This window comes from Nelumbo nucifera, chromosome 2 (assembly GCF_055504915.1).
Source record: "Nelumbo nucifera cultivar China Antique chromosome 2, China Antique-T2T, whole genome shotgun sequence".
Classification (NCBI taxonomy): Eukaryota; Viridiplantae; Streptophyta; class Magnoliopsida; order Proteales; family Nelumbonaceae; genus Nelumbo; species Nelumbo nucifera.
Window position 1 is genome coordinate 106,396,005 of NC_142650.1, and position 72,089 is coordinate 106,468,093.

Genomic DNA, 72,089 nt, shown 5'->3' on the forward strand with positions numbered 1-72,089 from the left:
GGATTGAGGAAACATGGAGTGGTCGAGCTTTGAATTTATAGACGTTGTAGTACGGAATATTGACCGGTCATTCATTACTCGTTCGTATTCAATCCAAAAATAGAAAATAGAATGTTTTTCCATGGTTTCTGCTTCCTCTAGCTCATTCCCGTTTACTTCCTTTGTTTGTCTCTTTGATTTCCGTGTGATAGACATAAAATAAATTTATAAAAATAATAGAAAACCCGTCGTTGGGACGGGAAACCAATGGATTCAGAAGAGTTCAGATTACAGAGACTCAGTATATATCAACCAAAATACTTTACCACATTGAACTGGTACTTGAGGATTGAACGGGTCTCGTAAATTTAAAATCCCAACCGTCCATATCGGATAATATAGTATTGTATACTATGTACAGATATAACCACAGATTAAAGAAAGCACATGAAAATGCAGATTGAATGGTGTCAAAACTCAGATTGGGCCGAGCCAGGTCTTAGAGGCCTTCATATGTCAAGCCCATATCAATGTGGAAATGATCAGTTGAACGGGCCTTAAGGTTGGATCCACTATACTAACAGCAGTTCAAGCCAACTGGTTAGGTTACAACATGAAATTCATTAATTTATGATAATGAAGGCACAAACACCACCGAGCGACAACTCGATCATTAAGGAAAATAATTAATTGATATACTTTCATGGTTGAAATGCAAATGCATTCTGAGTTATAATTACTTATATACCCTGTGTTTAAGGAAATTATTTAAAGATATCCTATAATTTCAAAAACTGCTTATATATACCATATTCTTTGGGTCAATTGCTGAAACCTTCCCTCAAGTTTTGGAATGTTGATGAAACCTCTCTTCTTAAGTTTGATGATTGCAATCATTTTCCTTGAACTTTTTGATACAGTTGCAAATAGATCCTCTCTATTAGAAGACAAGAGGCATGAAAATGTCCAAAATATACTCATGTAGTTATCTTGACCAAAATGTTTATTTTCTAATTTATTCTCTTCATATCAATTGCTACCCTTAACCCTTCCAATCTCTTTTCCAAAATCGATTTATTTTTCAAATTTTCCCTTCATATCAATCACTTGAAAGGTAAAATTGCATGATTAGGTCATATGAGATGGGCCTTTTCGCTTGTTGAGTCATCTTGTAGACTAAAAGTCCACCCGTTCTATGAGATGCTCTATTCATTTTTGAATAGTGATGCTTTGTTCTACGAGATGACTCATTTGTTGAATGGGTGGACTTTCAGCCTTTAATTTATGCATAGGCCTTTTTGCTTTGGTTCGGTCTTTGGGGAGTGTGCCATCCTATAGTTACTACATGATTAGGTCTATCCACAATAGTTCTTGCTGTACTAGGAGGATCATTATGTTAGACAGTTATACCCTTGACTCCAATCAAATTAATGTACCTTTTGACATTTATTGTAAATGAATAAAGTACATAATTGATTCATGTCAATGTGATGTATTTCTATGTAATACCCTTAAACTGGACACTTATGAGAGTCGTGTTAGTTTAGAATCTTCACAGCCGTTGGATAGACCTGGGGAGATTTATCTTGCCAAGACTGACACTGATGTACCGCCAAGTTGGTTGGGGTGGCTTGTCTCAACTGTTAGTGTGAGACCTAAGGTACATGCAGTGTGGGTTTTCTTGAAGCCCTGAATCGGACCGAAATTCCAGTATTTCCCTGGACCTTGGAGATAGGTGAGCAAAACTGTAATGTTACACCTGATCCCTATACTCGATTGTGGTATTGCATCAGATGTCGGATTGGGCTGTCTTTGATATGCCAATCAATGATATCCTTAAAGGGGGTCAAAACCTGAGTATGTTGGGACAATTCGAGAATTCATCTGAGTGGGTGATCATAGTGATAGTGATAGGATCAGCCCCTTTGTCGGACAAAGTGAATGATCGGGGATACACTATCTCTAATGGAAACCTAAAACTGTCGGCAGTTGATTTCAACCATTGAAATTTGTTTTTGCAAAATATATTCATATAAAGATATACATATATATTATGGTTTCAAAATGTTTGCAAAAGGTTTTAATTCCCGGGATCCATGTGAGTAGAGAGTGCAACACTATTCCTTGCAGCAGAGGGAGAGGTCCTCTCTTATCAGACAGTGTTTGATCATTATGGGCTAAGAGGTTAAGTGTAAGACCATTGAGGGTAATACCTGATGGGCTAATCTTGCATCAACCCACAGTCCTTGGGTTTTCATAAGGTGGCTGGACCCAATGACCATTTATTGTAAATGTTGGGCCCGTTAAGAGCCCATGGTGATGGACTTAGGGATTCACTATCTCCTATAGTGAATTCAACCAGGCCTTACAAAGGCTAGGTTGAACCCATGTGGCTGATGTGTAGATCAATGTTTGGGTCCTACGCCATGCAAGGAGTGCCAACTGGGCAGCAGGTTAAGAGGTTAAGTGAGCACATAAACTTAATGGACCTAAAGTTCAATTTGAATTGGGTTAACTAGATTAATTAAATAGGGGCAGATATGGGTTTGGATCAACAAATAAGGATAAGAGGATAAGTCTTATCCACTTAAAGAGTTCAGATCCAAATAAAGATTTGCATCAAGAAACTCCTAATTTGATTAGGATTAAGCTGATCTTAAACTACAAATAAGATAATGGATTATCCTTATCACTTAAAGAGTCTAGATCCAAATAAAGATTTGGATCAGGAAACTCCTAATTAGATTAGGAGGTTGTCTCTTTAAGGCTATAAATAAGAGAGCAGGGCGGACATGCAAGACATACCAAACAAGACACAGAAAAGAGCAGAGCTCTTCCCTGTTCTTGCTGCCCCTACCTAGTTCGATCTTCACCCGTGGGAGTGATCAAGAATTGTTCTTGATATTTGATGAATCGATTTTTTGGTGATGTATCAATTTTTTGTGCTAAGTACCTCATCATTTGGTTTGCTTCCAAGTGGCCGATGACTCAGAGGCCGAAGTGAACTTTTGCTGGATGAGGACCTGGATGCCGAGCTGACCAGGCCGAGCTGGGAGCATATTAGGTGCCGAGTTAACTAGGCCAAGCTGGGCAGGTTAGGTGCCGAACTGACTGGGCCGAGCTAGGTAGGTTAGGTGACGAGCTGACTAGGTCGAGCTAGGCAGGTTAGGTGATGAGTTGACCAGAGTGTCAAGCTGCTTATTAGTTGCCGAGCTGCCTATTAGGTGTCGAGCTGGATTGATTATTGAGCTTCGTCGTTCTTTAGAGACCTGCGAGGAACCAATGTCAGAGGACCTGGGGTGGCTAACCCGGCGAGGTCGCTCTGATGCTTAAGTCAATACTCTCATAGTAGATTGCGAGCTAAAATAACAAAGTATGAGAGCTAGAATATGCTTACTTGCCCCCTCATGTCATTGGGGTTGGTGCCTTTATATAGGCATTGTTTGGCGTGGCTTCACACACCATATCTGAGATTTCTGAGAAGTTATCTAAGTGGTCCAAGATTCGCTGAGGTAACCGCCATGCACGTTGACCACCCTCCGGATCGTTCAGCACGTGGGCCAACTTCCAAGGATCGTGGGAGTGTTTGGATATGCATGCCGAATCTGTCGTCGAGCATGTCTCGTAGGTCGCCAGGTCGGTGCCTGGGCCAGGCCGCTAGGTCGCTCCAGGGCCAGGTCATGCCAGAGCCAGGTTGTGCCAAGGCCAGGCCGCCAGGTCGTGCCTGTGCCAGGTTGCCAATTCGCGCCAGGGCCAGGTCGATAGGTGGGACACTATCAACTTTGCTAAGGCAAGTTGTTGCCAAAGTGGTTCCGGGTGTCACCTAGTTGTTCCGAGGTGCCATGTGTCACAATATCATTGAAGGGCCAAATCCACCCTCATCAATATTGTTTCTTGGCAGAAGAAGCAATCTGAAGTCCTGCTCACCAGCCCTCTACTCCATTCTTGCTGAAGAATTCGGTTCTTGCTGAAGAGTCGTCCTGTTGATCCTGCTTCACCTCACACTGTGTCATTTTTAGTGGAAGAAGGTTTTGGTTTTCTCCTTGGGCGTGAACACCTTCATTGGGAGTTACTGCTACTCGGTATCAGGTATATCCCTCTCCTCCCTTTTGGTTTCAGATCTGGTCCAGTTTGGTTCAAGATTGATCCTTGAAAATACAGTTTTCTAAAATAGGGAATGCGATTCCCAGATGGGAGAAAGAGAAATTTTTGAAAATTTGCCCAACCTTCCTGTAGGGTTCGGCCATCCATATGATGAATCACTCATCCCTTCAGTGGTATCAGAGCCCGGTTCAAATCTTGAACCAAATTAAACCAGATCCGAATCTGTGCAAATGGGTAGAAGGTGTTCTACACAATTTGCGCAGTTAACATTTTTCTAGGAAATCAGTTCCTAGTTTTGGGCGAATGATCTGAAATTAAATCTTTATTAATCTGGTTTTATATTTAGAACTGTTCTATATATTTTTCTTGGATTTTGGGCTGTTCATATGGTGGAGATTGAATTCTTTAAATGGCGCAAGAAATCTGCGCACCTACTGATTTATTCTATTCATTCTTGGTATATAATTAATTTTATTTTTTAAATTTTAGACGGAATGTATAGGAATTCGAATATGATGTAATAATAATAGAAAATTAGGTTTTCTATTTTATTTCATTTGAAGTCAAAGCAAAAAGCGCAAAGGAGATAATTTCATAGATTCGGATTCAACGATCTGCGATTTGTAGTTTTGGAAACTGCATACTGCGAATTGATCTTTGTTTTGCAAGGTGCAATCATACAAACAACCCTCTTACTGATTCTTGATTGTCATGCATTAGTTGTTTAATTTCATATCATCTTCTTGAATTGAATCTTGAATTAAACATCAAACCCTAGACCCATTCGAACCAGATTGGACCAAACTGGTTTGATCGAATTTGTGGTTCGATAGGGGGATGTTCTCAGCCTTAAAACTTTCTATATGGGCTGAGGGATTGATGGTCAATTGCAAGATGCAATTCGGCCCACATCTGTAAAACCCAGTTTTAATCTATTAAAACTGCTTTAGCCCAATTCAACATAAATGCTATATGGGCCAAACTGCTCTTTGCAGTTCAACCTATATACCTAGATAATATTAATTGGTAATATTATGAAATTAAAACGGGCTTTATATATGGGTTTTACAGTTATTTAATTGATTGGATCAGTTGTGGATTTCATGCATGTGATGTATGGATGTGTGATGTGCTACGTTCATGGGCCATAAGCACTTGGACCATGATGATTCAATAGTGGCTCTTACACACATCATGGATGAATGCACATCATTGCCATGGTGTCCTTAAGATCATTGGATGATCTCCCTGCGTGGTGGGCCCCACACCAGCTTCCTCCCCAAGAGGAATCGTGCGAAACCCTAGCCATTTAGGGCCCATCTAAATCTGGCATTATGAAAGCCAGTGGGAGTCACTTTGGTTTGACCTAAATCAGATCTAGGGAGTTTTTCGATCCCTCCATTAAACATAAGTTCATGTGATAGGGAATCTCAATAATGAATTCTCTAAAGGCCTTCCATTATTAGTATGAAGGTTGATTGTATTGGTGGGTGGGGATGCATCATAAAATTGGGCTATCCATCTGCTAATGCATTTGGCTGGATTGCTTCATGAGATGATAGGGGCATCATAGACCGATGTGGGAGGGGCCTATCCTAAAATGGAAGACTCTCTCATGGTACCTTGGCGTTTATGAACATCATGGGTGAGCAGTTACTGGACAGAAAGGTTTAACCTAAAATAGTTATGAACCTTGTTTGACAAAGGCCAAAGGGAAAACTCATAAGATGAGTCGATGATATCCTTCATAGAAGATGGTGGGGTTTTGCAGTTGAGACAGTTGGCTCCATGCACCTTATGTGGTTTCCCACATTTCCAGAGACACAACTGTCTCCGTCACTAAGATTGGAGGGAATCTCAGAGATGCCCAAAATGGAAATGGAACATAGATTAAAAGCCCTTTCTATGTGATGACATGAATCAATTAGGTTGTGGACTTACAAATCTGCCTTGCCTTTACCAGAAATGGCAAACGGAAACTTCACCAAATTGTTGGATGATAACAAACTCAAGGGCCCTAATTATGTTGATTAGTTTCGAAACCTTATGCTGGTTTTGACATCCGAGAAATTGGACAAAATTGCTAAGAACCCTACTCCGGATCGTCCGGGTGACAGGGCTTCTGAGGCCCGAAGAAGAGAGTATCAAGAATGGGAAGAGAAAAACTCTCTTGCCCGGTGTTATATTATATCCACTTTAGACAATCCGATACAATGACAATTCGATAAGATCGAAGTGTCCAAGGATATATTGGATAGTCTGAAGACTATGTATGAAGAGCATAACCATTCTACTTGACAAAAGGTCTTAAAATTTTTCATGACCGCACAGATGACCGAGAACCAACAAGTTCATGACCATTGTCTAAAGATGATGGGTTACATCAATGAACTGGAGGCTCTCGGGTCAGGGCTAGATCATGACACTAAAATTGATGCTGTCCTCAATTCCTTACCTCCGTCCTTCAATCAGTTTATCATGAATTACAATATGAATAAGCTAAACGTTAGCCTTCAGGAACTCAACAATATGTTGCAGAGGGCTGAAGAACTGATTAAGAAGGATAAGCTGATAGCCATGCTTGTTGAAGGTGGAAAATCGAGCAAGAAAAAGCGGAAGGCTAAAAGGAAGGCTCAAAAGAAGGGTAGCAAAACTAAAAAGCAAAAGAAATATAAGGCATCAGATGCCTATCACTTTTGCAAACAGACCAACCACTGGAAGAACTGTCCTCAATTTCTGGAGACTAAGAAGCAAGGTAACTTCGAATCTTTTATCATAGAAACCAACTTGTTGGTCACTTCTGCTTCCTGGTGTATTGACTCTGGGGCTTCAACTCATGCATGTAACTCACTACAGGGGTTCAAGACAACCAGAAGACTGAGTGACAGTGAAGTGATTCTTTATTTGGGGACTTTTGCAAGTGTTGCAGCTACAGCCATAGGAACTGTAGAATTGTATTTCAGATAAGGAATAATTACATTAAAAGATTGTCTTTATGTACCCAATTTGAGAAGAATTTTGATTTCTGTTTCAAAACTGTGTGCGGATGGTTATTCTATTCTCTTTAGTAATATGATTACAATCAAAAGGAATAACAAATTTCTCGCATATGGAGAAATTGAGAATGATCTCTATATTCTCCATCATTCTCTAGAAACAATTATAGCCGAAACTACGTCAAATAATAACCCCAAGAAAAGAACTTGTGATACAGTTAATCCCACGTGCCTATGGCATTACCGATTTGGCAACATTAACATTGATCGTATCGCAAGGTTGGTAAAGGATGGCCATTTGGATTTTCTAACTGTAGAAGATCTCCCAACCTATGAACCTTGACTTTAGGGTATGATGACGAAACGACCATTTAACGGTAAGTTTGAAAGATCAACAGGCACACTTGACCTTATACATACTGATGTATGTGGTCCCATGAATGTTAAGACACGTAACCAGCACGTTTATTTCAAAACATTTACCGATGATCACTCTTAGTATGGTTACGTGTACCTAATGAGATACAAGTCTGAATCCTTTGAAAAGTTCCAAGAGTTTAGGCAAGAGGTCGAGAAACAGTTAGGGAGACACATTAAGGCCCTTCGATCAGATCAAGGAGGCGAATATCTCTCTGACGAATTCAGGGACTACTTAAAGGAAAATGGGATAGTTTCACAACTAGCTCCTCCTGCTACACCACAATTAAGCGATGTGTCAAAGAGGAGGAACCAAACTTTATTGGATATGGTCCGATCACTTCTCATACACTCGGAATTACCCACATCCTTTTGGAGTTACGCATCAGAGACTACGATATACGTGCTGAATCGGGTTCCAACCAATTCTGTTCTGAAGATTCCCTATGAGCTTTGGACCGGTAAGAAACCAAGTGTTAGACACTTGAAGATTTAGGATTGTCCGACACATGTTAAAAGAACAAGTGCTGACAAATTGGAATCTAAAACCAATCGTTGCCTATTTGTATGTTACCCAAAAGGCTCTGTAGGGTATTTATTCTATGACCCAGGAGAGCAGAAAGTATTTTGTAGTCGAAATGCTCATTTCTTTGAGGAAGATTACATCCTGAACAATGATTGTCAGGAAGTTGTTCTTAATGAAGTGAGGGGGTAGTGGGATATGTCCCACAAATTCTAGTTAATAACCAACATAGGAGATCTACCCGGGCATCCAGGCCTCTAGTTATTACGGCTATGACCAATAAAGTTAGTTGGTGGAAGCCACGACCAGGGAGGAGGATCCCGTGACTTATATGGAAGCTATATTGGACATAGATTCCTTAAAGTGGGTAGATGCCATTAGAGTTGAAGTGGACTCAATGAAGGCCAATGGAGTCTGGACTCTAGTAGATCTTCCCCCTAGGGTAAAAGCAATTGGTTGTAAATGGATCTGAAAGAGGAAGAATGGCCTTGATGGTAAGGTTGAAACCTATAAGGCTTGTCTTGTGGCGAAAGGGTACACTTAGAAAGAGGGAATCGATTATGAGGAAACCTTTTCGCCCATGGCCATGCTTAAATCCATTAGGATCCTACTAACTGTAGCAACATACCATGAGTACGAGATTTGGCAAATGGATGTCAAAATCGCGTTCCTGAATGGAGATCTTATTGAAGATATCTATATGTAGCAACCGCAAGGTTTCACAACTGTAGGTTAGGAACACATGATATGTAAACTCAATCAATTCATATATGGACTTAAGCAAGCTTCTAGGAGTTGGAAGATTCGGTTTGACTCTACTATCAAACGGTTTGACTTTGAGCAGAATCCGGATGAGCCCTGTGTTTACAGGAAGACCAGTGGGGATAATGTTACATTCTTGGTTTTGTATGTAGACAGCATTCTACTCATTGGGAATGATGTAGGAATGTTGACTGCGGTGAAAGTATGGCTTTCACAGCAATTCTCCATGAAGGATCTTGGAGAAGCTTCTTATATCTTGGGACTTCAACTCTATAGAGATAAATCGAAAAGGATAATAGGATTATCCCAGTCTACTTACATTGATAAGATAGTCAAAAGATACAGTATGGAGAACTCAAAGAAAGGAAATGTTCCTTTCAGGCATAGAGTCACTCTTTCCAAGGGTATGTCTCCCAAGACACCTGAGGAGATTGAGGGCATGAAAGAAGTTCCCTATGTCTCTGCCGTAGGGAGCATCATGTATGCCATGCTGTACACTCAGCCAGACATTGCTCAAGCCGTGAGTGTGGTAAGTAGATACTAGTTTAACCCATGACAAGAGCATTGAACCGCTGTGAAAAACATATTGAAATACCTTCGAAGGACAAAAGAGTTTTGCTTGGTATTCGATGGTAGCTCACTACAAATCATCGAGTATACTGTTACTGACTATCAATCAGATCCAGATGGTAGAATGTCTACATCTGGTTACATCTTCACGATGGGGCCCTGAATAGTAAAAATAGCAGATTCCACAACCCAAGCCGAGCACATTGTCGTAAGCGAGACTGCCTAATGAATGAAGGTGTTCATTCTGGAATTTGGAATTCGGCACATCACCCATTCCACTGTTGTGTGACAACACTAAATGTATGGGAGATTGATGTTAAAAGGTAGCATCAGCGAAGAATGTGATAGACCCATTAACTAAGCCACTGACATAGAAAGTGTTTAAGAAACACGGGGAAAATATGGGACTCCGACTTGTACCCGATTAGACCTAAGTGCAAGTGGGAGCTGTTAGACAGTTATGCCCTTAGCTCCAATCAGATTGATGTACCTTTTGACATTTATTGTAAATGAATAAAGTACATAATTGATTCATGTCATTGTGGTGTGTTTTTGTGTAATACCCTTAAACTGGATACTTATGAAACTCGTGTTAGTTTAGAATCTTCATAACCGTTGGATAGATCAAGGGAGATTTATCCTGCCAAGACTAACACTGATGTACTGCCAAGTTGGTTGGGGTAGCTTGTCTCAGCTGTTAGGGTGAGACCTGAGGTACATGTAGTGTGGGTTTTCTTGACGCCCTGAACCGGATAGAAATTCCAGTATTGCCCCGGTTCTTAGAGATAGATGGGCAAAACTGGAATGTTACACCTGACCCCTAGACTCGATTATTGATGTGTGGCTCATTGTGACACTAGCAAGTGCACTAGCCGCTCAAGTAATAGAGTAGTGAGTAGAGTATCGTCCCACGAGGACTTATGTAGCAACTATTAATAATAAATCAGTCTACTATTATCTGATTAACCGAAATGTAACACTAATGAAAATCTGAAACTCTAACTACAAAGTTATTTCTAACACATTGGACCAAACACCTTGTATGCAAGTGAGGAGACAAGCTAAAGATGCATAGAAAAATAAATTCAGCAACTAGTTTTCTAGGCAATTCGAGTAGAATAGGATTCAGCCTTGGTTTGGTGAAATCCCAAAGCAATGAACAACCTCTCTCGAGCGCATGTTCAACTTATGCATGAGTGATGGTCCTTATATCTCTATCAAGGATCTAATCACCATGCATGCATTCAGATCTTAGCAATTCTAGGGATTCATTTTAGCTGGATGATCATCAACTCAGCTGAAAGAACACCAACCGAATTGTGCAAGTTATATCTAACCTTGCACTCAGTTCGGCTCTTGATTGGCAGATCTGAATTCTTAAAGTCTTTCTCTAGCACTCTAGGAATTCCAAAAAAGATGAGCATTTCGGCCAAATTGAATTAAAGCTACCTGAATTCTTTCTCAAGTAATTTAGGTATTACAAGTTCATGATCTGAAATCACTGATATGATTTTAAAGAAAAGCAGTTCAGATCTCACTATTTCATGATCTGAATTTACAGATATGAGATTGGAAAATAGCAATTCAGACCTTGTAAATTCATGATCTGAAATTTCAAATTTGAGATTTCAGACTAGCAGTTTGGCCAACAATCCACAATTAAAATTCCAAACAAGAAACTTCAAGATTGAATCTACTTTACTCCAATGAACTTAAAAAACAAATTACAGAATTGAATTTACATAAAACAAGCTTTGATTACAGCAAGAAAGGAAAATTTGATGGAGAAATTACATAAATCTTAACTGAATTCGATTACCAAATGGTGCAGAAATCAAGTGAGGATGAAACCCTTGATCTCCAATTGCTTTTTCCCCCTTTTAATTCAGCTTCTTCTTCTCTTGAAGTTTCTTGTTCCTCCTCTCTTCTCCTCCCTTGCACCTATCTCTCTCTCTTTTTCTCTCTTAGAACAAGAGCTCAAGGAGAGTTGAAATCAGATGTTGGACCCTTTTTCCCCCTCTAGAGGCCTCCTTATATAGGCTTTCAAGGAAGCTCTTGCCTCTTCTTGAAGTCTCTAGAATTGGGTGTATTACACCCCTCATGAACCTTCTAGAGTGCTCCCTCCTTCTCTTCAAGAAACGTCTAGGAGTTGCTGCCCCTAACTCCCTTTGGGCTGCTATTTGGGCTGCAACTTAGCTTGCTTTTGAGCACATGTAGGCTACACTCTAGGCTATTCTTTGGGCTGAAACTGGGCTGGGCGAAAATTTCCTTCTTGCTAGGCTTCTTCCCTTGAGTTTTCCAAAGATTTAGCTTGCACTACTTGGGCCGAATGAAAACTCCCTTGCTCTCAAGGCTGCGTTGGGCTGAACTTGATAAAATTTGGGCTTTCTTTTCTTTCTTTTGCCTTCTTTTTCTCGAGTTGGCTGCCCCTGAAATCTTTATTACAATTAAGCTAAAAATAGGGCAAAATTTAATTAAGCCGGTACAAAATTTCATGCAAAAACCTCATAAAATATAGATAAATTGTAGGTTCATCAAATACCCCCACACTTAAGCTTTTGCTTGTCCTCAAGCAAAGACATCAGCTATAAACTGAACATTCCCCCCTTTTGTTCTCATTATTTACCTGGTGAACTTTTTAAGGTAGAAATGCATTGAGTAGTCGGGGAACTGTTGTAAGTGCTCAACTCTTATTCTTGTAAATTACCATTTAACATATATAAGATCCAAGGAAAGGAGAATACGAATTTCATCAAAGTCCAGCCTTTACTCCCAATCAATATATAATTCAGCTCTTTAATTGTCAAAGTTAATAGTCAAATTACACTAATTTTTACATCTGTAACTTTATCTTAATGAGAGTTCAACTTAGTATGCCCACTTGGACCTCAACTGTCACCATCATTACTTATTTCTAGGGGTGAGTGCATTTTATGCTCCATCTCACACTGGTCACATGCTTGAGGTAGATAAAAAGACTCGTGTTCTGAGTTGCTAGTTTTACTATTCAACTCAAAATAGCGGAGTCATTTTGGGTTGAATCTCATGTATCAGTAATTCAGATGTGCACTAGCTTCCTTGACCATTAACAATGAAATCAAGTGCTTTCATACACATGAAGGTAGTTAGGGCTAGTCATGCTGAAAGATATATTCAGCTCCCCTTTTCTCACGCATATATCAAACTGGGTTATTCACAAGAATAAAAACTTAACAAGCACATCAGTCTCCCTCAACTCATTGTATTCCTTCTTAAAAATCACCTAATAAATAGCAATGAACTTGGGGGATTCCAGTTTACTTGGATATGTCATTGCCTGCAAATGTGTGTTGGGGCGAATGAGGTGCATGGCTTCAGCCCCCAATTTCTAGTTCTCAGGCTCACTCCCCCATACTTAAGATGAACATTGTCCTCAATGTTCGTAGTGTTAGGGAATCAAACTTTCTAGATCAAACTGAAGAAAAAAAAAGGATGAACAATGTCCTTAAAGAATTGGAATTTTGAGAAGATCTTTATTTTGCTAACTAATATTCTAAAAGGGTAAATGACAAAGAAATGCCTTAACCTGTTCTGGATCAAGCAAAGAAGATTATTGGTTATCAAGATAAACAGTGGATGGAGGGGGTACAGTACCGCCCATTAAATATGGTTTTAGGCGCTGACCATTTACTTTAAACGTGCCCTGAACCGGGTGGGTGAGTTCTAAAGCCCTATGGGGAAAAACCTGTGAAATGGTAAAGGGTCCAGACCACTTGGATCTCAGCTTACCTGGAAACAAGCGGAGACGGGAATTATATAACAATACCTGTTGGCCTACATAAAAGTCCCATCTCATCAAGTTCTTATCATGCCAGTTTTTGGTTCTTTCTTTATAAACTTTGGCATTCTCATAGGCAGTAAGTCTGAATTCATCCAATTCATTCAATTGCAACTGCCTTTTAGCCCCTGTGGCCTGAATGTCAAAATTTAAGAATTTAAGAGCCCAATAGGCCTTGTGTTCTAATTCAACTGGTAAATGGCATGCTTTACCAAAGACCAATCTGTAGGGGGACATGCCAATGGGTGTCTTAAATGCAGTTCTGTATGCCCATAATGCATCATCTAATTTGATGGACCAATCTTTTCTGGCAGATGCTACGGTTTTTTCCAGAATTCTTTTGAGTTCCCTGTTAGCCAACTCCACTTGGCCACTAGTTTGAGGGTGATAAGGGGTAGCTAATTTATGTGTAATTCCATATTTCTGCATTAACCTCTCAAATTGGCTATTGTAGAAGTGAGTTCCCCTATCACTAATTATAGCTCGCGGAGTGCCAAATCGGGAGAATAGCTTCTTTAGGAAGTGTACTGCCCTTCTTGAGTCATTTGTGGGTAAAGCCATGTCTTTTACCCATTTGGATACATAATCAACTGCAACGATGATGTACTTATTCCCAAAAGAATTCGGGAAAGGTCCCATGAAATCTATACCCCAAACATCAAAGATTTCACATATCAAAATATTGGAAAGGGGCATTTCATTCCATCGGGAAATGTTTCCCGATCTTTGGCATTTGTCACATATGGACACGTACCTATGGGCATCTTTAAAAAGTGTGAGCCAATAAAAACCTGATTGCAAAACCTTGGCTGCAGTTCGACTAGCTCCAAAATGACCTCCTGCTTCTTTATCATGGCAAAAGTGGAGTACCGACTCCATCTCCTCCTCGGGGACACATCTCCTTATGATCTGATCTGCACACAATTTATACAAAAAGGGTTCCTCCCACAGATAGTATTTTACATCAGAAAGGAATTTCTTTTTCTGTTGATATGAAAGGTTAGGAGGAAGGACTTGTGCAGCTAGATAATTAGCAAAATCAACATACCAAGGATATGAGTATTTCTGTATTGAGTACAGCTGCTCATCCGGAAATTCTTCTCGAATGTTGCTGGTTATCTCCTCTTTTGAGCTTACCTTGTCCAACCGGGAGAGATGGTCAGCAGCTAGGTTTGCAGCACCCTTCATGTCTCTAATATCAATGTCAAACTCTTGCAATAAAAGGACCCACCTGATCAGTCTTGGTTTTGAGTTTTGCTTGGTAAGCAAGTGCCTTAATGCCGAGTGATCTGTGTAGACAACAACCTCGGAAAATATCAGATATGAACAAAACTTGTCAAGTGCAAATATTACTGCTAGCAGCTCCTTTTCTGTGGTGGTGTAATTGAGTTGGGGTCTAGTCAAGGTTTTGCTAGCATAGTAAATTGGCTGAAAATGTTTGTTCATTCTTTGTCCTAAAGCAGCTCCTATAGCAGAATCACTCGCATCACACATTAATTCAAATGGGAGGGTCCAATCTGGTGCTACCATGATAGGTGCATGGATCAATTTGTCTTTCAAGATGTTGAAAGCATGAAGGGTTTCAATTGAAAATTCAAAAGTCACTTCTTTCTGAAGCAAGGTAGATAATGGCTTGGCAATTTTTGAGAAATTCTTAATAAACCTCCTATAGAATCCGACATGTCCTAAGAAACTTCTCAAAGAATGAACAGATGTTGGGGGTAGAAATTTTTCAATTGCCTCCACCTTGGCCTTGTTGACTTCTATACCTCTTTGAGAGATCTTGTGTCCAAGCACTATGCCTTCTTGCACCATAAAATGTCATTTCTCCCAATTCAACACAAGATGTGTTTCTTTGCATCTAGTAAGCACCTGTTCCAGATTATTCAAACATGCATCAAACAAAGAGCCAAAAACTGAAAAATCATCCATAAAGATCTCAATAAATTTTTCAACCATATTAGAAAATATAGACATCATACATCACTGAAAGGTTGTTGGGGCATTGCATAACCCAAAGGGCATCCTTTGATATGCAAAGGTTCCATATGGGCAAGTAAAAGTGGTCTTTTCTTGATCTTCTGGTGCAATTGGTATCTGGTATACCCTGAATATCCATCCAAGAAACAATAATACTCATGCCCGGCTAGCCTCTTCAACATTTGGTCCATAAATGGGAGAGGGAAATGGTCCTTCCGGGTGGCTTCATTTAATTTTCTATAGTCAATACATACACGCCATCCGGTGACGGTTCTAGTAGGGATGAGTTCATTTTTCTCATTTGGAACAACAATCATACCCCCTTTCTTGGGCACAACTTGCACAGGGCTTACCCAAGAACTATCAGAAATAGGATAAATGATCCTGACATCTAACAACTTAATTATTTCAGCCTTTACCACTTCTTTCATGTTGGGGTTCAGGCGCCTTTGGGGCTGAACAGAAGGCTTGCTATCCTCTTCCATCAAAATTCTGTGAGTGCAGATTGATGGATTAATGCCTTTGATATCTTCTACCTTCCAAGCTATAGCATTTTTGTGTTCCCGCAGCACTCTTAATAATTTTTCTCTTTGTAAGGGATTCTGTGCTGCGGAAATTATCACGGGGAGATCTGATGGTTCCTCAAGGAAAGCATACTCTAAATGGGATGGTAATTGCTTCAGTTCAAGGGTGGGGGGTTCTTGGGGTGATGGCTTACTTGATGGTCCAGGCAATTTGCCTAAGTTCTCTAATTTAAGAAACCCCTTTCCCTTGAATTGAGGCTTATCATTCAGGTATGCTATCATGAGGTTTATTTCTTCATTTTCTCCTTCTTCAAGTTCTCCCTGCTAGAGGCAGAGTTCAAGAGGATCAGTTATTCTACTTACCTGGAAGCATTCATCAATTGTCAATTCAATGTCATCAATCATAAAACAAGAATCATCACTAGAGGGTGCATGTTTCATAGCATCAGACATTTTAAAAATTATCTCATCATCTTGTATCCTAAGGCTGAGTTGTCCTTGTTGGACATCAATCATTGCTTTCCCGGTAGCCAGGAAAGGTCTCCCTAGGATAAGCGGGACCTCCACATCTTCTTGCATGTCTAACACAATGAAATCAACTGGAAAAATGAATTTGTCAACTTTAACTAACACATCTTCTATGATCCCCCTAGGATGTCTAATGGATCTATCAGCCAATTGTAATGCCACTCTAGTGGGTTGGGGTTCATTCAACCCCAATTTCTTGAAGATAGAATATGGCATTAAATTGATGCTAGCTCCTAGGTCACATAAAGCTTTTTCAATTTTTAAACTGCTAATGGTACACGGAATAGTGAAACTCCCTGGATCTTTGAGTTTCTGAGGCAGCTTGTTCAGAAGGATAGCAGAACATTCATCATTTAAAGCAACTGTAGCCACATCTCCCAGTTTCCTTTTGTTTGCCAATAATTCCTTCAAAAACCTTGCATAGTGTGGCATCTGGGCTAAAGCATCAGCAAAAGGAATATTAATATGTAAACTTTTAAATATTTCAAGAAACTTACCAAATTCCTTCTCCAATTTCTGTTGCTTCAGCCTGTTAGGGAATGGAACTTGTGGCGTGATCTTCTTTGGGCGTGAACACCTCCATTGAGAGATACTGTTTCTCTGTATCAGGTATGTCCATTTCCAACTGTTTCGTTTCAAATCTGGTTCAGTTTATGGTTCAAGATTGATCCTTGAAAATAGGGAATACGATTCCCAGCTGAAGGGAGAGAAATTTTTGAAATTTTCCCACCCTATTCCACAAGTTTTGGGCGTCCATGTGATGGATCTCTCATCCCTTCAGAGCCATGGTTCAAGTCTTGAACCAAACAATCCAGATCTAAAACCTGTGCAAATACGTAGAAGGTGTTCTACCCGATTTGCACAGTTTAAAGTTTTTCTAGGAAATTTGTTCCCAGTTAATGGGCGAATGATCTGAAATTAATTTTTATAAATCTGGAATTTATTTAGAATTGTTCTTTATTATTTTCTTGATTTATGGGCTATTCATACAACTAGAGATCGAAATCTTGATTGGCGCAGTGAACCTGCGATTTGCAGTTTCTATTTATTCATTATGTTTTGTAAATAATTTTTTTTTTATTTTCTAGATTGAATGTATAGGATTCGATCTGATGTAATATTAATAGGAAATTAGGATTTCTATTTATTTTATTTTGGATCAAAGTTGGCGGCGCAGGAAGGAGATTTCGCAGATGGAAAAATCGTTATCTATGATTTGAAGTTTGAGAAACTGCAAACTAGGACCTAACCTCTGTTTTGCAGGATGGAATGTGTGAATAGCCCTATCTGACTGATTCTTGTTTGATCTTTTATCAGTAATTAATTTCAGATTAATTCTTGAATTAAATCTTTAATTAAAGATCAAACCCTAGATCCATTCGAACCAGATTGGTCCAAACTGGTTGGACCGAATCTAGGGTTCGATCAAGGCTGAATGTCAGCCCTATTTTTCCCACTAATGGGCCTGAGGATTGATAATTAATTAAATGTTTAATTCGGCCCAACCTGTAAAGGCCCAGTTCTAAGTTGTTAAAACTGCTAAAAGCCCACTTCGCAAATAAAGCTATATGGGCCAAATTGATAAACTCTAATTTAGCCCATATACCTAGATAATATTAATGGTTAATATTATGGATTAAAATGGGCTTCAAATGGGATTTACAGATATTTAATTGATTGGATCAATTTATCCTTGCATGTGATGTATGGATGTGTGATGTGCTTCGAGCATGGAGCATAAGAATTTGGTCCATGCAGTTTCAACAGTGGCTCTTGAGCACCCATGGCTGAATGCACATCATTGCCATGGTGTCCCTTTTGGTCATTGGATGACCTCCCTCTTTGGTGGGCCCCACATCCTTAAAAGTGATTCGTACGGAATCCTAGCCGATTCAGGCTCACCAGAAATCTGGCTTTATGAAAGTCAGTGGGAGCAACTTTGGTTTGACCTAGATCAAACTAGGGCGTAATTTTTCGTTCTTTCCAGATAATATGAGTGCATGTGATAGGGAGATTCATATGATGAACTCTCTAAAGGCCTTCCATCATTAGCATGAGGATGGGTCCTTCAGTAATGAGGAAACACACCAGAAAATGGGCTATCCATTTGCTATTGAGCTTGTCTGAGTGTTTCATAAGATGATAGGGGCGTCATAGACCGATGTGGGAGGGGCTTCACCAGAAAATGGGAACTCTCTCACGGTACCTTGGTGTTCACGAATATGATGGGTAAGCACTCATTGGATAGAAAGGTTTACCTGAAAATGGCTTTGAACTTTGTCTGACAGAGGCCAAAGGGAAAGCTCATATGATGAGTGGATATGATCATTCATAGAAAGGTGGTGGGGTTATGCAGCTAAAACAGTTGGCTCCATTTACCCTATGCGATTTCCCACATTTCCAGAGACAACTCGTAGTCTCCGTCACTAAGATGAGAGAGAAATCTCAAAGATGAATAAATGGGAATGGAACATAGATTAAAATTCATATCTATGTAATGAACATGAATCAAATTTGGTTGTGGACTGATGCATGCTCTTTTATCAGAAAATGGCAAACAAACAATTTTCAAAGCTTCTTGATGACAACAAGCTGAAGGGCCCGAACTATGCCAACTGGTATAGGAACCTTATGCTGATCTTAACCTCTGAGAAACTGGATAAGGTAGCCAAGAATCCTGCCCCAGATCGTCCGGGAGATAAGGCTTCTGAGGCCCGAAGGAGAGAATACCAAGAATGGGAGGAGAAAAACTCCCTTGCCCGCTGCTATATCATTGCCTCCTTGGATAATCCAATATAGAGGTAGTTCGATCAAATTGAACTTGCCAAGGACATATTGGACAGTCTCAAGATAATGTACGAAGAGCATAATCGTTCTACTCGGCAGAAGGTCTTGAAACAGTTCATGACCGTGTAGATGTCCAAGGGCCAACAAGTTCACGACCATTGTCTTCGGATGATGGTTTACATCAATGAACTGGAGGCTCTTGGATCCGGGCTGGATCTGGTAACACAGATCGATGTTATTCTCAACTCTTTGCCTCCATCCTTCAATCCATTCATCATGAATTACAATATGAACAAACTGAACGTCAGCTTGCAGGAACTCGGCAATATGTTGTAGAGGGCCGAAGAATTGATTAAGAAGGATGAGCCCATTGCCATGCTTGTTGAAGTTGGCAAATCGGGCAAGAAAAGGAGGGCAAAGAGAAAGCCCCAGAAGAAGGTTGCCAAACCCAAGAAGCAGAAGAAAGACAAAGCATCAGATGCCTGTCACTTCTGCAAACAGACCGGCCACTGGAAAAGGAATTGTCCTGCCTACCTGGAATCCAAGAAAGGTAATTTCGAATCTTGTGTTATAGAAACCATTTTATTGGTTACTTCTGTGTCCTGGTGTATTGACTCTGGGGCTTCAACTCATGCGTGTAACTCACTGCAGGGGTTCAAGGTAAGTAGAAGGCTGAGTGAGGGAGAAGTTACACTCTACTTGGGGACTTCTGCAACTGTTGCAACCGCGGCCATAGGAACCGTGGAGTTAGTTTTTAGAGAATGAACAATTTTACTCAAAGATTGCCTTTATGTACAAAATTTAAGAAGAAACTTGATTTCTGTCTCAAAACTGTGTGCGGATGGTTATTCTGTCTTCTTTAGTAATACGATTACTATTAAAAGAAATAACAGATTCATCGCATACGGGGAAGTAGAGAACAGTCTCTATGTTCTACATCCTTCTCTATAAACTAACTTAACCGAAACTACGTCGGCTGAAATCCCCAAGAAAAAAGTTCGTGATACAGTTAATCCCACGTGCTTGTGGCATTACCGACTTGGCCATATCGGTGTTGACCGAATCACAAGGCTAGTAAAGGATGGTCCTTTGGATTTTCTAACTATAGAAGATCTTCCCACTTGTGAGCCTTGCCTACAAGGTAAGATGATGAAACGGCCATTTAACGGTAAGCCTGAAAGATGTACATGCACACTTGACCTTATACATAGTGATGCATGTGGTCCCTTGAGTGTTAGGACACGCAATCAACACGTGTATTTCGTCACCTTTACCGATGATTTTTCACGATATGGTTATGTGTACCTAATGAGACATAAATCTAAATCCTTTGAAAAGTTCAAAGAGTTCAAACAAGAGGTCGAGAAACAATTAGGGAGAGAAATTAAAGCCATTCGATCAGATTGAGGTGGCGTGTATCTCTAACGAATTCAGGGACTACTTAAAGGACAATGGGATAGTATCACAGTTGGCTCCTCCTGCTACACCACAACTTAACGGTGTTTCAGAGAGAAGGAATAGGACCTTATTGGATATGGTCCGGTCACTTCTCATACACTCAGAGTTACCCACATCCTTTTGGGGTTATGCATTAGAAACTGCGATTTATGTGCTGAATCGGGTTCCAACCAAATCAGTTCCGAACACTCCATATGAACTTTGGACCGGAAAGAAACCAAGTGTCAGACACTTGAAGATTTGGGGCCCGCACACCTTAAAAGAACGAGTGCAGACAAGTTGGAATCCAAGACCAGCCATTGCCTATTTGTAGGCTATCCGAAAGGCTCTATGGGTTACCTATTCTATGACCCAAGTGAGCAGAAGGTGTTCTGCAGCCGGAATGCGCAATTCTAGGAAACTGATTACATCCTGGACACCCATCATCAGGAAGTTGTTCTTGATGAGGAGAGCTCACGAGCAGTGGAAGATGCCACACAAGTTCCAGGTAGTGACCAACCTAGAAGATCCACTCGGGTATCCAGGCCACCCGTCTGTTATGGTTATGACCAGGATAGTTACCTGGTGGAAACCTTGACTAGTGAAGAGGATCCCGTGACTTACACGGAAGTTATGTTGGACATAGATTCCCAGAAGTGGGTGGAGGCCATGAGAGCTGAGATTGACTCAATGGAGACTAATGGAGTCTGGACTCTAGTAGATCCGCCTTCCGAGGTAAAAGCAATTGGTTGCAAATGGATTTTACAAGAGGAAGAAGGGCCCCGATGGTAGGGTTGAGATCTACAAAGCTCGTATGGTGGCGAAAGGGTACACTCAGAAAGAGGGCATCGATTATGAGGAAACCTTTTTGCTTGTGGCCATGCTTAAATCTATTAGGATCCTGCTAGCTGTAGCAGCATACCATGATTACGAGATTTTGCAAATGGATGTCAAAACTGCGTTCCTGAATGAAGATCTTACTGAAGATATCTATATGCAGTAGCCACAAGGCTTCATTGCTGCTGGTCAGGAACACATGGTATGTAAACTTAACAGATCCATTTATTGACTTAAGCAAGCTTCTAGAAGTTGGAACATCCGTTTTGACTCTACTATCAAATCGTTTGACTTCAAGCAGAATCCGGATGAGCCCTGTGTTTACAGGAAGTCCAGTGAGGATAAGGTTACTTTCTTGGTTCTGTATGTAGATGGCATTCTACTCATTGGGAATGATGTAGGAATGTTAATTACGGTGAAAATATGGCTTTCATAGCAATTCTCCATGAAAGATCTAGGAGAAGCCTCCTATATACTGGGTTTTTGACTCTATAGAGATAGATCGAAGCGGATAATAGGATTATCCCAATCTACTTACATTGACAAAATAGTCAAAAGATACAACATGGAGAACTCCAAGAAAGGAAATGTTCCTTTCAGGCACGGAGTCACTCTCTCCAAGAAGATGTCTCCCAAGACTTCTGAGGAGATTGAGGGCATGAAGGACGTTCCCTATGCCTATGTCGTAGGGAGCATCATGTTTGCCATGCTGTGCACTCGCCCTGACATTGCTCAGGCGGTGAGTGTGGTAAGAAGATTCCAAGCCAACCCAGGGCAGGAGCACTGGACCATTGTGAAAAATATACTCAAATACCTACGAAAGACAAAGGAGTTTTGTTTGGTATTTGATGGTAGTTCACTATAGATCCAAAGGTATACTGATGCCGATTTCCAGTCGGATCCAGATGATAGAAAGTCTACATCTGGATATGTTTTCACGATAGCATCGTCTGCTGTTTGTTGGAAAAGCAGCAAACAGGGGTCCATGGCAGACTCTACAACCGAAGCCGAATACATTGCCGCAACTGAGGCTGCCAAAGAAGCTGTGTGAATGAAGAAGTTCATTCACGAGTTGGCAGTAGTTCCATCCAGCACATCACCCATCCCGTTGTTGTGTGACAACAATGGAGCAATTGCTCAGGCTAAGGAGCCACGAGCCCACTCGAAGTCAAAGCACATCGAGAGGAAGTACTACGTACTGCGGGAGATTGTTGGTTGAGGGGACGTATTGATTCAGAAAGTAGTGTAAGCGGAAAATGTAGCAAGCCCATTGACGAAGCCACTATCACAGAAAGTGTTTGAGAAACACGTGGAAAGCATGGGATTTCGGCTTGTACCAGTAGGACCTAAGTGCAAGTGGGAGCTATTAGACAATCTTTGTACGCCCTTAGCTCCAATCAGAATGATGTACTTTTGACATTTATTGTAAATAAATAAAGTGCATATTTGATTCATGTTCTTGTGGTATGTTTCTGTGTTTTACCCTTAAACTGGACACTTAATGAGACTCGTGTTAGTTTAGAATGTTCACAGCCGGTGGGTCGGTCTGGGGAGACATATCCTAATAAGGCTGACACTGATGTGCCACCAAGTCAGTTGGGGTGGCCTGTCTCAGCCGCCAGGGTGAGACCCAAGGCACATGCAGTGTATAATTAATTGAATCTTTGAACCGGACCAGATTTCCAGTATTGCCCTGGACCTTGGAGATTGATGGGCAAAACTGGAAAGTTACACCTGACTCCTAGACTCGATTATGATATTGCACTAGGTGTCAGATTGGGTTGTCTTTAATATGCCAATCAGTGAGATCCTTAGCGGCGGTCAAAACCTGGGTATGTTGGAACAGTCTGAGAATTCATCTGAGTGGGTGATCATAGTGACAGGATCAGCCCCTTTGTCGGACAAAGGTAATGATCGGGGATGCACTCTCTCTAATGGAAACCAAGACTGCCGGTAGCCGATTTCAATCGTTGAAATTTGTTTTGCAAAATAGATTTTATATGAGATATAAAAGTATATATTACGGTTTCTAAAATATTTGCAAAATGTTTTAATTCCCGGGATCCATATAAGCGGAGAGTGCAACATTGTTCCTTACAGCCGAGGGAGAGGTCCTCTCTTGTCGGGCAGTGTTTGATCATTATGGGCTGAGAGGTTAAGTGTAAGGCCACTTAGGGTAATACCTGATAGGCTGATCTTGCATCTGCCCATAGTCCTTGGGTTTTTATAAGGTGGCTTGGCACAGGGACCACTTAATGTAAGTGTTGGGCCCAATAGAAGCCCATGTGATGGGTTTCAAGGGGTGCACTGTCGACAACAGTGTATCCGGCCAGGCCTTGTAACAAAGGCTGGGCCGAACCCATGTGGTTGATGTGTAGATCAGTGCTTGGATCCCATGCCATACAAAGAAGCCCAATTGGGCAGCAGTTTGGAAGCAGTTTTGAGCACATAGACTTATTGGACCTGAAGCCCATTTTGAATTGGCCTAATTTGATTAGTTAAATAGATGGGGTGGATCTGGGATTAAATCAGTAGACAGGATAGAGTCCTACCCTATCCACTCAGAGAGTCCAGATCTGAATTCAGATCTGGAAACCTCCTGATAAGATCAGGAGAAGGCTGATCTAATCTGCAGATAAGATAAGGGTCTTATCCTTATCACTTAAAGAGAGTCCAAATTCAGATAATGATCTGAATTAGGAAACTCCTGATAGGATCAGGAGCTGATCTCTTTAAGCCTATAAAAACAGGAGGGGGCGAACCATCCAAACCATCCCAAAAATTCCAGAGATACCTGATCTCAAATTAAAGAGAGAAGAATACACAGTGTGACTGCGCCTTCTCCCTATGATCCCTTCCTGCCGCCGCCATACTGCCATTTCGTTCTCCAACATTATAAGAGTGGTCAAGATTGGATCTTGACATCAGTCTTTGGTGAAAGGGTGAGAGGAAGTTGTGCTCACTGCCTCCATTGGATTCTTGCTGAAGAATTCGGTTCGTGGGATGGATACTACTGATTCTGCTCCTCCATCCACTGTGTCATCTTTAGTGGGAGCAGTCTTTAGTGATCTTCTTTGGGCGTGAACACCTCCATTGAGAGATATTGTTTCTCTGTATCAGGTATATCCCTCTCCAACTGTTTCGTTTCAAATTTGGTTTAGTTTATAGTTCAAGATTGATCATTGAAAAGTATGATTTTTCTAAAATAGGGAATACGATTCCTAGCTGAAGGGAGAGAAATTTTTGAAATTCGCCCACCCTATTCCGCAAGTTTTGGGCGTCCATGTGATGGATCTCTCATCCCTTCAAAATTTTTTGACAGATCGGAGTTTTATTGATTCTACGTATGTAAAAGATGCAAAGGGGATGAAAGTAATACAAATAGTTTTGGATTTTAAATTTTGGGCACAATGCAAAATGATTGTGGGTTTCACATCACCTCTTGTTAGTGCATTGAGACTTGCAGATTCTGAGTTTAGGCCTACAATGGGGTATATGTATCATGCAATGTTGAAGGCAAAAGAATCACTGAATTTTTTTTTTTAATTATAAGAAAGCTGAATATGGCCCAATCATAGACATTATTGATAGAAGATGGAATATAAAAATGGGTCAGAGGCTTCATCTTGCAGGGTATTATTTTAACCCGGCCTTCCAATATGATCCAAAATCAAAAGTTAAATCCCCGATCATTATGTCTACAGTTTTTGATGTCATTGAAAAGCTTGCAATCAAATAAGATGATGTGGAGATAAAGCTGAACAAATATCTTACTCTTTTTGAAAATTGTCGTGGTAATTTTGGAAGACCTTTCTTAGTGAAGACATTTAAGTCAATGCCTCCATGTAATAAATATTTTTTTCTTATAACATGTTTATTATTTCAATTTTTAATTTTATTTTATAAATTAAATTAACTCTATTTCATTGTATATAGATGAATGGTGGTCGAGATTTGGTTGTGACACTCTAAATTTGAAAATGATTGATGTACGGATCTTTAGCCAGATGTGTAGCTCATTTGGATGTAAACGCAATTGGAGTGTTTTTGAATGTATACACACGAAGAGAAGGAATAGGTTAGAGCACCAGAGGCTCAATGACCTAGTATATGTTCATTGCAACCTGCATGTGATGGATGGGTAAGTGTTTTAACTTTTATGTTTCATGATTCTTTTTTTTAATGCTTGCATTGCATCTAATGTATCATTTATTGATTTGTAGGAGAAAAACTGAAAGTCTTGACCCAATTGGGCATGAACATTTTGAGGTTGTGGAAGACTGGATAGTGCACGATGATGAGGATCCTCCATTACTTGATGGTAATGAGAATGATGATATGTTTAAACTTGATGAGACAACATTTCCAATAATGGAATCACCATCAAGAAAAAGAGCTAGGACTAATGGTAACTATCATTGATATTATCTCAAATGACATTTTGATACTTGATTATTTTAGCTATTTTTTGAGTTCTAATTTTCTATTTTCGTTCTTTAGATGATGATGAATTTTTCATTGAGCAATGGGGAATCATGGAGGAAGATGCAGCCAACACCCAAGTTGGAGATGTAGATGAAACACAACCTCTCGAAGATGAAGATGAAGATGATGGTGAAATACCACATGGCTTTGGTTGATAGTTGTTACCATTGAGAAGCGGGGCCAACATATCTGGAGAATTTGGATGATTAGATTAGTGAACCAAACTCTATGTTGAACTTGAAGTTTTGATTTATGTTTAATACTTGGTGAACTTGGTTTTTGATCTTTTTGTTACTTATGTTTATGATCATTTTATTTTTGAGTATCTAAGTATTATGTTTGATGAATTAAGAAAGCACGATGTTATAGCAATATGAATAGAATCTTTTGCAAAATTTATTTTCTTGTCTTCTTAGTGTTTTTGAACAGGAAGTCCAGAGGAAACTTTGAAAGACTTGACCATCTAAAGGGGTCCCTTTACATAAGGTGAAAGAAAGTACTCCTTTTATAGTTTGCATTGCTTATGGCCTGGTAGAAGTTTTTCTTACCTTTTTCTTTCCATATTTGGAATACAGGTTAAAAGGGCTTGTCAGAAACTCAAAGAAAGTAGAAGCTAAAAGCCTGAAATAGCTAATGGCAAGGTGCATTGAGCTGTTATAATGGGTATTTCTCAAGGAATGATTTTGTTTCTCAATTATAAGTTATAACTTATTTCTGTTAATTAAAAATTTTATTTATCTAACTAACGGTAAGGTGCATTGAGTTGTTATAATGGGTATTTTCTAATAAGTAGGGGGAAGAGGACTTGATGGAAGAAGAAGAAGAAGAAGAAGAAGAAGAAGAAGAGGAAGAACCTGTGTTTATAATGATTGATGAATTGATGGAATTCTTTGCAAAATCTGAAGCAAAAAGGAGACAAGGTGGTTGTTTAATCCTCTTCTTGAACATACAAAATCTATTGAATGAGTTCTTAACAATTAGTCAGTAGCAATTCTGTTCTTAAAGACCTTCATATATATGTAAGTTGTGGTGTTTGGTTGCAGCTATAAGTATATTACTAATATTTATTAGACTACCCCTTTATTGAAGAATGTACAAAACTACAGATCTTTTTGAAATACAGATCTGTACAAAACTATAGATTATTAGACTACCCCAAGGAAAGATGGATCCAAGCTGCCTTGCGTTAGGGCATTGGGTTTTTGGTTGTTAGATTACATATCTTTTGGCATGGATGCTTCAGGTAGGCCAAAGGGTCTAAGTACTACAGTTGGAATTTTTTGGAATCATTTTTATATTTTTGGAAAATTTTCTATATTTTTTGGAAATTTTTCTGTATTTTTTATATTTTCTATATTTTCTATATTTTATTATTTTTATATTTAGATATTTTATTTTTTCATGTATTGTTCTTTTTCCTATATTTTTTGTGTATTTTTTTGTATTTTAATTAAATTTCTATGGTATTTTTATTATATAAGTATTTTTTATTTTTCTATTTATTTATGACATTACGGGTCAAACCGTTTGACCTAGATGGTTGAATCGTCGAACCAAAAAACGGTGTCCTGATCGGTTCGGTTCTAAAAACCATGTATGTATGTATAATAAAAAATATTATTTATTATACTAGGCTCACAAGCCTCATGAGGTGAGCTCGAATGGCTCATGAGAAGCTCGACTTCTTACTTCTTTTACTTCTTTTTCTTCCTCTCTATTCCACCGCTACAACTCAACTTGGCACCGTACCCCCACTTTTTTCTACCTTTCTTCTTATTCTCTATTTTGTCCTTTCTTTCCTTCTACGTTCTTCTTCTTCTTCTTCCCGATTCCTTGCATTCATCACCACCAAACAACCGATTTCAAGCCTATCACCACCACCATCTCTCTTTCTTTCTCTATCTTTCTTCTTCTCTCCCTTATCCCTTCTTTCCTTCCCCTTTCTTCCCATTCTCTCCATCTCCTTGCTGCAGCTCCTTAGTTTTTTTTCATTAACTCTTGCAACTAGTGGGAATCTAAGGTTGTTGTAACCTTTAACGCATACCAATAGAACCCACCACAAGATACCATTGAATCTCCATTGTTCTCATTAGTAGTAGCTCTAGATCATCTCTACCTAAACTTATTCTGATTGGTTTTTCAACAAGAATGGTACTCTGTTTTACTCTCTCTAAATTGTTCTTTAACGAGTGAAGGTTTAAAGATCTTGGTCATCACCGATCTCAAGCCCCTTGCATTGGAAAATTTATGATCCATACATTAGAAGTTGGAGTTGATCTACCATTAGTTGTTATTCCAAAACAAAACACTGAACCGCAACCCTTTTGGTATTATTACCTGCAACCTCATTTCAAATATCATTGTCTTAGAAGTTAAGTAGTTACAAGAATCGGTTTAGTAGTTTTGAAGTTGTTAGAATCTGTTAAAAGTCGTTACAAGTGGCAGCCCACTTGTTCAGCTGTCCAGCTTGTTCTGTTATGGCATGTTTACGTGTATAAATATTTAACACCAAAAGTAAATGAAAGTATTCTCGGTTTTCACTCACACCTAACACCCTTTCCATTCTTCATCATACAAATGCCTCTTGCGATGAAACTTTGTCATCTGTGATAAACTTTTGCATCTACAATAAAGTTTTGCATGGTATCAGAGTTTGCTCGAATATTGATCTTGGAATCATTCTTGACCAAAATCCATTGCTGTTGGAGGTTACACAATCGACAATCTTTCTGATCCCAAATCCCCGTACTACTTACATCCCTCAGATCATTCTAGAATAGTGCTGATCTCCTTTCTCCTCAATGAAGAGAATTACCCAATCTGGAAGAGGGCAATGTCCAATGCCCTGCTGTCCAAGAACAAGATGGCCTTTGTTGATGGATCTCTTAAGAAACTTGATGAATCTTCACCTGACCAATTTGCATGGAGGAAATGCAATTCTCTGGTCATCACATGGCTCTTCAACTCACTTGCATGGGATCTTCACGACAATGTAGCTTATGTGGATTGCTTCACTGATATCTGGCATGATCCTGAAGAAAGTTTTTCACAAAGGAACACTCCTCGAATCTTTCATCTCAAACGAGAATTGGCCTTAATCAGGAAAGATAATTTTCTGATCTCTGCCTACTTCACTAAACTGAAATCTTTATGGGATGAGCTCTCTGTTTACTTCCAGATTCCAAGTTGCACCTGTGGATCATGCACCTGGGGAGCAACAAAAGAATTCATGGCTGATAAGGAATGAGAAAAAGTGTTTAAGTTTCTTCTTGGATTAAATGATTGTTACAACACCATTCGAACAACATCTTGAGCCTAAATCCACTGCCAAGTATCAGTCGGGTTTATGCAATGGTCATTCAAGAAGAAAAGTATTAGACATTTGTAAGCAGACGAACTCCTTAGACAGAGGTAGCAGCCTTGCATGTTGGAAGCACTCCAATCAACTCTTAAGCTCAACATAATCAAGGGCGTTCTAAGATGAAGTGTGACCACTGCAAACACATTGGTTATATTAAAGATAAATGTTATGAATTGGTTGGATATCCAACCAATTAGGAGTCACGAGGAAAGAAGTAGAACCCTCGTTCGTCTTCCTCCTCTGCTCAAGCTACATCAACTAAAACAAGATCATCATCATTCGTGAGTCTTACAACAGAACAATATCAACAGTTAATGGATCTGCTGAATTCCAACAGCGATAAACATCCTAATTCATCCAATTTTGCTGGTAAAGCCACTGAACTCCAAGGCATTCTTGAAAATAAATGGACATGGATAATTGATAGTGGTGCATCGGACCATGACATTCCTAAGGTCCTCTACATCTGATAATCACAGTGATGTGAGACCTGTACAGCTTCCAAATGGCACCATGGTGCCGATGTGCTATGCATACTAGATTTCCATTGCAATCTTTTATCAGTTAGTAAGATGACTATTGATATGTGATTTCGGCAAGAAGAAAGATCTCGATCAAGAGATGAGAGGAGAAGAAGAGAAGAAGAAGGAAGAAGAAAGAAGAAGAAGAAAAGAGGAGAGAAGAAAGAGGCGAAATATTTAGACCAAAAAACATAAAGTGGCAATGCCCAGGATTTGTATTTATAAGTTAGGGCGACTACATAAAAAATAAAAGGTTAAAAAGACAAAAATGCCCCTGCGGCACATAACTAAGATTACATCACTCCCCCTTAAGTTTGGGCGTAGATATCAATCATCCCCAACTTGTCACAAAGATTATAGTGCCGCATGGAATTTAATCCTTTAGTAAGGATGTCTGCCAGTTGTTCCTCAAAGCTGATGTAGGGAGTGCAAAGTTCTCCTTTTTCCAATTTTTCCCTGATGAAGTGTTTGTCAACCTTTATATGTTTAGTTCTAACATGGAGAACAGGGTTGGTTGAAATGTTAATAGCAGCCTTATTGTCATAGTATAATGACATAGGATCACTAAGAGGAAAGCCCAATTCACCCAAGAGATTGTTTATCCATAGAAGTTTTGCCACACCATGAGACATGGCTCTATATTCAACTTCTGCACTCGATCTGGCCACTACACTTTGTTTCTTACTCCTCCAAGAAACCAAGTTTCCCCCAACAAAAGCACAATAGCCACTGATAGATTTTCTGTCATCCACAAAACCAACCCAATCTGCATCAGTGTAAACCTTAACCCTCATATGCCCATGTTTTCCAAACAAGAGTCCTGTCCTAGGGAATTTCTTCAAATATCTAAGAACTCTGTGTGCTACCTCCAAGTGTGTGGCCTTGGGAGAATGCATAGACTGACTAAGGACTCCCACTGCATATACAATGTAAGGTCTTGTCATAGATAGGTAGAGAAGTCTGCCCACCAATCTTTGATACTGCTTCATATCTGCTATGGGCTCATCACTGCAATCCCCGAGCCTGTGATTTACATCTATAGGAGTGTCAGCAGGTTCTGCTCCAAGCTTCCTTGTATCTTTCAGGAGATCAAGAACATAAATCCTTTGGGAGGTGAAGATACCCCGATTAGAGTGGGCCACTTCAATTTGAAGGAAATAATGTAAAGGCCCCAAATCCTTCACTTCAAATTGGGTGGCCAAGAATCTCTTCAATCTTTGTATCTTTGAGTTCCAATCAACAGTGATAATAATGTCATCAACATACATAATTAAAGCTACCATTCTTCCTTGCTCTCTCTTCACAAAGAGTGTGTGATCAGATTGGCACTGCTTAAAACCCATCCGTTGAACTGGATTGTGGAACCTACTGAACCAAGCCCTTGGAGACTGTTTTAAACCATACAAAGATTTCTTCAGTCTACATACTTTCTGCTCATCTCCTTTAGCACAAAAATCTGGAGGTTGGATCATATACATTTCTTCTTCTAAGTCACTATTCAAAAAAGCATTTTTAATGTCCAACTAATGAAGTTCCCAATCTAGATTTGCTGCTAAAGAAAGGAGGACTCAAATAGAATTCATTTTTGCTACAGGTGCAAAGGTTCCGCATAATCAACTCCATACACATGTGAAAAACCTTTTGCAACTAGTCGGACCTTGTACCTCTCCACTATGTCATCTGCCTTATGTTTTACAGAGAATACCCATTTGCACCCCATAGGTTCCTTTCCTTTAGGAAGATCTACCAGCTCCCACGTGCCATTTTTGTAAAGAGCATTGATCTCCTCCTTCATTGCATCTGTCCATTCAGGAGTAAGTAAAGCTTCTACAACACTCTTAGGAAGGGAAACACTACCAATAGAAAAGAGGAAAGCATGGAAAGAGAGTGAAATATGCTCATAGGATAAGGAAAGGGCCATTGGGTGATGCATGATTTGACACCTTTCCTCTTAGCAATAGGAAGATCCAGATCACAATTAGAAGTATCAATATCAATGGGCTCAGGAATGTCAACTAGAACAATAGTACTTGGATGCGGTGATTGATTTAACCCCTGAGAGTTCGATGGCATAGGTTGCACAGCTTCAGGATGCTCTGTGTCTATCGAACTTCGTTGATCACGGCCTTGACTTTTGTACTGTTGTCTATGATGTTAGACAGTTTTTATGCCCTTAGCTTCAATCAGAATGATGTACTTTATGAGTTTATTATAAATGAATAAAAGTGCATATTTGATTCATGTTCCCTTGGTATGTTTCTATGTAATACCCTTAAACTGGACACTTAATGAGACTCATGTTAGTTTAGAATGTTCACAGCCAGTGGGTCGGTCCGGGGAGACCTACCCTGACAAGGCTGACACTGTGGTGCCACCAAGTCGGTTGGGGTGGCCTGTCTCAGTTGCCAGGGTGAGACCCTAGGCACATACAATGTAGGATTGATTGAATCTTTGAACTGGACCAGATTTTCAGTATTGCTCTGGACCTTGGAGATTGATGGGCAAAATTGGAAAGTTACACCCGACCCCTAGACTCGATTATGATACTGCACTAGGTGTCGGATTGGGCTATCTTTGATATACCATTCAGTGAGATCCTTAGCGGGGGTCAAAACCTGGGTATGTTGGGACTGTCTGAGAATTCATCTGAGTGGGTGATCATAGTGACAGGATCAGCCCCTTTGTCGGACAAATGTAATGATCGGGGATGCGCTCTGACTGATGGAAACCAAGACTACCGGTAGCCGATTTCAACCGTTGATATTTGTTTTGCAAAGTATATTTTATATGAGATATAAAAGTATATATATTATGGTTTCTAAAATGTTTGCAAGAAGGTTTTAATTCCCGGGATCCATATAAGTAGAGAGTGCAACAATGTTCCTTGCAGCCGAGGGAGAGGTCCTCTCTTGTCGGGCAGTGTGTGATCATTATGGGCTGAGAGGTTAAGTGTAAGACCATTGAGGGTAATACATGATGGGCTAATCTTGCATCTGCCCACAGTCCCTGGGTGTTACAAGGTGGCTTGGCCCAGGGACCACTTAGGATAAGTGTTGGGCCCATAGAACCCATTCGATGGGTTTTAGGGGGTGCACTGTCTTTAACAGTGTATTCGGCCAGGCCTTGTAACAAAGGCTGGGTCGAACTCATGTGGTTGGTGTGTAGATCAATGCTTGGGTCTCACGTCATACAAGGAAGCCCAACTGGGCAGCAGTTAGGACGGTTAAGTGAGCACATAAGCCTAATGGGCCTAAAGCCCATTTCGAACTGGGCTATTCATTTAGTAAATTAAAGGGGCGAATTCTGAGATAGATTAGCAGATATGATAGGGTCTTAATCCTATCCACTCAGAGAGTCCAGATCTGAATGTGATTCAGATCTAGAAACCTCCTAATGAGATTAGGAGAAAGCTAATCAAATCTGCAGATAAGATAAGGGTTTATCCCTATCACCTAAAGAGAGATCTTATCCAAATATGATTTGGATAAGCTGCTCCTAATTGGATTGGGAGCTGATATTTCTAGGTTAACAAAAGGAGAAGGGGGCGGCAACCTTTAGAAAAGACATCAGATTTTCTTTAGTGCAAAAATCAAGAAGAGAGAATTCTGCACCCTGCGAATACTCTCTTGCCACCTTCTTGTTCTTTCCGCCCTGTTTTCCAGTTCGATCTCCACTTATGGGAGAAGTCAAGATTAGATCTTGACATTAGTTCTATGAGAAAGGATTGAAAGGAAGCTGTGCTCACGTACCATTCTACTGATTCTTGCGAAGGACAGAGTTCTTAGGAAGAACACTGTTGATTCTACTCCATCCTGCACTGCGCCATCTTCAGTGGGAGCAGTCTTTGGATCCTTCCTTGGGCGTGAACACCTCCGTTGGGAGATATTACTTCTCCATATCAGGTATAATTCTCTCCTACTCCTTTTTGTTCAGATCTGATTCAGTTTAAGGTTCAAGAATGATCCTTGAAAATATGATTTTGTAAATAGGGAATGCGATTCCCAGTTGAAGGGAGAGAAAAATTTTTGAATTTCGCCCCTTATTCCGCAATCTTTGGGCGTCCATGGGATGGATCTCTCATCCCTTCATACGAAAGACCCAAAATGGAGGTGGGTTGGGAGGAGAGGGCAACAAAACATGTCTCTATTTCTCCTCACTTGGATTCTCCCCCTGAGGAGAAGCAAGAAAGAAAGGCACATCTTTAAAGAAAGAAACATCCATAAATACAAAGTACTTTTTGGAAATAGGGTCAAAGGAATGATAACCTTTTTGGGAAAGGGGATAACCAAGGAATACACAAACAATGGCTTTGGGATCTAATTTACTACGGGTAGGTGATAGGAAAGATGAGTTGATGAGGGGACTTATACCCCAAAAGACAAGATGGCATCCGATTGATAAGATAAGTCGCAGTCATAACAGCATCCACCCAGATCCTTTTTGGAACATTCATGTGTATCAACAACCCTCGAGCAACCTCTAAGAGATGATGATTCTTTTTCTCTGCAACTCCATTCTATTGAGGGGTTCGAGCACAAGAACTACGATGAATAGAGCTACAAGTTTTAAAAAATTCTGTGAGGTCACCATGAAAGTACTCTTTGGCATTGTCTGTTTGGAAAGTTCGAATCTCCATTTGAAATTGTGTGTATACCATACGTTGGAAGGCTTTCACAAGTTTTGGAACTTCGTCTCGAGGGTGCATAGGGTACACCCACGTATATCAAGAGAAGTCATCAATGAAAGATATAAAGTATCTGTAGCCATGCTCTGTTGGAATATTTACAGGTCCCCAAACATCATAATACACAATGGAAAAGGAAACATCTGATTTTTTATTACATAAAGAAAATGAAGTTCTACAATGCTTGCTTAGCTGACACACTTGACACTGAAAATCATTAATAGAAACAAACTTATACAATTCTGGAAACAAATACTTTAAGGACTCAAAAGACAGATGACTCAAACAATTGTGCCACAAAGTAACCTGACTTTTATTTGACTGACTTAAAGACTCTGAGGCCGCAAGACCAACTCTATTCTCCAGCACATAGAGGCCATTCACCGTGTTCCCTTTACTAATCATTCTCCCGGAGGCCAAATCCTGAAAGACACAAGATTGAGAAAAAAAAGTTACTGAGCAGTTGAAAGAGTGTGTAATGCTGCTAATAGATAGTAAATTAATAGGCTGTTTTGGAACATGTAAAACATCTGATAGGGGTAAGCCAAATGGCAAAGATATAGATCCTCGACCAGCAAAGGAGGAGAATGATCCATCAGCTAACCTCACTTTATCTTTGCCAGAAAGAAGGGTGTATGATTGGAAAAAGGTTGACTTACCCGTCATGTGATTAGAAGCACCAGAATCAATAATCCATGGGGATTCAGAGGTATCGGTAGACACATGGAATGTAGAAGCTAAGTTACCTGAGGAAGAGGCAAAAGAGGTTGAAGGAGTGGGTCTAGAATCAGTTTGTGTGAGGCCCTACCATATTGCTTCAAATGGTCATGAAAGGCAGTGATAACATTTTCCTTAAGATTGGACCTAGGGGGGCAATCTTGAGAGTTCATAGTAGTTCCTCCACTCTGCAACTCGTGAGAGGCCAAGTTAGCCAAGGTGAACATTTTCTGATTTGGTTTCTTGTTCTGTTCTTGTGATGATTTCTTATTTAGGTCTTTTGCCCACTTCGGCTTGCCATGCAATTCCCAACATGTCTCCTGTGTGTGTCGGGATTTCTGACAATGAGAGCACCACAGTTTATCCTCATCATCAACCCTTTTCTAACCATCTCCCTTTCTTGATGAATTGATATTACCTCTTGCGGCTAAGGCAATGGTCTCCCCCTTGGGAGGATTCATGGTAGATTTCGTACTTTCCTCGGATTGAACCAACGCATACACCTCTTGGACAGAGGGGAGATCCTTGTTGCCCAAAATTTGAACTCGAATGGGTTCATATATCGGATTAAGTCCCAATAGAAAAGCAAACACCCACTGCTGTGACACTACCTGTTTGCAGGCTTTGGCATCCTTTTCACTCTCCCAGTCAATATTATAATAGGAACCTAACTCTTTCCAGATAGATGTGAGGGCAGAATAGTAGGTGGATAAGCTTCTTTTCCCTTGTTTACACGTTGCAAACTCAGCTTGCAATTGATAGATTCTAGCATAGTGCCTCTATTCGGAGTAAGTTGACCTTGCTTGTTCCTATATTTCCTTGGCTGTTTCAGCCCACGTAAAGTTCTACTTCACTGATGGTAGCATAGTAGTCAAGAGCCATGACATAATCATGCAGTTTTCCTGGTCCCACTTATCATAATCATCCGTACCAGTTTTCCATGTCAAATAATTTCTGCCATCTAAGGGAGTACTGGTCATTGGAAAGCTCATGGAGTCAATACTGTTGTTCATTCCTCCTTGGTTAAAAGAGGCTCCAAAGGTTGTTGAATCTTCAAAATTCATGACTGATGCTCACTAAGACAACAACAATCCCTTCACTTCAGTCAATAAACATAAGTGGACTACACAACCCTTACTTTAAGTTTTCTGACAGTTAGAACACAACCATAGCACTTGCTGCAACACACTCTCACTGATCTAACAGGCCTCTCCAAGGATAATATAAGCCACAAGCATCAGTATTCTGCTGCTGTACTAGCCATCTGAACAAGTTTACAGGTGTAACAAACTTCTCCAAGGCTAATATAAGCCACAAGCATTAGTACACGGTTGTTGTAACATTCAACCAAACCAGGTCACTCATGACCTACAACTAATTCCACAAGTTCACAGGTTTCAAGATCATCCAACCCACAAAGAAAGGGTTAAACCTCCCTTATACCATTTGGTCAAGGCAACCCTCAACCTATTCTTGGTACTAGCACCAAGAACCAAAGAAAGAAAGGTTTAAAAAAAAACCTGTCCAAGTTCAGTTCGGGTGGTTTATGGATTTTCTAGTCCAAGAATAATAAGAGAATAGAAAAAAAGGAGCCCCCAACATCTTGGAAGGACTTAACCAGTCACCAAGAATTTTCTGCAATCACTTAAGTTGATTTCCGCCTAGAACAAGAGAGGGAGATCCAACCGATGAGTTCTCAAGTCCAGAACAATCTTCTGCAATCACTTTCATTGAGTTTCTGCCCAGAACTGGAGAGGGGGATTCAACCGATGAGTTTTCAAGTCCAGAGCTGACTTCGTTTCTTCATTCTCAGTCAAGTGAACACAGAGGAAGTCATCGACAAAAAAAAAAATTTGCAGAGCACCAACCTGCTCTGATACCATGATTTCAGCAAGAAAGATCTTGATCAAGAGATGAGAGGAGGAGAAGAGAAGAAGAAGAAGGAAGAAGAAAGAAGAAGAGAGGAGAGAAGAAAGAGGCAAAATATTTAGACCAAAAAACATAAACTGGCGGTGCCCAAGATTTGTATTTATAAGTTAGGGCGACTACACAAAAAATAAAAGGTTAAAAAGAAAAAAATGCCCCTACGACACATAACTGAGATCACATCAATATGAATTGTGCAGTCATCTTCTTCTCGACTTTCTGTGTGATATAGGACCTGACCCATAGGAAGCCGATTGGTGTGGGTAAACTTCACAATGGGTTGTACGTGTTTTCAGATCACCAGCCATCGGCGAACCACACTACATTTGTTTCATTCGACTTACAGACATGGCATTATATCGATTGGGTCATGCTTCGTATGATCATCTCTCTCTCATACAAGTGTTACATGTTCCACATTCAAATAAAGGCTATTGTGATACTTATAATAAGGCCAAAATGACACGGGTACCTTTTCTTATGCGACAAGCCAGATCTAATTCCTGTTTTGATATCATTCATTGTGACATTTGGGGCAGATATCGTACCTCATCATTGTCTAGTTCTCATTATTTTTTAATAATTGTTGATGATTGTTCATGTGCTACTTGAGTTTTCTTGCTCAAAAATAAATCTAAAACAGCCATTTACTTGTAACAATTTTGTGTTTATGTTAATACTCAATTTCAAGCAGTAGTTCATTGCATTTGTTCAGATAATGGGCTTGACTTTTGTTTGGGCCCAATGAAGTCCTTCTAAGCTTCCCATGGTATTGAACATCAAAAGACTTGTGTTGACACACCCCAACAAAATGGAGTGGCTAAACGAAAACACAGAAACCTACTAGAGATGACACACACTCTCCGATTTCATGCAAAACTTCCTATCACATTTTGGGGAGAATGCATATTGACTGCAACCTATTTAATCAACCACTTACCAACTCTCCTACTATCCAGGAAATCTCCTTATGAGGTATTGTTTGGAAAACAATCAAGTTATGAGCATTTGCGTGTATTTGGGTGCTTATGTTATGCTCAGGTCCATGGTCATGATAAATTCTCTCCACAGTCCACAAGATGCATATTTCTCAGATATCCACATGGTTAGAAAGGATGTCGAGTCTACAATTTGGACACCCAACAAATATTTGTCTCAAGGGATGTTCATTTCTATGAAAATCAGTTCCCATTTGCTCATGGTGATAGAATAATAGATTTTGAGCCACAAAATGTGATGGGACACCTTGAACCCAACCAAATCATTTTGGATGGAACATGGGCCACTTTCAGACCTAGGTCCATGACTGAAACCCATGTTGAACATGTAGAACAGGATCACCCATAACAGCCTGAACATATAGAGGCATCCCAACCTGATCAACATCAAGATCAAAATCCAACTGCACCTTCTAGGCCCAACACTAAGCCCATCAGAACCACTCGGATTCCCAAACATTTTTAGGACTACCTATGTTCCACATTAACCTCCACAACCCATCCATTAATTGGCCTTGTCACATCACAACCCAATGCCTTTACAACTTCATTATTCCAAGTACATGAACCCAAGTCCTATGCTCAAGCTATCTCAGATCCAAAATGGTGTGAAGCTATGGATGTTGAACGAAGCACTTAACAGAAATCAGACTTGGACCCTCATTGATCCACCACCAGGTAAACATCCTATTGACACTGTGGACCATTACAAATCTCGACTAGTAGCCAAGGGCTATAACAAAATTGAAGGCATTGATTACAATGAGACGTATGCTCACGTTGCAAAACTTGCTACGGTACAATGCCTCTTGTCCATTGCTGCTATATGCAATTGGGAATTACATCAAATGGATGTGAATAATGCATTCTTACATGGAGATCTACATGAAGAAGTGAACATGTACCCTCCTCCTGGACTTCTTAAAGATGGTGATACCTGTGTGTGCAAACTACAACGGTCTCTTTATGGGCTCAAACAAGCCTCAAGATAGTGGTTTAAAAAGCTTGCTACAACCCTCTGAACCCGTGGATTCAGTACATTGAGTGCAAATTGTACATTGTTCACATCTTCCACTCAAAATAATTTCATAGTCGTGCTTGTCTATGCTGACGATCTTGTGATCACATGGACAGATCCTACTCAGATAGAAACTCTTAAACAATACCTTGGATCCTGTTTTCACATCAAGGATTTAGGTCTCCTCCACTATTTTCCAGGGATTGAGGTCACACAAACCATAGAAGGCATACACCTTTGCCAAAGGAAGTATACACTTGAAGTACTTTAAGATGTAGGCGTCACAAGCTGCAAGCCCAGCACATTTCCCATGCTTCAACAACAACATTTGGCCCTTGCCTCTAGACCTTTGTTAGCTGATGTAGCTCAATATAGAAGAGTTATTGGAAGATTAATCTATTTGATAGCCAGACGCCTAGACATAAGATTTGCTATTAATGTTCTAACTCAGTTTATGAGTGCTCCACGGCAAGATCATTGGGATGCAGCTGTTCATGTTCTTCGGTGTTTAAAAAGCATAGTTTCTCATGGGATTCTCTTGTTTGCAACAAGTAACTTGACTCTTAAGGCCTATTGTGACTCAGATTGGGCTGGTTGCCCAGTTAGTAGGCGGTCAACCACAGGTTACATTACAATGCTGGGAAACTCTCCTCTATCTTCGAAATCAAAGAAGTAAACCATTGTTTCAAGGTCTTTTGCAGAAGCAAAGTATCGAGCTATGGCAGCTACCACAAGTGAACTTCTATGGTTGAAGCGGTTATTTGCTGACTTAGGGCTACAACATATTCCGCCCATGCAACTACATTGTGACAACAAAGTTGCAATACACATAGCCACCAACCCAATTTTTCATGAGAGGACCAAGCACATTGAAATTGATTGTCAATTTGTGCGTCACCACATCCAATCTCAAGCTATTTCCACCCACCATGTCTCCTCTAAAACTCAACCAGTGGATATTTTCACCAAAGCACTTGGGGGAGATCACTTTCATTCCTTATTATCCAAGTTGGGCATGTCTCTTCCTAATCAAAGCTATGTCCAATTTGAGGGGGAGTCTTAGAAGTTAAACAATTACAAGAATTGGTTTAGCGGTTTCGAAGTTGTTAGAAGTCGTTACAAGTAGCAGCCCACTTGTCTAGCTGTCCAACTGATTCTACTATGGCATGTGTACATGTATAAATATTTAACACCAAAAGTAAAAGAAAGTATTCTTAGTTTTCACTCACACCCGACACTCTTTTCATTCTTCATCGCACAAACACCTCTTGCGATGAACCTTTGTCATCTGTGATAAACTTTCGCATATGTGATAAAGTTTTACACGCTGTAATAGCATTGGATTGAGCGAACTGAAGGCAACATTGGAAATAGGGTTGTTCACGGGTCGGGTTGGATTGGTTTACTGATGTTTTTCCAACCGACCCGACCTGGTCGGGTTACCTGAAATTGAAATCGAAACTGACCCTATGTTAAGCAAAACCGACCTGATCGGTTTGAGTCGATTTGGGTCGGTTGCTGTAACTAGGATAGAGACAACTTAGTTAAGTAGGAACTAAGTAGGCTATAACTACTAACTAGGAACTAACTACTAAGTTGATTCGGTTCGGGTCAGTTTTGGTTTTCACACATGAAAACCGAAACCGAACTGAATTATCGGTTTATGATTTTTTATAACCCGAAACCGACTAGTACTAAGGAAAACCCGGTCGATTCGAATTGGTCGGTTTGGTCGGGTTGGGTCTTCTTATGAATCCCCCATCACTGGTAATCAGCCCCCCTTCTAATTGATTTCCTACATGGTCATTTTAGTTGTTAGTGTTATCTTAAGATAGTTTTAGTAATTAAACACTTTAAACTTGGTGATGAAATGCTTTAATCTAGTATATATAGATTCTTCAATTTTCGATTTTCAATGTCATTGTGTTAGTTTAATTTATCCAATCTGAGTTGTATTTTGCATCACTAAGTTAGGTTAGCTTATTGAAGCAAAAAGAGAAAACAAAAGAGATTCCAAGTACTAGATCATTCGGTATCTAACTCACAGAGGGTATAGACATGCATCAACAGTTGGCTGCGATTCATAGGGGTTACGTCTCAAAGGCATTTTATCAAACACCTAGCAGTCCTTATGAGTCAAACATCTCAACGAACATTACTCAAGAGTGAAGAATAAACAGAATTCATACTACCAAATCCTCATCGAACAACACTTATTAGGAAGAGAGAGAAAAAAAAACTCATAGAACAGTAGCAGAGCGAAACCCCTTGTTTAGACTTTTATGTAGTTTGAAATTGTTAGAGTTGCAGGACAGGATGACAATTGTGTGGAGGTTAACGGTATACGAGAAAAATATATTACAGAACTATGAAAACTGGTAGGTTTTAAAGTTTTATTATTACTATATATATAATTCTATGTTCATACACCGGAAGATAGATTGACCTGATCACTTGCACGTGGGGAGCAGCGGACCACACAAACAGCGATTATGGGAAAATGATTCAGCAGGGAGCTGCCGCATCATTCCACCAAATGGAATCTTGCCACACAACCGATTATAACTCAAATCCAGCCGGCTCAGGGCATCCAATTTGGTGATCTGCTGGGGAATTCTCCCCCAAATCCTGTTGTGTGTCATTTCCAAAACGTCCAACTTCTTTGGAAATCTCACCTTCGACAAATCAAAGCTGAGAAAGTTATTGGACAACATGATCGCACGAGCTGTTGAATTCTCCTTGAATAACACCGATGGATCCCCAGTAAGTCTGTTACCCAATGCATCCATTACTCTGAATTGCAACTTTCCTAACGATTTGGGTATCTCACCGCGTAGAAGGTTGCCATTTAGGAGGAGATCGAAATATTCGATCGGGATTAAATCCCCCGAACGAATCAGGTATGTTTCCTGTGAGTTTGTTGGATGAGAGAATCAGTGTATTTAGTTTCTTGAGATCTGCGAGGGAAGCTGGGATAGAACCAAAAAGCTGATTGCCTCCCAAATTTAAAAAGCCAAGGCTTTTAAGCTGGCGGAGGCTATCTGGGATTGACCCAGAAAGCTGGTTGTCGGACAAAATTAGGTACGTGAGGCTTCTGAGCTCGCCAAGAGAGGGTGGGATTGGTCCGGAAAGCTGGTTTCTGGACAACTCGAGATTGACAAGCTTTTTTAATTGGCCGAGGAATTGTGGGATGGGGGCGGAGATACTGGTTCAAGATATCTTGAGAATTTCTAGGTTCTTCAATCGGGTGGAGTCTGGGATGGTGCCAGTGATGTTGACGTTTGTAAACGCAAGCTCCGTAAGGTGGGGGAGGTCGCCGATGGCCGTCGGGATGTGGAAGGGGGCATAGATTTCATAAAAAAAGAGTGCAGTGACACGGTTGGGATCCCATTTACCCAGCGACAACAGTCTATGTTGGGATCCCATAAGGCAAAGCAGTCAGATATGTTAACCAGAGATTTCTTGATTGACAGGAGTGCTTTTTTGTCAGCTGGGTTGCAAAATGACAGAGGAAGTTGAGAAAGTGGGAGATGGAAGGGAAAATAAAAAAACAAGGAATATGAGAGAGAGAAGAGAGGTAAGTGAAGAAGGTGTTGACGTTTGGTGTGGCTAAGTAATTCAGCCGCCTCAATTACAATTACACCACCAAAAACTGCCACATTTATCTTTTGGTATGAATGTTGTAATAGTCACAATTACACCACAAAAAACTGCTACATTTATCTTTTGGTATGAATGTTGTAACAATAACAATTACACCACCAAAAACTGCTGCACTTATTGTGACTCCTCCATTTCCCTATTTTCTTCTATAAAAGGGGTGCCTCCTGAGGGTAGTAGGAGTATGGAGAGAGAGCATTAGAAGGATGAAAAGATTGGGAGAACTCCATCACCATCTTCTGACAAGATCTGCTCCTACTCTATTTGGATTGTTCTTCTTCTTCACTGTTGCCATTAAGGGTTTCTCTCACACCAGTTCAAAGTAGTCATCTATGCCCTTTTTTTGAGTGCTTCAAGGCTCTGTTAAAGGCATTTCGGCACTAGTAAGGTGGTCAGTTTGTAGTTCTCTCATCAAGGACATGAATAAACATGTTTTCTTTTTTCTCCCGTGGATGTAGGTCTCTTTGACCGAACCATGTAAATCTGGTGCCATCTTTACCTTTCTTTTGCTCTTATTATTTGCTTTATAATTCATATATTCCTCAATTATTTTTTCTTGTTTGCCATACTAATTAATCGGTAATTCAGAGTTTAATCCTAACAAACTGGTATCAGATTGGGATTATTACCGATTAATTTTGTTACTAATGGCATCAATGAAGTTTGACATTGAGAAATTTGATAGATTTGTGGATTTTGGTCTATGGAAGCTCAAGATGAGAGCGATTCTGATTCAGAACGGCTTGGAGAAAGCCTTGGCGGGGCAAAAGAAAAAGCCTGAATCCATGTCCGATGAAAAGTGGGAGGAGATTGATATGAAAGCCATGTCGGCTATTCATTTGTGCTTATCGAATGAGGTTCTTCGTGAAGTTGGTAAAGAAACCTCTACAGCAGAATTGTGGCTCAAGTTGGAGTCACTCTATATGACAAAGAGCGTGACCAATTGGCTTCTGCTAAAAAGCAGACTTAAGGACCTTCGTCTTTGGGAAGGTAACTCGATTAAAACCCACCTTGATGAGTTCTTCTCAATTGTCATGGATCTACAAAATATTGATGTTGTAATTGATGATGAAGATCTGGCTATCACTCTTTTATGTTCTTTACCCGCATCATATAAGCATTTTATAGAGACCTTATTGTATGGGCGTGAGGAGATTACAGTTGAAGATGTAAAGAATGCATTGTTACAATGCGAACTAATTGATAATCAACTGACCAATAACCTAAGTAACTCTATAGCTGAGGGTTTCATTGTTCGTGGCAGGCCACCTGAAAGAAGTGGCAGCAGTAAGTCAAAGGGTCGGTCTAAGTCATAGTATCGTAATTTGACTTGCAACTACTGCAAAAAGAAAGGTCATGTTAAGGCTGAATGTTTCAAGTTGCAAAATAAGCAGAAATATCAGGCAAGTGGTGACACAAAGAAAGATCCTCATGCTGAAGCAAGTGTTGCGGCGGATGAGTCAGAGAATGATCTTCTGCTAATTGCAGATGCAGTTGCAAGGAAGGGTTCAAAATGGATTATGGACTCAGGATGTTCTTACCACATTGTCCCGACAAAAGTGCATTCTTCACATATGAAAATTTTGATGGTGGAGTTGTTTTGATGGGCAACAACGCAGCTTGCAAGGTTGTCGGTAAAGGGACCGTCCAGGTGTGTATGCATGATGGTATTGTGAGGACATTAAATGAAGTCCTTCATGTTCCTGATCTAAAGAAGAACCTGATTTCTTTGGGTACACTCGACTCCAAGGGTTGCAAATATTCAGCTGAAGGTGGAGTTCTTAAGGTAACCAAAGGTGCTTTGGTAGTTATGAAAGCTAACAAGGTTGGTAGATTATATGTATTGCAGGGAAGTACTGTGATAGAATCTTCTGCTTTGGTCTCGTCATCCATGTCCGAGGAAGATCTTACAAAGATGTGGCATATGAGGCTCGAACATAAGAGCAAGAAAGGGATGACTTCTTTGAGCAAGCGGGCTTACTTTGTGGGCATGTCACAGGTACTCTTGAATTTTATGAACATTGTGTGTTTGGTAAACACAAAAAGGTTAGCTTTGCCAAAGGGATACATAAGACTAAAAGCACACTTGATTACATCCATTCAGATTTATGGGGCCCTTCTCGTGTTTCTTCGAAGGGTGGAGCAAATTATCTTCTGTCATTCATCGATGATTTCTCTAGAAAGGTATGGGTGTATTTTCTCAAAAATAAAATTGATGTGTTTGAAGTCTTCTTGCAGTGGAAAACTATGATTGAGAAGCAGATAGGGAGGCAAATTAAAAGGTTGAGGACTGATAATGGGCTCGAGTTTTGTGAGTCTGACTTTACAAATTATTGTTTGAAGGAAGGTATCGTTAGACAACGCACCTGTGTTGGTCGACCACAACAGAACGGTGTGGCAGAGCAGATGAAGCGCACTCTTGGAAAGGGCTCGTTGCATGTTGTCCAATGGAAGTTTGGATAAGTCTTTTTGGGCCGAGGCAGTTTCCACGTCAACCTATTTGGTGAACCGATCTCCGTATTCAGCTCTCGAGGCTAAGACTCCATTTGAGATTTGGTCAGGTATTCCTGCTGACTATTCATCTTTAAGAATTTTTGGTTGTCATGCTTATACTCATGTTAACGATGGGAAGTTAGAACCTAGAGCCAAGAAATGTATTTTTGTGGGCTATGGCTCCTGTGTAAAGGGTTACAAGTTGTATTGTTCTTCAAGCAAGAAAATTATTTTTAGCCGTGATGTTATATTTGATGAATCACACATGTTATCTCCAAGGAAGGAGGATTCTGTTATTGGTGATTTAGGTACATCACAAGATGACCGGATACAGGTGGAGGTGGAGCCCAATCCCTCTTCACGGCCTTCTCAGTCAGATGAACCAATCACATCGGATGATGTTAAGCCCAGTCAGGAGTCGCACACTATTGCCAAAGATAGACCGAGGCGACAGATAAGACCGCCAAGCAGATTTGATGATTGTGTGTCTTATGCATTGACCATTGCTTGTGAGGTAGATAGCACTACCGATCCGACCACTTACGATGAAGCCATATCCAGTCTAGACAGTGGTAAGTGGTTAGTTGCCATGGAAGAAGAGATTGCATCTCTCGAAAAGAATGGCACATGGGAGCTTGTATCACCACCACCAAAGAAGAAAATTGTTGGGTGCAAGTACATGACTAAGGAGGGTATTCCTGGTGTTGAGGATGCTCGACACAAAGCAAGGTTAGTGGCACAGGGTTTCAGTCAAGTTGCAGGTATTGACTATACCGAAGCCTTTTCCCCTGTTGTTAAACATTCTTCTATTCGTACCTTGCTTGCTTTAGTAGCTATGCATGACATGGATTTAGAGTAGTTAGATGTTAAAACTGCATTCTTGCATGGTGATTTGAAAGAGAAGATTTATATGAAACAACCAGATGGTTTTGTTGTAGAAGGAAAGGAAGACAATGTTTGCTTGTTGAAGAAGTCTTTGTATGGCCTTAAGCAGTCTCCAAGGCAGTGGTATAAGTGCTTTGATGCTTTTATGACTTCTAGTGGTTATTCCAAGAGTGCCTTTGACAGTTGTGTTTATTTCAGGAAGCTCTTTGATGATTCCTTCATTTATCTGTTATTATATGTTGACGACATGCTCATTATTTCTAAGAATAAGTCTGAAATTGTGAAGTTGAAGTCTCTTTTGAACAGTGAGTTCGAGATGAAGAATCTGGGTCCAACGATGAAAATTCTAGGTATGGATATTATTCGTGATCGTGAGAACGGGAAACTGTTTCTTAGTCAACAGAACTTTATTGAGAAAGTTCTTGATCGTTTTGGCATGTTAGATGCCAAACCTCTCTCCACTCCTCTAGCAGCTCACTTCAAATTATCGGCGAAGCAGTCACCGAAGTCTAATGAGGAGAAGGTCTATATGGCTCGTGTGCCTTACTCTAGTGCTGTTGGTATCATCATGTATGCTATGGTATGCTCGTGTCTAGATATTGTTCAGGCAGTCAGTGTTGTGAGCCGTTATATGTCCTGTTCGGGGAAGGCTCATTGGGAAGCCGTGAAGTGGATCCTTAGGTATTTGAGAGGTACATCTAATTTTTGCCTTGAGTTTGGAAGATCTACAGAGCAGTTTGTCGGTTATTGTGATTCTGATTATGCTGGATATTTTGATCGGAAGAGATCTCTCACTGGCTATTGTTTCACTTTGGGGAGTACCTCTATTAGCTGGACAGCTTCACTTTAGTCGACTGTTGCTTTGTCTACGACTGAAGCTGAGTATATGGCTGTGGCTGATGCCGCTAAGGAAGCTTTATGGTTACAAAATTTGGTTGGTGAACTCACAGGTAGACAAGAGGCTACAGTGATCTATTGTGACAGTCAAAGTGCCATACATTTGACTCATGACCAGATGTTTCATGAGAGGACCAAGCACATTGATGTGCGTTATCACTTTGTTCGTGATATTGTTGAGGATGGTCATGTTTTGGTCAACAAAATAGCTTCCGCTGAGAATCCTGCAGATATGTTGACAAAGCCATTACCATCATCCAAGTTCGATGCTTGCATCGACTTGATGGGTCTTGTTTCATTTGATGCTTGATGCTCTTGGGGCATTTGAAGAGGGAGATTTGTTGTTTGAATTATCGCCAAGGTGGAGATTGTTGACGTTTGGTGTGGCTAAGTAATTCAACAGCCTCAATTACAATTATACCACCAAAAACTGCTACATTTATCTTTTGGTATGAATGTTGTAACAGTCACAATTACACCACCAAAAACTGCTACATTTATCTTTTGGTATGAATGTTGTAACAGTCACAATTACACCACCAAAAACTGCTGCACTTATTGTGACTCCTCCACTTCCCTATTTTCTTCTATAAAAGGGGTGCCTCCTGGGGGTAGTAGGAGTATGGAGAGAGAGCATTAGAAGGCTGAAAAGATTGGGAGAACTCCATCACCATCTTCTGACAAGATCTACTCCTACTCTATTTGGATCGTTCTTCTTCTTCACTACTGCCATTAAGGGTTTCTCTCACACCAGCTCAAAGCAATCATCTATGCCCTTTTTTTGAGTGCTTCAAGGCTTTGTTATAGGCATTTCGGCACTAGTAAGGTGGTCGGTTTGTAGTTCTCTCATCAAGGACATGAATAAACATGTTTTCTTTCTTCTCCCGTGGATGTAGGTCTCTTTGACCGAACCACGTAAATCTGGTGCCATCTTTACCTTTCTTTTGCTCTTATTATTTGCTTTATAATTCACATATTCCTCAATTATTTTTTCTTGCCATACTAATTAATCGGTAATTCAGAGTTTAATCCTAACAGAAGGCATCCTGACACCACTGTTGTTCAGATTCGAATGTTTATCAGTTTCAATTCACTGGTTCGAGGAAAGATGGAGAGACAGAGCTTTGAATTTATAGACGTTTTGGAACGGAATATTGACCAGTCATTATGCGTTCTGATTCAACGTCAACCAAAATCCCAAAACACAGAAAATAGAATGTCGTCAATGGTTTCTTCTTCCTGTCTTTCTTTATCATTTATTGATTCCTTTGCTTTTTGTCGCTTTCCGTGTGCTATACATAAAATTTGTCTATAAAAATAATACAAAAATCCGTAGTTGGAATGGAAAAGGGAAACCAATGGATTCAGTTCAGAGAAGAAATGAGATTCAAGAACTAATGCTCAGTTTGGAAGGAGTACAAATACAAATATCAGTGTAAATGCATAGAAAATAATATAAAATTATTTGTATTTGTATCCTTCCAAATACAATTTATCTGGTATTTGAATTGAAGATTCAACGACTCTTGTAACCTATAAAGAATTATATACTATGTAGAGATACAACCACAGAAAAATTCAGGTTGAATGGCGCCCCCTGGCCTTAGGGGCCTTCATATTTCAAGCCCATATCACCTTTGGGCCCAGTTTGGAATTTCTAGATACCCCGATCTGGGCCTATTGGGCCGGGTGGCCCGTTTCCATTCCTGTTCTGATGTAGCACTTCTAAATCACACAATGAAAAAGAAGTAATGGAGCCCTTTTAGGGAAGGGCAGTACCCCATTAGGTTTTCTGAGCGACTCATTTGAGTTCTAACACCTTTGTACACAGAAGATGTATTGTTGCTAGCAATATTCAGTCTTCCGAATGTGTTTGTCTGTTTTCGGTTAGTTGGTAATGTGGGGAACTATATAATAAGATGGGGCAAATGTTGACGTGGACAGAAGATTGAAAAACTGGTTAGTCCAGACCGTCTCCTTTCTAATGAATGGCTGCGATTGGTCATATCATCAATCTACGTGGCAAAAAAGGGCAGGCCGTGTAGGAAATCTCCATATTTTGCATGGTTTTATTGAAGGAAACCACTCATGAAAATCAACCTGGAAATTGGATTGGCAATTTCTTGGGTAGGGCTGGGCTGCAAACGGTTTTGTAATGGTCCTAGTGGACCTCAATTTTGGATCCACTGGACCATGAGGAGTACCATGCCTACTGGTTATAGCACAGCAATTCGTTTAATTTATGATAATTAATACAATTTTTTATTTAATAAAAATAAATTCATGCTTGAGAGAGAGAGAGAGAGAGAGAGAGAGAGAGAGAAATGAAGGATAAAATTTCATACTAGGTTAGCTCTGCGGATTCACAGATACCATCAAATGCAACAGTATTCAGACTGGGCCTATGCAACTGGGCTTAGGCTTGGCCAAGCTTCAATGTAAAATTTATTCTCATGCCTCAACTCCAAGCTATCAAAGCTGGACTGAAAATGGTTCTCCCATTGGATCAGCCACAAGATCCTTTTGGAAATATTCATAATTGATCCATCTATTGAAAATGGTTCTCTCTTTGAAATGTTTTACTTTTTGTCGGTTCCAAAAACAAATCAAAAACATTTTATTTGAATATAGATTGTTTCTTAAAATAGAAATACAAAAAACATGTTTTTGGTTAGGTGTAGCCTAGAAATTTCTGGGTTAGATGGGCCGGCCCACGCAGGTTTTGTTGGTAATCATCAGTTAAGAAACCCTCTTTGAGTTTTGTGGGTTATCATTTGAATTTGTAATTCTTCCAAACTGAGCCAAAAGTCCAATTAACCCAATAGGTTCTTTCTTATCTCCAAATAAATTTGACAATTTAACTGGAGAGGATTCCGATCAATACGTTAGGTTTATTATAAAGAGAGAAGAAATAACCAACACCACACCACATGAGCCATGAGTTCTCCGGTGAAGACAGTATACCGGAAATTTTGAGTGCCACACTGAACTACATGCACTTGATGGGGAGTGGCGGACCACAGAGACACCGATTATGTAGAAACGAGAAAATTCCGAGCTTCTGAATGTTTCCACCTACCGGAATCTTCCCGCACAACCGGTTATAGCTTACATCAAACAGTAACAGTGAATCCAACTCCGTCACCTGCTCCGGAATGCTTCCTCGGACCTTATTATGCGTCAATACCAGAAATGTTAAATTCTGTGGAAACCTCACCTTGGACAGATCAAAATCGAAATCGTTATTCGACAAATAGATATACTGTGCTGCTCCATTCTCCTTGAACAATAAGGAGGCGTCGCCGACGAGTCTGTTATAAGATAGGTCGATCGTCATGTAATCCAATTGTCCAAGCGATCTGGGGATCTCACCAAACAGCTGGTTGTGTGATAGATCGAGAGTGAAACCCCCTGTTACGTCGGTGTTGAATCTCCCGAATGAGTCCGGTATGTGCCCTGTGAGCTTGTTCGACTTGAGTACAAGAGTTGCCAGTTTTCTGAGATTTGCTAGAGAAGATGGGATTGGACCCGAAAGCTTGCTTTGGGACAACTCGAGGTACTCAAGGTTTCTGAGTTCACTGAGGAATTCGGGGATGGGGCCGGAGAGACCGGAGTTCCATATTTGAAACAATTTAAGGTTCTGAAGTTTTGTAAAGGAGGAGGGGATGGAGCCGGTAAGTTTGGGGAAGTCCTCAAACGTTAGTCTTTCCAGGTATGGAAGGTCCCCGATGGCTGCCGGGATATGACGAACGCCGGTTTGTTGAATTGTGAGAGAATTAACTCGGTTGGTTTTGTCGTCGCATTGGACGAAAGCCCAATTGCAGCAGTTGATGTTGGGATCCCAAGACGTGAAGTTGTCAGGACTTTCTTGGGAAAAGGAATCCTTGATACGTAGAAGTGCAGCTCGGTCGGCGGGATGACAACGGACGGATGAGGCGGAGAGAACGGGAGATAGGAGGAGAGGAGATGAAACAAGAAGAAGAAAGAGAAGAAAACGAAGAGGGAGTGAACCGCCACTACCAGTGCTGTAAATTTCCATCTAGTGGATGAAGAGCAGAAGAGGTCTTCAGACTGCTCTCTGAAATTGAACAAAGAGAATATGGAGGGGATCATCTTTAATACCGCTAAATACAACAAAATGGAGTTTGAGTGATCAACGAGACGGGTTCCTTCTTCCCTTGTCGTTTTGTGTTTAGTCTTCTTCTTCTTCATTTGTATGATTGTGTACAGATCGAAGTCAAGCTTTATTTCCGCCTCGCCTTCAACGTTGTCGGCGTATCTACAAGCACAAATCTTTTTCTTTGTTCTTTTCGGAATTAACCACAAGAATTTCAAAGAGAGAATGAAATCCGCCCCTTGACTTGAATGAACCCATATAAAATGCGAATTGATGTTATGGGCACAAGAGCTTCAAGCCCACAGAGTCCTCATTCTTGCCCTTGGATATTTATATAGACTCAACTAATACTTTGATAATTGGATTGTTACTAAGCATCTTGGGTTGACTGTAATAGTAAAATAACTAAAATGCCCATTCAAAATTCGATGGATGCTGACTGAGATAAGAAAATATTATAAATAATGAAAATAGGTATATTAATGCATGGGAACTTCTTTTTCATTTTTAGATTGTTTTTTGCAAAAATTAGTGTATTTTCATTTTCCTTTTTTCTATATTTTCCACTTTTCTTCTTTATTTATTTGTATTTAATGTATTTGTATGCAATCTCTTAATTTTTCTTTATTTTCTGTTTTTTTTATTGTATTTCATGAGTTTTTTTTTTTTGCAAAATGTTCTCATAAAATGATACAAGGGTGGTTTAGTGTTTTAGAAATTTAGAAAAATGCACATGACAGTCATCTCTGAAGTTAAAGTTAAGTGACAAATTGCTAATGAAGGAACAAGGTGCTAGAATTGAAAGTTTCTTTCCTTTTTTTTGTGGTAAAACTAGAATCTGAAAGTTTAGGGTGGATTTTTGGAAAATGAAAATGGGGGAGGGAGATCTGTAATTTTCCCTTACATTTTTTCAAAGCAATTTCTTACTTAGAGAATAAATACTATTCAGGGATCTCATTAAACAAGTTAAGTTTTTAAGTTGAATGGTTCTTTAAGATGGTAACAAAGCCTTTTTTTATCAAGTAATCTAGTATTTGATTGTCATCTCCTCCATTATAATTAATTAATTAAATTTCAGCATAAGGCATCCCCTAACAACTAATGATTTTAGGTTGAATGGTTTTTTAAAAGAGTTCAATACAAATACCTGTCCCCAAGTTTTTGTATCTAGGTCAAACAACCCATAAATATATAAACAATACACATTGTCCCTCCTCAGTTGGGTAACTTCTCTTTTTATTTTTCTGGTTATCTGATTTAATCCTGGGTGTTGGTTTTTCTTATTCAATATTTTATCCTTACACATTTTTGTTCATTTTTATTTAGAAGCTTTTTCAGTTTTTATCTCATTCATCTGTTACTGGTGAATGACCCCGTAGTAAGTATGGGGAATCAGTAATGTTAAATTTATATTTATGGAATCAATAATGTTAAATTTATATTTATTAATATTTTAAATAATTATTAAAATTTCAATAAATATTTATTTCAAAAAATAGCTTTTCAAAAATTATTAGAATATGGATAATTTTCTTTTGTTATGATAAATAAAGAGTTAAAGATTAACTGAGGGATTTAGTAGCAACTTCTCAAAAAATGCCACATGTCTAACTTTCTAGAAAAATGAGGGCTATGTGTTTGAATGGTGGGGGGGTGTAGTTTGGTAGTGGGTTGTGGGCTTTAACAGGAATTTCTCAGAAAATGTTACATGTCTAACTCTCTAGAAAATGAGAAATCTACTTTTTTGAATGGTGATAATGAGCAGCCGGGGGCTTTAATAACAACTTCTCAAAAAATGCCATGTGTCTAAATTTGAAAAATCCATGTGATGGATGGTGGGGGCTGTTGCCTCAAAGCCTTCCTTTAATATATATATAGATTTGCTTCGTCCCATTACCATGTACTTGATCTCTTGAAGGTTGAGATTGAAACCAAATTGCACGTGCCAAGTCACATCTAATGAACAAGTGTTGCAGTGTTTGTATTTTCATCATTTCTACCCCCATATTTACATTGCAATTTCATTTAAAGCATGGGAATGCAAATAAATTGAATGCAAAATTAATTTAAGCTCATTTTGGAAGGAGTACAAATGCAAATTTGTAGAGTGCAAAACCTTATATTTTGTATTATATTGTATGTAATTACACTGTGCATATTTGTATTTGTACTCCTTCCAAATTGAGCCTTAGGGTTAAAACCTCTCTTGAATTCAGAATAATGGTTTAATGAATGGGGAGAGGAAATGATGATTCTCTCAAATGAGTAAATGTCATTCCAATAGGAATGGGAATCGAATTCCAATTCCATACCTTTATTCCGATGAACAAATTAACGGATCCTTATTTTCATTTCAAAATTAATTTGACCTTGTTTGAAGTTCAAATGAATTACAATAAAAGTTAAATTAAAGCAAAAGCCAAAGTAAAAAATTTTTACACATTTCTGATTTGTACTCCCACGCATTCGTATTACTACAAATGAATTTGCACGGCAAACAAATACAATTTTATTTGAAATTGAAACATATCACACATCAAGCGTTGCACACATGCAACCACAACAAAAAAGAACAATAAATTACAGACGACTATAGATTATTGCCTTATTGGAGGTACTAATACTATAATTAATATATATTTTGAACATTGTTATGGTGTCCCGTTGTTCCCAAATTCCCTTTCTTCTCTTCCGCCGGTGCCGGATTACTTACACTGGTTGGGGAGTGGCGGTCCGCACAAACACTTATTATGAATAAAGTAGCCCACAGCTATGTTCTGCACGTTCCCACCCACCGGAATCCTCCCACATAACCGATTATAGCTTACGTCAAACACTTGCAACGAAGGCAGCTCGGTGATCTGCTCCGGAATGCTTCCTCTAATTCTATTGTGCGACAGCTTCAGAAACGACAAGTTCTTTGGAAATCTCACCTTGGAGAGATCAAAGTCGAACAGGTTATTCGACAGATACACATTTTGGGCCGCTCCGTTCTCTCTGAGCAAAACGGACACGTCACCCACGAGCTTGTTGTAGGAGAGGTCGATGGAAACGTAGTTGAATTCTGCTAACGAAGCAGGGACCTCACCAGACAGAAGGTTGTTCGATAGATCAAGAGAGAAACCACCTGTGGTATTGAATCTCCCGAATGAGTCAGGTATGCGTCCTGTCAGTTTGTTCCAGTCGAGGTAAAGGTAACGCAGTTTTTGCAGATTTGCTAGGGAAGCCGGAATGGGACCCGAGAGCCGGTTGTAGGACAAGTCGAGGGACTCGAGGTTCTTGAGTTGGGTGAGGAATTCGGGAATGGAGCCAGAGAGATTGATTCTCCACATGCGGATGATTTTGAGGTTCTGAAGCTTGGTGATGGAGTAGGGGATGGAGCCGCTAATTTTGGTGACTCGCTGGAGCTGTAAAATTTCCAGGTAGGGAAGGTCGCCGATAGCTTCTGGTATTCGATCCATGCCAGTATTGAAAATGTTGAGCACGTTGACGCGATTGGTTTGATCGTCGCATTGGACGTAGCCCCAGTCACAGCAGTCGGTGTTGGGATCCCAGGGGGTTACGTCTGAAGGGAATTTTGAGGTAAAGGACTGCTTGATTTTTAAAAGGGCTGTTTTGTCGTCGGGATGACAGCGGACGGAGGAGGAGGCGGAGATGGTGAGAGAAGGGAGAGATGAGGAGACTAGGAAGAGAAAAACAAGGGGAAGAGAGAGTGAACCTGTAATGCCATGAACTCCCATTTCGATTGTTCTCCTTTCTTTAAGGATGAAACGTTTTCTTTTCCGATTGAGAAAATTTGCAGAGAACGGTCTTCAATTTATAGAGGCTCGATCCATTGCTTGATCTCATCCAATTCTGAGCTCTGTAGTTCAGTACAAAGCGATGAAGTCAGCCATCTCTGGAGTTTCTTTAACTTTCCAAAACCGGGATTTTTGTTCCACAACCAAGGAATGAAATTCTGTGATCTGATTCAACTAATGGCATTGGAATGAGACTGCTGTGAACAAGACAATTAATGGCGTAGGACCCATTTCTTTATCTTTATTATATCTAGATTTACAGTGTCAGTGTCATTATTCAAAGTCCATGGTCCATGCTCATTACTGAATAGACACATCACGCGTAGGCGTAAATAGAGAAGTTGATAACGAAACACGGATTGGCTTAGGTACATAGCGACGTCAAATTGCCTCGTATCATGATTATATTTGTGTATGAAAAGGAATAATCTTGCTTGCAAAATAGTATATATCATCCATTCTAATTCCTGAGAGATTTTTCATTCTTAATCGACTTCAAACCTCAAATGCTCAGTTCAAACGGGAGTTCAAATATGGGTTTCAAGTAAGGGTGTGCATGGGTCAGTTTTGGATTAAATCCTGTGTTCGGTCTAAAATCCATTTAGACAGATTGGACGGATGAATAAGACATTAGATTGGATTAGATTGTATTGGATCTGGTCCATTTATAATAAATTTATATTGAATTGAATTGGATTAAGTCAATATCTGATTTATTGATATATAAAATAAGAATATAGGTGTAAATAGATTGGATTAATTTGAGTTAAAACCAAGCTAAATTAAAACGAATTTGAAGAGGTTGAACGATGCAGACATTGAATTATACTAATCCAAAATGGTCCCAAATAATTATTGAATTAGATTAGACCTCATCCATTTATAATGGACTCACATTGGATTGGATCCGATCGGACCAAATCCAATCCAATTAACATCCATGTCGAGCTACTACTACAATCCCTAGCTTTGTCCGTTGTACTAGTTGGTAATAGAATTGCTAGGTTTTGACTGAGAAAAAGAAAAGAAAACAGTTAATACTTAAACAAAGCAAAACAAGTATAAAGATGGTATGCCCATAACCAACCTCCATGTTCATCCAAATATCCTTTTCCTACATGTGGTTTTGATATCGTCCTGGTTTTGTTTCTTTGGTTTTATATGTTTCTGGGGATTTAAGCTAGTGGGTTTTCATCGTCCTGGTTTTGTCTCTTTGCATTTCATTCATGGTCAAATTTCAGTACAAATACTTGCTATCGATGCAAAATAAGCTCTTCCCCTTAAACATTAAAAAACCTCAATCAACTAGTACTGTAACTTGCAGATTGCCCTAATACGAGGTTGGGCCATGGTGTTGATCCTAATAACATCTGGGCTTTTACTGAAGTTTCACTCTTATGTCCAACTAAACTTACTAAATTATTTTTCCTCATAAAGAAATCCATGATGGTTTTAAATTAAAAAAAAATGCAAAACTCAGTTTTCTATCAAAATTGAGAAAACTAGAAATATAAATATTAAAATAAAAGAACATTGATAAAATACTACAAAAATATTATTTTCTAATTCCATATTATTGAAAAACAAAATTGTTTCGTATTTAGGGCTTAGAATGGATGAAATTTTGTAGATCTAAAGAATTGTTAGTATTCTCTCCCAGTCTAATTGGAAAAGGTTCCCTTCTTTAGGTCTATGTATGTGCTATTGGATTTGACTCAAATGGTAAAGCAAATCAGCTCATAAATTGAGAAAAAAATAAGGAAAAAAGTAAAAGCATGCGCAGTTGAGATTTTGAGTTTAAAACATAACATTTGTCATTAGAGTTCTTCGTGAAAGTTGGATGAATTGGACGGATGGGGGCAAATTAGCAGATCAGATAAGAAGGTTAATGCATTTAACCAAGTCATCTACTCTACTTGGTAGCATTTGTATTAACAATTCCCTGAGCTAATACATATATTTCAATTGTAATTGGCCAATCAATGAAGAAGGTAAAATGTCAAGTTATAGAAAAAGAACTAAACAAAAGAAAATGATATCTCTTAGCTTCTTCAAGAAAAAAAAAAAAGAATGAAAATAAAAAGAATCATATATATCCTCATTGCATTGGATAAAATAGCGGTGTGTTTCTTGAGAACTTCATACTCAACATTTCAATGAAAATAAATTGTAATTTGATGTGCCCAAGGATCTGTTTATGTTTGTTAAATTGTGAATGAAATTTATATGACTTTAAAAGGTGGCATTTGTTAACAATTCATTTTGATATTTGAATTTTGTTTGTCATTTATGCAGAATGTATTTGGGCTTTCTGATTGGATTAAGCCCAATAGCCCAATAGAATAGCACAAACCATATAGAAACCAGACCAAAATGTTCTTTTCTTTTTCTTTTCAGCTCCAAGGGGATACACAACGAGGGTAGCCCATCCCCCAAATTGATACCCCCAACCCAGGTACAGGTGGGATTCAATCCTAAGTCTGCACTACAACCAGCAGATCTTACTAAACCTGCTGGTGGGGACTTTGGGACCAAAATAGTTTGATTTTGTTTGATTTTCACAGTAGTTTATTGGTTTTGGAATGAGATCTTCTCCAAACTAGACTGTTAATACCCCTATTTTTGAGTATTTGATCCCTCTTTTACTTCTCAGTATGTCTGTCTTGGTGCTTTTCGGACTTTTTTTTGTGCGAAGCTTATAGGATATACCCACTATTAAATCAAGGTTTTAAAAACGATCCAGAAACGAAACTGCTATGATCACAGGTTTCTGGGTTAACTGTTTGACTATCCAAGTCAAAAGAATCAGGTGGGGTTGGATTATTAGGGCAACCTTTAGGCTTCTATCAATATGAGAAAAGAGAGACTATGTAGTTGTCGGCTAAAAAGAAAAAAGAAGAAAGAAAGAAAGAAGAAAAGGAAATAAAGAAAGAAAGGAGAGAAAGGAAAAAAAGGAAAGGAATGAGAGAAAGAAAATGAGGAAAGGAGGGAAGAAGGAGGAGGATCTGACGTTCACAGGCCGGCAATGACGATGGAGATGGTGGCGACAACAGATGCAGCGGCAACAGTCACATATCTCAAACCTGAGATTTGATTTCTCTCCAACCTCTACAAAAGTGCAAATCTTGTTTTCTTCTTTTTCTTCTTCTTCTTCTTAACAGGTCGATGGTTCAACCACTTGGGTCAGCGATTCTCTGATCAAGGGTGAAATGAAACCAGTTGCGTGGATGGTTTCTGGGCCAAATAGTCCGACCATCCGGATCAACGATGATTTGAAAACACTGATTAAAGCTTTTCAAGTCTACGTACAAGACATTTGATTTATTTTCAATTTGAATTGTTGTTTTAATGGTATCATATATGTTTGCTTTGATCAAATTTCATCATGCTTTTCATTCTTGAATTATACAAATTTTTCTGTATTATAGTTTTATTGTGATTGCACATTTTACTAACCATATATGTCATAGACCACAAGCATACGGACTAATTATGAATTTGGGTCGTCTAGACCACCAATGGCAAGAGTACTTTGTCTTGTAGAGCGAACACCCTACACTTCAGATGTGGGCGTTTTTGTAATTGCAACCATTAACAGACAAATTCGATCTTCAGAAGGGTGGAGTCAACCTAACTTCTACAACTTGAATTGGAATTCCAATCCTCTATTATCATCAACGACAAAAGTGACCCTTGTGAAGTAGATGCCTTTCCTTTGATAGGAGTTCTTTTGCAATTCCCTGCCACAATTAAAACAAATTAACACCAGCGGTGTATTCTGCGCAGTATTAATTACTGGGTAGGCCACAGTATGTTACTCTGGTCAATGGTCGAGAGATTCAATTCTCAAACCCAAGTTTCTCATACGATTGCTAATAAACACTCAAGTCTTCCTTTTGCAAATTCAATTTGATGAAACTGGGGATGAAGTGATGGACTATTAATCATATAAAAGGAAATCTTCAGAGAAATTGGTGGATTATTTAGTTGCTATAAGTCAAACTGGAAGTGGAAAGTTACAGGAAACCGATGTAAAATTTTCATTACAAACACACAGTGTCAAGTCCGACCAGTCGAACCAGCATTCCATCTAGCACAATTAACTAACTTGAAGTTTGCTTTTCCGGCAGAACGTAGACCGGAAAAATCCAAACTCTCGTCTGTTGCCATTCACGGCTGCAGGACTACTTACACTTGGTGGAGAGTGGCGGACCACACAAACACCGGTTGTGGATAAATGCATGCTCACCTTGCTGCTGCACATTTCCACCATATGGAATATTTCCACACAACCGATTATCACTCAAATACAGTCCTTGCCAATTCAATTCTGTGATTTGCTCTGGAATACTACCTCGAATCCTGTTGTGAGACAAATCCAAAACCATCAACCCCTTCGGAAACCTCACCGCGGAAAGATCAAAATCAAGTTGGTTATTCGATAAATGGATCCACAGTGCCGCTCCATTCTCTTTGAACAACATTGACGCATCCCCAACAAGCTTGTTGTACGACAGATCAATCCCCGTGAAGTTCAATTCTCCCAGTGCTTTAGGGATCTGACCAGACAACTGGTTGTGGGATAGATAAAGAAAGAAACCACCTTGGGAGTTGAATCTCCCGAAAGAGTTGGGTATGCTTCCGGTGAGTTTATTCCCTCCGAGGTCAAGTCCTCCTAATTTGTTGAGATTGGCGAGGGAAGCTGGTATTCGACCCGAAAGTTGGTTGTTGGACAATTCGAGGTACTCGAGGTTTTTGAGCTGGGTGAGAAACTCAGGGATGGGGCCAGACAGAGTGGTGTTAAATATGCGAAGCAATTTGAGGTTCTGAAGTTTGGTGATGGAGTAGGGTATGGAGCCGGTAATTTTGGTGGCGAGGTGATGGAAGATTAGCTTTTCCAGGTAAGCGAGGTCGCCGACGGCTGCCGGAATATGGTGGAAATTGGTTTCGTAGATGTTGAGTATGCGTACCCGGTTGGTTTCCTCGCTACAGTCGACATATGTCCATGTGCAACAGTCGGTCTTGGGGTTCCAGGGTGTCTCGTCCTTCGGGATGTGAAGGGAGAGGGATTTCTTGATGGCTAGAAGCGCTTTTCTGTCATCTGGATGACAGCGGACGTAGGAAGCAGAGAGAGTGGGGAAGAGGAGGGAAGAGGAGAAGACGAGTAGGGGAAGGAGACAACAGAGTGAAGTCTTGCAGATAGAGCTACTGTGACTATTCATTTTCGATTAGTCTATAGGTTTGAAGTTTCTAGGTGTTGAGTTTGAGGGAACATGGAGGAGTGGAGTGTTGAATTTATCGATAGATGCTGTAAACAATGTCGGTGTAGAGTACGTGGTTCGATTCCATCGGGTAATAATCAAGCAAGATGTGCTCCACCTGTTTTTGTTTTCTTTTCATCTGTCTCTCTCTCTCTGTGTGCTACTGATCATAGAGAGGTTGAGTTCACTTTGGCTATGGCGACTGTCTATGATTTGACGACATTAACCAATCAAAGTCGTTCTCTGTGTGCAAAGGTGGCTTCCTGTCTTGTATGTATTGACTAGTACCAATCCACGACACGTGGGATTCTTTTATGTTGGGATGAAACTTTTTTCCTTGAAGGGATAACGATGAAATACATTTTGTCTGGAGATAATAAAGGAAATGGATTATGATCCAGTTTGTCAAATGTCTACGAGATTAATGAATCGGTGTAGATGTTGTAATCTGTTGGGTGTTGTAACTTATTTTGATAGGAGGTGATCCGATTCGTCTATCAGGGGTGTTTACGGGTCGGGTAGTCGGTTTATTTATTGACTAAACTGAAGTCGATTAACCATCAAACAAAATCGATACAAAGATAAAGAGATCGGTTTAGTCAGTTTATATCTATATTATAATTTAAAATATCTCTATCTAAATATCTTTTTCTTTTTAGTTTTTATGTAAAATCAAAATATATATTTAAATCGATTAATTTTTCATGTTAAACTGATTATTATGCAAAATTGGTTTGGTTTGGCTTCGGTTTTTATACATGAAAACTGAAACCAAACTGAATTATTGATTTATTTTTTCATACAAAACAAAACCAATCAATGATTTTAAAAAACTAACCAACTTGAATTGGATCGGACCGATTTGACATTTAATGTGAACACTCTTATCGTCTATATCGAACTAAGGAACTACCATTGGAAAAAATATTGTGTAAAATTTTATGTTGAATTTGGAAGAAGTATAAATATAAATATGTACAGTATAAATTTATACAAAATACAATATTTTACATTTTTCATATTTGTATTTGTATTCCTTCTAAATTCAGACTCAATTTATATTTGTACTCCTTTCAAACTAAGCCTCAAATACAAGGTTTTGCACTCTATATTTGCATTTATACTCTATCGCAGCATTGGTGCATTGGTATTGAAACACATTAGTCCATTCCGACGATCAATTCTCTCCAAAAATATTCAAATATTCAACTTATTACCGTTGCAAGGTGATGAGAGAAAGAAATAAGAGAGAAGGAGAAGAGGAGAGAGGAAGAGAAATAGAAGATGGGGCAGCGATTGAACGTCTTAACTCAGTTTTTTTTTTTTTTTTTTTTTTTTCAGGTGTATGTGTCCACCACATCTCAAAAAAGTCTCAAACAACGATAGAACGAACTTTGGAGACAAACAAAAGTTGTAATTTTACAAAAAGCATTCAACAATGCACTGTTTATTCATAAGATGCTTAGAAAATGGTAAACACATGGAAAAAAGAAGAAAACCAAAGACCTTAATATTTTGTGTTTTTACCATTTTACCCTAGTACAAAATATGCAATGTCCCCTTTTCAGTAAGGAGTAAATATGTAATATCAACATTTCAAATCCCAAATTCCAGGGAGGATAAGTAAATTAACATGCAACGAACGCTGGGAATTTAAAATTCCGTTGTCATGTACGGACTACTTGCACTTAGGGAGTGGCTGACCACATAGACACCGGTTATGGAAGAACGAATCGTAGCCGAACTGCTGAACTTTCCCACCAAACGGGATCTCTCCACACAGTCGATTATAGCTCACATTCAGCAATGTCAAATCCAATCGTAGCCTAACGTCTTCGGGAACATCACCCTTGACAGGTCGAAGTTGAACAGATTCCATGACAAATCTATCGCGTGCGTCGTTCCGTTCTCTTTGAACAACATCGATGCATCCCCAACAAGTTTATTGTTAGACAAGTAGATCCCGTAACAGTTCAACTCGCCGAACGATTCAGGAATCTTACCGGAGAGCTTGTTGTGAGAGAGCCAAATAGAGTCGCCCTTAAATCTCCCGAACGAGTCTGGTATGTTTCCAGTGAGTCTGTTCCATGAAAGGTCAAGCTTAGTTAGTTTGTAGAGGTCTGCGAGGGAAGCCGGGATCCAACCAGAGAGCTGATTATTGGACAAATCAAGGTACTCTAGGTTTCTGAGTTGGCTGAGGAATTCGGGGATGGGGCCAGACAAGGTGGTGTTCCATATACGAAGTCTTTTGAGGTTTTGAAGCTTGGTGATGGAGTCGGGTATGTTTCCGGTGAGTCTGTTCCATGAAAGGTCAAGCTCAGTTAGTTTGTAGAGGTCTGCGAGTGAAGCCGGGATCGAACCAGAGAGCTGATTCTTGGACAGATCTAGGTACTCCAGGTTTCTAAGTTGGCTGAGGAATTCGGGGATGGGGCCAGACCAGGTGGTGTTCCATATACGAAGTCTTTTGAGGTTATGAAGCTTGGTGATGGAGTAGGGGATAGATCCATAGAGGTTGTTGGTGCCAAAGAAGTCAAGGGAATCGAGGAACGGAAGGTCTCCAATGGCAGACGGAATTTGGGAGTGTTGATTTCAAAAAAGAGGAGTTCGGTGACGCAGTTGGTATAGGCGTTGCACCCGACACCATTCCAGTTACAGCAATCGGTGTTGAGAATCCAGGAGTCGAAGTATTCGGGAGCTTTGATCGATTTCTTGATTCTCAAGAGGGCTTTTCTATCATCTGGGTTGCAGCGGATGGAGGAGGAGAGCGTAGGAGATGGGAGAGAAGATGAAACTAAGAGGAGAAGACAGAAGAGGAGATAAAATGAGGGAGAATACGTACCGCTACAGTGAGTATAAGTCTTCATTATTGACTGTTATTAGTAGATGAGATGAGTTTAAGACAAGGGAGTGGAATTTTAATTACTCGTGAATTTATACTCATTGTACATTGGTTTGCTTTACCAGTCGCCAAGAAGAACTCCCTCGGTTTTGCTGTGTTCTCTCTAGATTGCGATGAAGCAACATTTTAATGAAATTCAGTATGAAACTATGTGCTTGAAGCAGATTCTAAGTCTTATTTGTCCAAGATGAAAGTCAGAAATCAAACTTTCAAATGCTATTTGATTTGAGTGTCGTACCCAGAAAATGGAGAATTTGGCTATGTTTGGTTTGAGGGAAAAGGAAGGGAAAGGAAGGGAAAGACAAGGAAATTTATACAGGATTTGCAATGGTTTCTCTGTCTTTCCCTTCCTTTCCCTACTTTTTCCTTCAAACCAAACATAACCTTATCTGATTTTCAAATACATTGAACTTTGAAACGAAATAAAATAAAATAAAATAAAATTCATCGGTTACTTATAGAAATGGATTCTATTGGATTTGAATCAGGGTATATTGATTATGTATTCATATGTTTGATTTGAACTCAGATCAGCTCATGATCCAATATGTTTAATTGAATCTATCACCCCCTATCCTTGAATCACCCCTATCCGTTTGATTTTTCAATCTGATTCAAAAATCTGACAGAGGTATTCAAATCCAGTAAAATCAGATTAGATTCAAATTCAGAATGCATGGATGATGATCCAATCTGTTTGCATCCCTGTGGGCAATACTTCTCTCCTACCACATTGGTGGACATGCATGCATCCTAGAACCTCCTGATTTCGTATTTATAATATTAGGGGTTTTTATAGTTCAGTCCACCCCTAGGGTGGAGCTAAGATTTTTAGGGGTGGACTGGATCTTGCCCATGGATTGATGACATATTCACCAGTAAGATGCGGTTTATTAGGGGGCTGCTAGTAGATTAGGAGGGGGCTGCAATTCAGATTTCTGAGGTGGATTGCAGTCCACTTATCCCTATATAATTTTTATTTATGGGAAGATGTTTCCTATGCACAATTGAAAAGGTTGTGAGTGGACCAAATCTGTGAGGACAAAATCTGAATTGTCTACAAAGATGAGGTAGTAGTAGTTTTAGATTCTAAAAGTCAGCACTTGCAAGGGTCTTATGTGTAGGGGGAGCATTTCTAGTGTAGGGACAGCAGACACTGAGGAGTTCACATCTGCACCCCACAAGGGGGTGCCCCGCAATGCCCCACAGCACATCCCAACCTTGTACTGAGAACATCTCCCAATAATGTCTTATAATCTTTCGTACTTAGCATCGGGAGATGTTCCTAATACAAGGTCAGAATGTGCTGTGGGACATTGTGTGGCGCAGATGTGTATTCAACACTGAGATTGTCTGGGGGCCACCATAACTTGCCAACAAGTTACCCATGTTTTAAGAATTAGAACCCATCACTAAGGTGCAACATAAATGTTTTTACTTTCTTGCTTTGAAACTTCCACATCAACAAAGAAAAAAGAAAAAGAAAAATCTTAAACATGTTCTTGAACTGTATTTTATAGTTTAGAGAAGCAAAAACAAGTTTTGTTATAGAAGCCATTCTCATCATGTTTTTGAAATCATAAAAATGATGCTTTTATTAAAAACAAAAACAAGCTTTAGAGTATAGACATTATGTGACTAAATATCGGGTAATCAGGTTGGATGTTGAGTTTTATTTTGAAAATTTGAAGAATAAAGGAAAAATCGACCACATAGGGGTAATATTGGGTTTAAAAAATTTATGTCACGTGGTATCACATGTGAATGGATTGTGATAAAATGATAATAGATGCTAATGGTAGTGGAAGATTTAGTCAATTGTCAAAAAAACTTGGAGGGTACTTTAAGTTAACTTCTAAACAATAAGAATAGAGTTACTCAATTTCCTAAAACTTGGGGGTATTTTAAGAGACTTGCCCTTTATATTTTAAGCAAGATGACTTTGAATTGATTTAATTTCAAACCCCCAACAAGGAAAATAATTCTAATGAAGACCACCACTAAATAGGTCTCAACAAAATCTTTACAATTCATTAGGAGAGGTGGTTGGAGAAGTCTAGTAATGAGATGAGACACATTGTGCTTTCATTATTCATAACTCAAAAATTGGTTTCCTTTTTCAAAAGGTAGAAAACCTCCTTTTATTAATGCCATCATGAAAAATCTAAGGGTCCATTTGATTGGTAGTCAGAATCAGAATGGAAATGGGCTATTTTCATAGTCCCTTTAGTTCAGATAGGAATGGAATGAAAATTGGAATGAGAAGGAATGGTATTTCATTCCCAAGGAAAGGGGAGGAAATGACCATTGCGTCAAATGGGGAATGTCATTCCACTGGGAATGGGAATGAGATTTTGATTCTGCTGCCAAATCAAACATTTGGAATTACAATAACCCATTCCAATTCCGATTTCAAACCCCCTTTCCCGTGAACCAAATGGGACCTAAATTTTGATAATTGTTTTCTCACCCATTGGCTGATTTCTAACTAAAAAATCGGCCAACCAAACACCAAAATAATTAGAAATTTCGCTAATACTTCTTTGGCTTGAAACTGATAAAAGCGCAACCTGAGCCTGCCCAAGTTGCATGCCTATTAATGGATGCAACTGAACTTGGAAGTCCGTTATCTCACACATGTGTGTCCCACATTTATGATGGACCCCAGTCTCACCGTGAGATGTATAGTGTCAGATTATGTTGGGTTGGAATATGTTTAATTGGCAGGCGATCCCAAGTCGAACTTGGACTCTACCCTCGACAATTTTATTATTTAATAGTTGTTTTGCACCATCTAATGGCTGCTCCACATACACCATATTACACACATTTGTGGTCTGTTCCCCACACCCAGATCAGTTTCCATCAAGTCAAATTTGTGCTCATATCGTTCTAACAGCCTTTTGCAATTTTGTATTCCATCCATGAAATAAAGTAGACAAATAAAGAGATATTCTCAATGCAAGATAGTTAAAGCTGCTGGAAGAAGCTTTGCCCTCACTGAAGCCGAACTCCCCCATACCAAACCAGAAGATACATTGCATTATTAATTGACAATAAATGAAGGATATCAACTAATACAAAACATGTGATTATGTGAAAACCAATACAAACAATGCTCTAGAGAATACCTCACATCACAACATTGTTATTATTATTATTATTCAAGGTTTTCTTTTTCTCTTCAGCTCAGCCAATCGGCGGTTTACTTACATTTGGTAGGGAGTGGAGGACCGCACAAACACTGATTATGAGCAAAGGACTTGGCACCGAGCTGCTGAACATTCCCACCGAACGGAATTTTTCCACACAAACGATTATAACTCAAGTCCATACTTTGCAAATCCAACTCAATCACCTGGTTGGGTATGCTGCCGTGAATCCTGTTGTGAGATAAATCTAAATAATTTATGTTCCTCGGAAACCACACTTTTGTCAGATCAAAGTCGAGCCGGTTGTTGTATAAATAGATCGATCTTGCCGCCGTGTTCTCCCTGAACAACACTGATGCATCTCCGACGAGCTTGTTGTGCGACAGGTCGATACTTGTGAAATTCAATGCACCCATCGATTTGGGAATCTCACCGGCCAGCTGGTTGTGAGATAGATCGAGCATGAAACCCATGCCATCGTCAAAATTGAAGCTCCCGAACGAGTCGGGTATGTTTCCATTGAGTTTGTTCCATCTGAGATCAAGAAGAGCCAGTTTGTTGAGATATCCGAGAGAAGCCGGGATGTGGCCGGAGAGCTGGTTGTAGGACAAAATAAGTTGTCGGAGATTTTTGAGCTGGCCGAGGAAGTCTGGGATGGGACAGGAGAGAGTGGTACGCCGAATAATGAGAGATTCGAGGTTCTGAAGCTTTGTGAAGGAGTAGGGGATGGTGCCGGTGAGATTGGGGAGGCCAGCGAAGTTAAGGAATCTGAGATAAGGGAGCTCGCCGATGGCCGCCGGTATCTGGAAGTGGGTTTGGATTCCGTAAAAGTTGAGCTGGACGACGCGGTGTGTATAGTCGTTACATAGAACGTAGTCCCAGTCACAGCATGGAAGGGTGGAATTCCAGGAATGGAAGTGATGGGGATTGTTGATGGATTTCTTAATTTGCAGGAGGACCCTTTTGTCAGCTGGGTTGCAACGAGAACGAGGAGAGATGGCGGAGAGAGTTGGGGTTGGGAACGTAGAGGATATGGCCAGGAGGAAAACTATGCAGAGATAAAGCGAGGAAGAAGAATGAGAAGAAGCAGTGTCTCGTCTCTGATGAGTGGCCATCTTCTGCATTAGTTAATTGTTGGGTGAGTTGGTGAAAAGTTGAAGCAATGAGTGCGTTAATTTATAGGGGACCTTATTGTAGTCAGGCCATGGTTTTATCTATCCTATCGCTTCAGATCGACTTCAGAGTAAAATTTAACTGGTCAACATTCAACAAAATGGGGGAGTTTCAGACTTCAGGTTGATATCATTGATCCTTCATGGAATAAAACTTACAAAAATATAATAGAAAACATTGTTAGACTTCTGCTGTTTCTTGGGTCGGTCCAATCGATTACAGACACCGGTACTTTGTCTCTCTCGAAAACTGGAAACCACTGGCGCAAGGCAATAGGGTCCCATATTAAAACGATTTGCTTTTAAGACGTTTCTGCTGGTTGTTTTAGAATTGGAATGTATTTCAATTTCCAAACACGTTTAATTAATATATTGTTCAAATCAATACATCTACATGCCAGATCATGTCTGTATTTCTTTTTCTTTGTTTTGGCGTTTCAACTTTCAATGGGGGAATGACAGATATAAGAATGGGATAGCCATTCTAGCTACAACGATTTGAGATGTGGTAGGAGATCTATTAACTTTGAAAACCCACTCTGGTCTACATCAATGCCTTTGTTTTCATGTGTTTTTGAAGCCATAACACATGAGGAAAAAAAAAAAAAAAACTTGAAACGTGTTCTTAATTGTGTTTCTGTTTTGAAAAACAAAAATAAATTAGTTTTGTTTTAAAAAGGAAATATGTTTTCGAAACCACTAAAATGATGCTTTTAAAATGAAAACAAGTTTTGGAGTGAAAAATTACATGATTTATGAAACACGATAAGAGATCATTGGATGAGAATATCGGGTGAAAACTACTTGGCGTCCAACCATTGGATGCTTTTAAAATGGTATAATACCATTTAATATATATGATTTTTACCTAATGAAAACCTTACTTGGCGTCCAACCATTCAATGTGTGATTTTGCATGGTGAAAACTACTTCTAGGCTGTCCTTTGATCTGACCGACCAAATTGTTAAATCGACCCAAATTAATTCTTTACGTTTGGGTTGATTTTCACTAATGTTGACCAGTTTAGGGTGGCCAATTTCATAACCCGATTAGGTTGGTTTGGTTGGCCAAACAGCTTGTAACTGATCCGGCCCTATCTGTGAATACCCCTGTACAATTGTACAATGCATTCATTTCTTTAGTTTATAAATATAGCGTATAGATGCACTATTTGACAAATGGTTGAGTTGTGACCCATGACACACAAGTGGTCGTGTTGTTGACATGGACTCAATCCATTTCTATGTGGGATGTAGATTAATGATATACTAGTTATTTTTGTATCTAATAGTAATATTAGAATTCAAAAAATATGAAAAATAATTTGTAGTTTCCTATAAATAAATCCAATCTTTTTTCCTAAATTTTCAAATTTATTTTCTTGTATATATATGTACATTTTATAATAACCATGATAAGCACTATTTAGTAGACTGGACTGGACCGGCTGGTTGAACCACTTGAACTGTGATCCAAGCACCTAGCTGGTTTGCTCATACCCCTAAAACCAAAAGCTACAACCACCCAAAACCTCGAAGTGGTCCTGGTTTTAGATTTGAAATATTTTAAAACATAAGTGAGAACTTCTGGTGGTTATAACTTTGCACTTGAGTAAGCTTTTGATCTCTACATGTTTCAAATGATGTATTTATTTCTACTGCTAAAACAAATATGTACAGTTCAAAACCCCCCTTTGACCAGTTCATGTATAATGCAATGATGCAAGGTGTGGTTTAGTTTTACAGTAAGGCTATGTTTGGTTTGAAGAAAAAAGTAGGGAAAAGAAAGGAAAGGGAGGGAAACCCTTACAAACCTTGTATAGATTCAATTCCCCTATCCTACTTTTCCTTTCCTTTTCCTACCTTTTCCTTCAAACCAAACATGGCCTAAGAAATATATTCTCATTTTGAGTACTAACATATCTTGGAAGTTATTATAACTCTCATTTTTAGTACACAAATATATGTATCAAACCATTTGGTCAAGACTTGGGATGAGTTAGAATTGACCTAGCTGGTTTGGTCATACCTTACCTCGCTATTTTTGCAAACAAAAATGCTGCTTAATTATGTTTTTAATTCTTAACATTTAATATAAAAATCCCTATTTAATAGATTTTTATAAAGTAATTTCATACTTTTGAAAATATAAATGTACTAAAAAACACAATATAGTGTTTGTATTATATACTTTTATACTTCTTGCTTTCATATTTTTAAGGTACGAAAAACTTCAAAAGCACAAAGCCGGCTTTTTATACTTCATTCTTGTGGCGAAATAGTACTTTCGTTTTCATGCGAATGCATGTGACACCCTTCAATAAAACTCTCGACTCTACCTCCGCTAACCACTACTAAAGTCGGACCACCATCGTCAGTCTCAAACCACAAAACCACCAGAAAACGTCACCGAAAGTACAAATGGAGGTGCTTTTGCCAAACAGAAAATGGTACTACTGCGTTAGAAAGCACTTTTCAAATTTTTTACCCAAATGGTTTGAAAAGCAAAATTACCAAAGGAGAATTATTTTATGTACTTTTATGTACGTTTTATTTTTTAAATTGATGCAATATCAGCAATAAGATCCAATATAATCCAACCACAAGCTGAATCCTTCGAAATAAAATCTAACCCAACATTAATCTTATTCAATTGGCCATTGTATGTATTCATTCATGGGAATATGTTTCTAATTAATGAAAGACTGATGTGCTGTGAAGCGGATGTAAAGATGAAATCCGACTACTGAATGAGTTTTGTTGGGTCAATCTAGTCCAAGACGAGTATGAATTGGTAACTCAATTCTAACTCATCCCAAGTCTTGACATAAAGAACAGTACCCTAACCAAATTTATGCTTAATTAACACATTCGATATGCTGCAATACTCAAGTACTAGATCAACCTGATTTCAAGTTTTCCTTTCCAACATTTAAAGGTAATCATGATCGACCAATGAGTTCTCCACAAAAACGTATTTCAGTAAAGGAAGGGATCTGAACCAGATTACAACCAAATGATGGTCAATATGTGGTGGAAGTAGCAAAACATCTTAAATTGGCATACTCATGCCAAAAAACGAAGTGATACAAAGAAAAATTACAAAAAGAACAAGAAAATAACTTTATCTTAGCTAGCTATTCATCCAAAAGAAAAACAAGAACAATATTCATATCTGCACGTTCCTGCAAATTCGTTGCACCCGGAAATTATTATTGTTATTACTGAAATCTGAATTATCTTTCAGTGGTTCAAGGTGTCTTCCTTCATTAATTGATGCCGACTGATTTACTTGCACTTGTTGGGGAGCGGCGGGCCGCACAAACACCGATTATGGGCAAAGGCTTTGGCACTCATAAGGTTCTTCTGCACATTCCCAGCGAAAGGAATCTCTCCGCACAGCTGATTATAACTCAAATCCATTCTTTGTAAATTCATCAACTCAATCACCTGCTTCGGAATGTTGCCGTGAATCTTGTTGTGGGACAAATCTAAAGTCATTAAGCCCTTTGGAAACCTCACCTTCGTCAGATCGAAGTCGAATTGGTTGTACGATAAATCGATCCATGTTCCCGCTCCATTCTCCCTCAACAACATTGACGCGTCCCCACTGAGTCTGTTATGTGACAGGTCGATGTTTGAGACATCAATCGATTTGGGGATTGCACCGGACAGCTGGTTGTGAGATAAAGAAAGAGAGAAAATGGCTAGTACCCCGTCTTTGAATCTCCCAAATGAATTGGGTATGCTTCCAGTGAGTTTGTTCGACTGGAGGTCGAGATTTTGCAGCTTGTTAAGGTTTGCAAGAGAAGCCGGGATTGGACCAGAAAGTTGGTTGTATCCCAGATAGAGATATCTGAGATTTTTGAGCTTGCTTAGAAATTCAGGGATAGGACCCGAGAGGCTGGTGTTCCATATGCTTAGAGTTTCGAGGCTCGGAAGTTTTGTGATGGAGTAGGGGATGGAACCAGTGAGGTTGGTACTGTCCCTGAATTCCAGAGTTTTCAGGTATGGGAGGTCACCGACGGCCTCCGGGATTTGGAAAGGAGTGTAGATGTTGTAGAAGAGGAGTTGGGATACGCGGTCTGAAAGGTCGCACACAACATAGTTCCAGTTACAGCAATCGGTACTGGGATTCCAGGAGTCGAAGTAATAATCGGAGATTTTTAGAGATTTCTTGATTTTCCAGAGGACTCTTTTATCAGCTGCATGGCAGCGAAGAGAGGAAGCAGAGAGCGTAAGAGATGGCAGAGAGGAGGAGATTAGGAAGAAGAGCAGGAGAACAGAGAGCAAAGGAAAAGAGGCACTACGCCCATTACGAAGAGTATCCATTTCCCTATTTGAGATGAGTTTTACAAGGGTATGTGTATATATAGAGACAGAGAAACCAGATTTTTCTCCACATGGAGACGTTCCGGATGTGAAGACTAATTCGATCTGTGAGAGGAAATCTGAGCTGAGACAGATGGTGGGCAAGCACGCTGATATATTAGCTAGATTAAGGTTTAAATAGTCAACGAAAATTGAACTCAACGTCACTTGGTTTTTCTATCCTTAATGGAATGCTGTGTGCTTGGATGATAGCTGACAGTAATAATGGCGCATGAATTAGCCACCTCAGCCAGTTGTCTTCATCATAATAAATCATGTCTAATTGTTTAATTGTCTGTTATTAAGTATCGACAACCGACAAATATTAAATCAAACACATGGGATAGTCGTAGTCATAGAAGCTAGAAAGAGACCCACGAAGCCACCAACTTCTTTTTATGATATGCATTC

General features: G+C 39.5%; 5 protein-coding genes and 2 pseudogenes across 6 annotated transcripts; 1 reads left to right on the top strand and 6 right to left on the bottom strand.

The window, feature by feature from the left end:
• The first annotated feature begins 28,579 nt into the window (after positions 1-28,579).
• Positions 28,580-28,993, top strand: LOC109115092 (uncharacterized). Its single transcript, XM_019198770.1, has one exon. It carries the CDS (start codon positions 28,580-28,582, stop codon positions 28,991-28,993), a length of 414 nt encoding a protein of 137 aa, XP_019054315.1.
• Positions 28,994-49,714: 20,721 nt separating this feature from the next.
• On the bottom strand, positions 49,715-51,007 carry LOC104603480 (polygalacturonase inhibitor-like). The gene has a single exon (XM_010267521.3). The coding sequence runs from the start codon at positions 50,943-50,945 to the stop codon at positions 49,896-49,898; it is 1,050 nt and encodes a 349-aa protein (XP_010265823.1). The 5' UTR covers positions 50,946-51,007; the 3' UTR covers positions 49,715-49,895.
• A 2,501-nt stretch (positions 51,008-53,508) lies between these two features.
• LOC104603589 (polygalacturonase inhibitor-like) lies at positions 53,509-54,955 on the bottom strand. Its single transcript, XM_010267654.2, has one exon. The coding sequence runs from the start codon at positions 54,761-54,763 to the stop codon at positions 53,729-53,731; it is 1,035 nt and encodes a 344-aa protein (XP_010265956.1). The 5' UTR covers positions 54,764-54,955; the 3' UTR covers positions 53,509-53,728.
• Positions 54,956-58,784: 3,829 nt separating this feature from the next.
• Positions 58,785-60,098, bottom strand: LOC104603478 (polygalacturonase inhibitor-like). Its single transcript, XM_010267520.3, has one exon. It carries the CDS (start codon positions 60,043-60,045, stop codon positions 59,008-59,010), a length of 1,038 nt encoding a protein of 345 aa, XP_010265822.1. The 5' UTR covers positions 60,046-60,098; the 3' UTR covers positions 58,785-59,007.
• Positions 60,099-61,444: 1,346 nt separating this feature from the next.
• Positions 61,445-62,658, bottom strand: LOC104603477 (uncharacterized; annotated as a pseudogene).
• Positions 62,659-66,049: 3,391 nt separating this feature from the next.
• On the bottom strand, positions 66,050-67,292 carry LOC104603476 (polygalacturonase inhibitor-like). The gene has a single exon (XM_010267519.3). It carries the CDS (start codon positions 67,257-67,259, stop codon positions 66,189-66,191), a length of 1,071 nt encoding a protein of 356 aa, XP_010265821.1. The 5' UTR covers positions 67,260-67,292; the 3' UTR covers positions 66,050-66,188.
• A 3,046-nt stretch (positions 67,293-70,338) lies between these two features.
• LOC104603588 (polygalacturonase inhibitor pseudogene) lies at positions 70,339-71,774 on the bottom strand (annotated as a pseudogene). Its single transcript, XR_016082117.1, has one exon. The product of XR_016082117.1 is annotated as a polygalacturonase inhibitor pseudogene (transcript).
• Between the last annotated feature and the right edge of the window lie 315 nt (positions 71,775-72,089).

Bases quoted from the DNA above. Each gene is read 5' to 3' on its own strand.
- LOC109115092 (XM_019198770.1), top strand. From the start codon at position 28,580: ATGTCCAATGCCCTGCTGTCCAAGAACAAGATGGCCTTTGTTGATGGA.
- LOC104603480 (XM_010267521.3), bottom strand. From the start codon at position 50,945: ATGGAAATTTACAGCACTGGTAGTGGCGGTTCACTCCCTCTTCGTTTT.
- LOC104603589 (XM_010267654.2), bottom strand. From the start codon at position 54,763: ATGGGAGTTCATGGCATTACAGGTTCACTCTCTCTTCCCCTTGTTTTT.
- LOC104603478 (XM_010267520.3), bottom strand. From the start codon at position 60,045: ATGAATAGTCACAGTAGCTCTATCTGCAAGACTTCACTCTGTTGTCTC.
- LOC104603476 (XM_010267519.3), bottom strand. From the start codon at position 67,259: ATGCAGAAGATGGCCACTCATCAGAGACGAGACACTGCTTCTTCTCAT.